This window comes from Microtus pennsylvanicus, chromosome 3 (genome assembly GCF_037038515.1).
Source record: "Microtus pennsylvanicus isolate mMicPen1 chromosome 3, mMicPen1.hap1, whole genome shotgun sequence".
Classification (NCBI taxonomy): domain Eukaryota; kingdom Metazoa; phylum Chordata; class Mammalia; order Rodentia; family Cricetidae; genus Microtus; species Microtus pennsylvanicus.
In genome coordinates this window covers 116,722,582-116,794,670 of record NC_134581.1, presented here as the reverse complement: position 1 = coordinate 116,794,670, position 72,089 = coordinate 116,722,582, and the positions used below count along the sequence as shown (strand labels likewise).

Genomic DNA, 72,089 nt, shown 5'->3' with positions numbered 1-72,089 from the left:
AAACTTCCCAGTAACCATCATGTAATTTTGCTTGGGGATTTTCTCTGTCCTGGTTCTATCCTGGCGCTCTTGCTCTTGTCTAACAAGCTGAATTGCTGAGCACTCTCTGGCTTGGCTTCTGAGTTAAGGCTTGCTTGACCTCTGCTCAAGTGCCTCCTGTTTAGTTCTCATTGCTGGCTGTAGCCTGCGTGGCGTCTGTTTGAAAGGTGCCATTATATTCTGTTTTCTGTGCTTTATATTGCAACTCTTTGTGCAATGGGTATCACAGGTCCTGTTCCTGGTGACACCCTCTTGGGATATGTTCTGGAAGAAAATGTGAAAAGGAAAAAATTATCTGCTCGGTTTGATATTGCTTACCTGCTTACCTTTTGTGTCTGTAATGGCTATTGCAGGGTTAACATATAAAGATTTTTGGCTCTGTATTTTCTCATCTGCTTTTTTTTCTTATGTAAGATTAACTGCCTAAAGTCACTGAGGGCTCTGTGGATGGGGAGGACTCTGTGGGGGCCTAGTGCCTGCTTCACATTCAATACCACCTTTCCCGGGAACAGTTTCTAGCCCTCTGACAAAGAAAGGAATTAGAATAAAAGTATAACTTCTGCAGCAGGAAATCCCAATTCTGAATATACAAGGAACTGACAGAATCAGAGTCATCCAGTAAGAGATGAGGCTGTCGTAGGGTGAGGTGGAATTCTCCGTAGACCACGCCAAGTTCCCTCCACACTGCCAATATTGTCACCACAGGTGTGTCCAGGAAGGCAGGACTAGAAAGCACAAAAGCTTAGCTGTGTAGGTATGGTGTGGACAGCCTGTTCCAAGTGACTTCCAGATTCAACAATCTGTCCTGCAAGTTACCAGGAGCCGTTCCTGGCATCACTGCCCTGCCTGGAGCTGGATCTTATTTTTATTATGTTTTATATCCTCGTTGGAAATTAGGCTTCAAAAGTTGTGTATGCAATGCTCTCATTTTCTCATTTTACTTATACATTCTTAAAGTTCAAATCTTCTTATGAGACCTAGAATATTTCTTTACTTTGCAAAACCCCTCAGCTCCAGGAGTTGACAAAGTTTTGTTTATTCTAAAATGTCTCATCAAATCTTTTTTCAAAACACAGCTCCATTCTTAAGTTCTAAGGCTTTGTGGCCATTAAACGCATCCCCCCCCCACCCTCAGAGGCAAGGCGTGGTTATCAGTAGTTTGCATACATCAACACAGACTGAAGGTGGAGACTCCCTCAGGCCAGCTCTTGTCCCCAATGTCACCGCACTGCCTGCTCTGCACAACGCTCTGATCTTTAGTCATTTCTCCGTTCAGCTGGGACCACAGCAGAGCGTGAGCCTCCTTGAGCCTGCGTTCAAAGAAGGGAGGGCATGTGTCATTTCCATACTGGCGCCAGAGACGTGTAGAGATGTATGCTTGTCCCAAACACAGCAAAAAACAAAAGAACTGATGAATTCATTCACCTCTGTTTTCTGAGGAAAACAATGAATTTTATTTTATTTTATTATTTATTAGAAGCCCCTTAAACACAATGCAATGGAATAGGAACTGCAGTTTTGATCGCCAGTGGGACGATGAATGCCTTTGGAATACGAGCTCCCTCTAGTGGCAAAAATATGGATACGTTTAAAAGCAGTGTCACTGGTACCCATTTTGCAGTCCGTTATCTTTTATTGTCATTTTGTCTTGAAAAATAGAAAGTTTCTATGTAGCCAGAAATCTTGAGTTCCAGGTCAGCCAGGACTACATACTGAGAATTTGTACATCTTTTTGTCATGTTTTAAAATTCTAGCTTAATACGTTGTGATTGTAAACTGGTACTTAACATTTACAGATTGAAGTTTTTAAAATCTGCTGAGTTGTTTTGTACCCTAACCAGATCTTCTCTGGAGAGTGTGCATTTAAGAACGCATGTTCTGCTGCTGGCGGTTAAGACATTCTGTGTATATCTGTTAGGGAACTCGTTTTAAAGTATAGTTTTAGTCTGGTATTACTTTTTAGCTTTTCTATCTGCATGATCTATCTAGTATCTCCTATTATTAGTAGACTATATACCTGATTTTTTATGTTTTTATTATATGCTTAGTTTCACTGATGTTGAGTATGTATATATTTATTATACCTCCTGCTTGACACCTTTATCATTGTGTACTGACTTTATCTCACTTTTACTTACGTGTATCTTATCGTAGGTAGGTACCTCATTTCCTTCCTTCCTTCTCTCCTGTCCTCCCTCCTTCTAACCCTCCTCCCGACCGTAACTTAGTTTAGTGTCAGTCTGAATAGCATCTCCTTAACGCCTTGGTTACTTTTCTGATCACCGACAAAATACCCAAGAGAAGCAGCTTGAGAGAAGCAACACTGATCTTGGCTCACAGTTCCGGAGGTCTCGGTGCCTCATGGAAGGGAAGGCATAGTGGAGCATGTTGTGTGAGAGGCTGAAACTAGTGGGCCAGGCTTTTATTTTTAATTTTTAAAACTATTTTGGATTTGTTTATTTTATTTTTATGTGTTTGAGTTTTTGCCGCTTACACATATGTGCACCTTGTACATGCCCACGGGTGGTTGTGAGCCACCAAATGAGAGCTGGGAACTGAACCCAGGTCTTCCTCAAAAACAGTAAGTGTTCTCTCTCACCAGGCCTTCATAGATGCCCTTAAAGACAGACTGTGTGAATTGTAATTGTTTACTTACCAATCAGTAAATATTGAGAATCTCTGATTGGTCAGCATGCTCGGCAATGGGGACAAGCTGCTCCTTAAGAAGTTTACAATTAATCGGGAGAAGACAATTAAATACAAGATTTGTGTATTTGGTATTGCAAATCTCTACAGTTTATTTTTCTGTCAACCAGTCACTGGGAGGGTAGAATTGTTGCTATCATGTAATGCTATGAAATAATTTATTAGCTGGCTTGCTCACATCATGTATGTCCTGCAAGTGGCCTTGCCAGGTCTACCAGCCTAATGAATGCTCAGAAAGGGAAGTGAAGTCACTGAGGCATGACTTGTGCTTCATGGGTCCATGCTGACTCAGACTGATCACTACTTCCCTTTTGTGAAATACTGTGTTTCTTATTTTAAATGTTTGATCCCACCCCACCCACCCACCTCTGAGCTAACCCAGGCTCCAAGTGTAAATGATCTCAGAAGTCTGTTAATGTTTGGTATTCATCTCTATTCCCATTCTGTAGGTTCAGGACCTCCAGTCCCCTAGAATCTCTATAGACACTGAATCTCCTTGTCTTAGCACTTTGATTGGTGATCCATGCTGTACTCAGGTTAGTTCTACTGTTGGTGCTTTTCACTCCACCATCACGGCTGGTGAATTGTAAAGGACTCACCTTACAGATAGCTGCAGAGAAATCGGAATGGTTAATACACAGGCTTCACCATCACAGCTGGTGAATTGTAAAGGACTCACCTTACAGATAGCAGCAGAGAAATCAGAACGGTTAATACACAGGCTTCACCATCACAGCTGGTGAATTGTAAAGGACTCACCTTACAGATAGATAGCTGCAGAGAAATCGGAACGGTTAATACACAGGCTTCACCATCACGGCTGGTGAATTGTAAAGGACTCACTTTCCAGATAGCAGCAGAGAAATCAGAACGGTTAATACACAGGCTTTTCTGTTCAAGGGAAGGGATGTGGTCACCTGTTTGCATCCATAAATCTGAATATCTGTTAATGCCTGGTAATCTTGGCGATTTATTCTGTAAAGTCAGCCTGCATCCAATCCCACAGAATTCTGAGCATCCTCGCAGTCAATAGAACCCATCTTTCCACTTCTTACAAATCTTTCCTCCTAAGCCCGACTCCCGAGCTCTGTTTATCAGTCAACAACACTCATTACTATGGTAAAGGTCACAGGTGTTTTGCTAAAGAAATGTACTTTGCAGAGTTTGATGTAGCCACGCGCAAAGCCTCGTTATGATAATTGTCACGTGAAAACTGTTTTCCAAAGTTCTAATGTGTTTAAGTGGGTAAGAAACATAAACCCAGGTTAGAGAGATGGCTCAGCCATTAAGGGCACTATCTGCTATTCCAGAGGACCTGGGTTCAATTCTCAGCACCCACATGGCAGCTCACAATTGTCTGTACTTCCTCTTCTTGGGGATCCTACACCCTCACACAGACATATATGCAGACAAACACCATGCACATAAAATAAAAATTTTAAAAAAGTATTTTATAAAAGAAAAGAAAAAAATAAACCACTTGGCAATACTCCAAAAGTTTTTGACCCATTGATTGGTCATATTTGTAGATAAGATACTAATTTGAATAATATTAGGGGCTAGAGAGCATAGGGCCTTGAAGCCAAAGCTCGTATATAACAGATCAGGTGGCTGTGTGCCGGTAGAGAAGGTACTGTCTTTAAAGATCTGACTGTGGCCCTGATTCTCCTCTCTGGACTAAATCACAGTGCTCATCTGAGGGTCTCCACGTCTGTCTGTCTGTCTGTCTGTCTCTGTTACACACACACACACACCTCCTAATTGTTTATTCTTTTGTTTGCCCTGCCTTCCTGCCCCCTTCACCGTTGCTTACACAGCCATTTGCTGGATCCCGTGCAGGCCTGGGACTGTTCTCTAGTCTCCCAAGTGCTGAGCTCACAGGTCTGCACCACCGCACCTAGTTCAGTTTGTCTCTTACTTAAATAAATAAAAATAAGCATAAGTCAGAGATCAGTGCGCAGTCACGGTGCCCACCCAGGTCAACCCTTAGCAGCTGAGGAAACCAGTTCTGCTTTTGGTCTTCATCTGTTTCCAGCCCATGGCTTGCTTTTCCCAGATAGTCCCTGCTTATTTTGACTGTGAGAAGATTACAGAATTCTGCTAGGAAAATATTTTACTTTCGTAGTTTTTTTTCCATGGTATGGACTTGGGGGCATTTAGCCACTATGTTCCAGCATCAAGATGCCCCATGAAGTTCTTAAGAGCTTCCAAAACCCCTTCTAAAATTTTTTAAAATTTATTGCATTTATTTTATTCAATTTAACTCCCCTGTATTATCTATGGAAGGGTGAACGCATCCACTGACTCGCCAGCTTTAGTGGGAAGCCACCCTCCCTGCTCTACAGAGGTGATCATTAGCGAGCTCTACTGAGGCTCTCAGGAACCTCCCCTGGAAAATGGCTCCTAGAAGATAAAACTTCTCTGCTCCTCAGTGAGAACACTCAGCGTCGTCTCTTTTGCTCTTCTCCCATTCTTTGCTGTCTCTCATAGGTCACTGCTAGCTGTTTTTGCCGGAGATGGGTAAATACTTTCACAGTTCTTAAATACCAAACATAACTGAACAGTCCTGTCTTTTCCCAGCTATCTCGGGAAATTTAGTTTCTTCTTAAATATGTGTATTTTATCTTTTGAGTGCTGGAACTTTCCATTGGCGATCTCTTGATTTAAAAAAAAGTTCATTTTAGATCTAATAAATACAATTAAAAGGAATGCTTTCCAACTCAATTTTTCTCTCCTGTTAAATATTGTACCCACCATCACCAACAACAGGGGATTCCTTTTATCTACTGTCTCTAACCTTGAAGGTTCTTCAGACCTCAAAGGCCATGGAAAGCGTGGCACTCCTTGTATTCTTCATTAAGTTCTGTTCAAGGGTCTCGGCTTATTCTTGACTTTACCCCTTTCCCTCTAGTTTTTGTGCATGTCTTTTCAAAGTTAAGGTTTTGACATTACTTTCTGAGAAATGTTGGTAGCTCAGTCACAGAGGCGGAGGAACCACATGTCAGAGAGTCAGCAATGACGAGAGACATATAATGTGATAACAAATTCTAAGTAACTTGTTGGTGAGACATCTCACAATCCTAGCTCATGCTGTTGAGGTCACTGCTGACTGTGCTGTGACTCCTCTCCTTTGAGAGGCCATACCCCAGTCTAGACTCACAATTTCTCCTGTGCCTATCACGTTCATAGTGTTTCACTGATGCAGAGTTCCTTCAGATAAGCTCCTACACTTACGTTGTCTTCTCATTGACATAACAGTTTTTTAAAGAAGGAGGGAGCTGGCAGACCTGGAAAAGAGATGATGCTATCAGGCATAGAGAAAGGAGACGGGAGAGGAGGGCTGAGGAGATGGCTGGGTGAGAATTTGCAGCAAGTACGCTTTTACCATGGCACTTACAAGAAATGTCCAAGACAGGTAAGTCCACAGAGATAGAAAGTCCAAAGTTAGTTGCCCAGGACCAGAGGGAGGGAGAGAGGCCACTCGCTTAATGAGTGTTAACTTTTTCTCGGGCGCTGATGTTTGGCACCTGGAGGTGATTGTTACCCAGCGCTGTGAATACGCTAATAAAGCGCTGTGAATACGCTAATAGTGACTTGTTTGTTACACAAACTTGCCTGTTGACTTCAAAATGGTTACATACTATGTCATGTGGATTTCACCTTTACAAAGAAAATAGGGCTCAGTGGTTAAGAGCGCTCTTACAGGGAACTATAGAGTAGTTTCTGGTGCCCACATTGGGAGGCTCGCAAGCACCTGTAACTCCAGCCCCAGAAAACCTCACATCCTCTTGTGGCCTCCGTGGGCATTCTGGCGCACAACCCCTCTCCCCTACACACACACATGTACACGCACGCACATGCACATAGAAGAAAACAAATCTTTTAAAAAAGAAGATAGTATATAGAACATAGGCTTGTGCTTTTCTATAATGTCTACATCTACTTTTACTTAGATTAGCTTCACAGGGAGCTTGAGAAAAATGTTCAGGATGAAAACTACTTTCAAAATCACATGGCACTGAGACAGAATGCATATAGGTCCTCAGATCCTTGCCTGCTATTGATAGACGTCTAGATCCAACAAGTAGTTAATTTGTGTGAAAACAGCATCAAGAAGGCGTCTCTGTAAGCAAGAGTAAATGTATATAGCTTACAACTTAGCACATTTCTGTGTGGTCAAAGCTAATGGCTCCATTACCTTGAAAACTGTGAATGAGACTGATTTTTGTGCTTTTAACTTTTTTTTTTTGTTTTGTTTTTCGAGACAGGGTTTCTCTGTAGCTTTGGAGACTGTCCTGGAACTCCCTTTGTAGACCAGGCTAGTCTCGAACTCACAAAGATCCGCCTGCCTCTGCCTCCCGAGTGCTGGGATTAAAGGCGTGCGCCACCATCGCCCGGCTGTGCTTTTAACTTTTAAGAACTGTGCTTTAAATTTTGTTTTGATAATACTCAAATAGTGGTGGTACACACTTTTGATCCCAGCACTCTGGAGGCAGAGACAGGAAGATCTTTGAGTCGAAGCCAGCCTAGTCGACAGAGCAAGTTCCAGGACAGCTAGGGCTGTACAGAGAAACCCTGTCTTGAAAAATAAAAATTCGGTAATAAATGGACATTACCTCAGTAAATATGGAAATTTTTAATGTTTCCCATGGTTCTGTATTTAACCCTTTTTATTTATAATCTCAGACATAATCATCACTCTCAATTTTTGTTGAAAGTAGCTAGGCATATTAGTTATTTTTCAACTCTATATCAAAAATCCCCATTAGAAGGGGCCTTCAGAGACAAATGGTTCTTCGCAATGAACGCCTGCTGTAAAAATGTATGGATAAAGCGGTTTACTGTGTGACTCACCATATCACCCTGCCGCTCCCATGATGAGATCTCCCCCTTCTTCCTTCTTTTCCTCTTAAATTTTGCTTTGTTTTTAGGGTAGGGGATGGCTGGGATTGGGAGGCATGATGTGGAATAAACAAAGAATAAATAAAAGAAAGATTTTTAAAAGCCCAGTAGAAACAGTTTAAAAGGAATGTTTATTTTAACTTAAAATATCAGAGAGAGCCGGGCGGTCGTGGCGCACGCCTTTAATCCTAGCAGTCGGGAGGCAGAGGCAGGCGGATCTCTGTGAGTTCGAGACCAGCCTAGTCTACAAGAGCTAGTTCCAGGACAGGCTCCAAAGCCACAGAGAAACCCTGTCTCGAAAAACCAAAATATATATACACATACATATATATATATATATATATATATATATATATATATATATATATCTCAGAGAGACTTTTTTCAGCTCTCATCTTAAAGGGAATGAGAGAGAGTTTATTTTCGAATCATTATGAGCGACCACGGCCCAGGAACAGAGATTTAGGTTACCCCAAATTCCATGCTCCAATGTGGGAGCAGTTTCATGGGGCTTTTGTAGTTTTATAGAACAAAGGAAATCATAAATCAAAGCAACTTTAAAATACATTAGCAGGTACATCAGAGAGATGGAGGTGCTTTTGTCTAAGCCCAAGATGCTCCCTGATGACACTCTCTGTCCTTGGATTGGTGGAAGCTGGTATTCTGCTAAGTTAATAATTTCTAAGAGGTTTTTAGTTATTATTATGAGGTATTAGTTCATGTGCAGGATGGGGCAATGAATGGCTGTTTCGGAACACTCAAACTGGCACAAGATAAAGTAATTAGTTCTGAGCCTACAAAATTCTAATCTCTCCACAGCAGTGAAATTCCAGTGGACCCGCTGGTCTCTGTAGACTCAGGAACTCCTTCCAGGAGTTTTTGTTCATGGCCAGACACAGCTTCTTTCTAGGAACTTTTGTTCACGATTCCATCGTGTCAGGAAAGTGAACAGCAGGGAGAAAATGTAGTAGAGATTCTTTCTGCCTTTGGCAGAGACCAAGAGGCAGACAGCAGACCACAGGCCAAAGAGGGTCTAACCCTCAAAGGCTTTTTCCTAGTCGCCTACTCTAAGCCAGGCTTGTTTTATACACTCTGTGTGCTGGGGACCAAGTGTTCCAACACTGGAACCTCGGAAAAACATCTCATCTAAACCATAACTCAGTGCGTGGCTTTCTTTCAGCTTCCGAGTGAGGCATTGGGCCATTGTTCTACTTTTGTCCTTCGATTACCAGCTTACTTCAGGCCACGTCAACTCCCAGGCATTTCAGTTAGCTGCCTGAGGTCTTGGAGAAAGGAGCCCTGTTAGGATTCCAGGACAAGCATTTCCTCCTCCGCCTCACTAGTATTCTCAACATTGTCATCTCTTCTCTTGGGTTTCACATCTCAGAGGAGATTTTTCTATACCTTTCTGAGCCAGACAACCAAGTTGATATCTGCATATGAGGTTCCGGAAGGCATGTTTTATTTCCTTCTAAAGGATATATTTAAAATTATGAATTATGGTTAAATACTCTTTAATCCAGTTGCTTTTAACTTGTGATTCTTGATCCCTTGGGGGTCCAATGACCCTTTTACAGGGGTCACATATCCAATAATCTGCTTGTCAGATATTTTCATTATGATTCATAACTGTAGCAAAATTACAGTTGTAAAGTAGCAACAAAAATAATTTTATGGCTGGGGAGGGCACCATAACACAGCACTAAGAAAGTTGGGGATCACTGTAGTTAAATGTATAAGGACAAAAGTCTGGACTGCAAGAAAGGCCTGCCATGGATATAACCGGATCTCTGAGAACCTAATCCTAGTGTTTGTTTCTGCTAACCGTAATGCCGTAGATATGGAGCCTGGTTTAAGAAGAACCTCATAACAGATACTTAAGCTACTTAGAAACATAACAAGCATGACAAAGCTTGTGTCATTTCATTCTATCGAGACGTTGAAGTTCCTCATCTTAAGGGATCTGCTGAATGATTCACCATGATTTTTAGAGTTTCCAAAGAAAGATGTTGGAGATTTTCATAGAAATTTCTCATTGCCTCTCAATCCTTTACTTCCTATTCTTTTTCTCTCTAATCATATACATATGCGAGTTCTCAGCTATCAAGGCGAGACCGCATCTCAAGGAACAAATTGATGCCAGCTGGGACACTCAAAATGGACCCTGACTTCTACACACTTGCTTACATGTGCATATACATTCTTTGAGTAACACACACGCGCGCGCACACACACACACACACACACACACACACACACACACCAACAATAAAACAGGTCTGAATTGGATGTGATGTCATGTCTATCCTAATGCTTGGTAGATGGAAGCAGGAGGATTAGTTGTTTTAGGACAGCCTGCATTACAGAGAAACCTTGTCTCAGAAAGCAAGACTAGGCACGGCCATGGAGGTGGCTCAGCAGGTAAACATGCTAGAAGGCCAGCACAAGGGACCTGAGGTGGACGGCAGAGGAGACACTGACTCTGAAAAGTTGTCCTGTGACCTCCACACATGCTCTGGGATGCACACAGCCAGCCTACCTCCTAAACACAAATGGGGAGAAAAGCAAAACCAAATCAACAAACATGATACAGAAAGACAAGATCCAAACAGCAACCAAAAACTACAACAAAAAACCAAAACAAGGAGACAAACACAAAACGAAAATCAGCACCACAAACAAAAGGGTCTTAAGAGTCAAATACGTTTTAGAGAACATTGCCATGGTATTAATCTCTGGAAGAAGTCAGATAAGGCAGTAGTAACCAGATGTGCAGGGAACCATGAGTTAGCAATAAATAATGACGATGATGCAACTCAGTACACAAACATTTCTGGTAAAATGTCAATTTTAACATTTCTGTTAACTGACATTTTACCAGAAATGGTTAACTTATAAATACGCCCTTGAGACCAGGGGCGAGAGCCTTGGCTTGAAGTGAGTAAAGTGTGCCCCTTGTACCTGTAGGTCCTTGTGTCTTCACTCATTCCCTGGCCTCTCGAGTCCCTCTCTCCATTGCCTTTGGCATGCAGACTAGTTATGGTGCTAGACTTTCAGCCATATGATTGATAGGCCTCTCTGAATTAATTAAAATGTTGGATCTCCACCCATGACCTGGGGTAGAACTCTGATTCTGTTCTTTTGAACCGGATAAAGTAGTTTTGTCTTTAATGGGGCCTCAGAAAAGCCCAGACACCTCCGCCTTTTCATCTGGCAGTTTAAGGAGTGGCAAAGCTGGTGTTTACCTTTCTAGTGTCCCCTGGGAAACCTGAGGTGGAATACCCACCCTTAACTTGTAAGGCTACTGAACACTGGTGTTGTTTGGTGGCTCGAGCACAGTCCCAGACAAAGCAAAGGGGAAGTTCTGGTTTGTGCTGGGAACATTGCTACACACTCTGAGATGCGAGGCGTGTGCGCACGCTCCGAAGGGAAGTGAAAGGGGAAACCCTTGCAGTGTACGGACTGGGCGTTAGTTCCATTCACAGGGCTGCCATCCTCTGACAGGAGGCACAATAGGCACCGAGGTGGCTTTTGGGGGTATTGTTAGAAAGTCATTGGAAATGTAATTTAAAAGAAAGTGTTTAAAAGAAAGTGCTAAGTGTACCTCCAATAAATATGAGGAAACCCCGGGCCACGGTGACACCCATCTTCCAGGTAAGCAGCTAGTTGTGTCAGTGTGGAGTGGGGATACCAACCAGTAGCAGGCACAAGCAGTGAGCCACAAGAAGACAAAGGGGAAGAGAGTGAGTGATTACAGCCACCAGGTGGCCAGCCTGCTCTTCGGATTCTGCTCCTATCCATTACTTTTATTTTCCTGCTCAGTGGGAGGAACTAGCAACTTCTGTTATAACCAACTTGTTCTACACTCCTGCACAGCCTACCGTGTACGCCAGTGACACAGAGCAGTGGTCTGGACTCAGACATTTAATGTTGATCATGAAGTAACAGAAGCTAGGCTGATTGTCACATAAAAGATGACCCTAAACACATGAAATGACTCACACGTCCTCAGGAAGCCCCCAGGCCTGGAATCTTACCCTAGATCTGCACTTGACTGTGAGAAGCATCACGTGAAGATGAAAGTGGAACTTGCATCCAGGCCTTGCACATGGGGGCACCTTCGCTCTCATCCTCAGTTACCTGCCTGGAAATAGACTGGGATGAATGACAGCATCTTAAGCCCTCCAGGTTAGCACCAGTCATAAACAAAAACATCTCCCATAAACGTGCAAATATCTCTCTAACAACAAGGCATCCCAGCAAAGACGATGCGGGAACAGATGGGCAAGGTCATGTTTATGGCCAAGGTGAGTAAGACAAGCCACAAAGTCCACCACACCGGGAAGAGGACTTGCAGTAAGCTTGGCAGTGGGTTCAGGGACAAACCTCTGAGTTGGGAACATCAAACCGTCTCGGTATTTCCAATTTTTGCATTTAGGACTGATGAACTGAAATGAAACTATTGAGTGCTCAGGTGGTGTTTAGGGGTTCTGGGACCACAGGAATCAGTGAGCATCACAGATTTATTATTCCAGTCTGAGAGTCTCATAGACAAGATGCCCTGATGTTTAAAACAGAAACGGGCTCTATCAATAGAAAGAAAAGTATAAAATCCCTCCATTGTTAATGCTTACAAAGATAAGCAATTTTCAATAAAATTTATCTTTTTAAAGATTTGTAGAAATAAGTCTTCACATATGAAAAACTAGTTAGCACAAAACAAAATCTTTTCAATAATTGCTAATTGCACTTTATCTTTCATTTATCTGATGATGTTGAAATATACTTACAAAATTTTCATCATATAGACTTAGAAATACAAAAAAAGGCCAAATTGAAATAAAGATTAAGATAAGTTTTGTTCTTTATTTTTGTTTTCAAGCACATGGGCACCTAAAACAGAATTCAGCCAAATGTGTGCGTGTGTGCACCGTTGTGTGGATAGAGAAGCACACTGCATGCCCAGGATAAACATAGGTAAGTTTCTCGGTAACCATTTTCCATTCCTATACTTTCAAAGTCTCAGGACACCAACAGAAAGAGAGAAAAACAAAACAAAACAAGGACCAGAAAGTTTAAAGCTACGAGAACCAGTATTCAGACAGCAGAAGAAAGTGTTCTTTTCAAGTGTATTTACCAGAGAAAGCAATTACTAATCTGGCCAAACTGTAATTAAGGTCACAAACCTAAGACTTTGTAACCTTAATAGGAACTCAGAAGAGCAGAAATGGCTTGCCCCTGCTTGTTCAACAAAGGGGTAGAGACTCTGAGGGAGATGGGTGTTGCTTTGAATCCCATGTCCTGCACATTTCTGATGGTCTCTGATCCAGACTGCTGGGTCTTGCGTAGTTTTCAGACGATCCCAGGTGCCCCCTTTTGGAGATAATGAGATGGTTCAGTGTAAGGATGGTCGTTGCCAAGCCTCGCAACTAGAGTTTGATCTTGGGAACCTACAGAGTGGAAGGAGAGAACCGACTTCTGAAGGTTGTCCGCAGCTCTCCATGTGTGTGACATAGCACATGCACATGTGTATACACACGTGTGCGAGGCCCGTCCCAACACTGAGTAAAATGTAACCTAAAAAAACTTGAAAACACATGTAAAAATGTGAATCTTTATTTTAAAACTGCAATTAAATACAGAATGTTCTCAGGTATACGGATACAAAGAATGAGCAGGACTGGATAATTCTAAGTCAATAATTGTTTCTGGAGGACACACATCAGATTTTCCTGCATTCTGTAGAACAGAGTCTGGTGGGAATTGCCCCCTCATGGCCAATGTTCAAATTGCAGATGGGCCCTCCTCTTGAGTCTACACGGAATAGCCCAACAAATACGCCTTTCCTGACGCCAGCCATGAAGTCTGTCAACCCTGTGGCTGTCCTTTCCTTCTCCTTACAGGAGGACTGACATTTGCTTGTATTTGCTGCTTCCTTTGGTCACGTAAAGGAGAAGGGTACAGTGAGGGCAGACAGAACAACGTGCTGCCACAGAGGACCACAGAAGATGTAATGGAACCAAAAGAAAGAAGAACCAAAAGGAATTGGGGGGAAAAAAGGAGTTTTCCTTGGAGAGAAGCAGACCTTGGCCTCAGTGCTAGTGAGGAGAAACAAAGTGTGGCAGAGACATCGGATAAGCTGGAGCCAGAGACGTGAGAGCCACTGACAGGCACGCGGTTTCAGAGAATCTCCGTGGACGTCCTGTGGATGAGCTGGTCCACTCAGAGACGTGAGAGCCACCGACAGGCATGCGGTTTCAGAGAATCCCCGTGGTCATCCCGTGGATGAGCTGGTCCACTCAGCTCCGGGACAAGGATGAAGATTCTCGCTACAGCAACCAGTTTTCACAGGGTCTTTTACAGTGAGTTAAACGGCATGAGCAAAGTCAGACATTTATTTCAGTAAAAAATAGAGAGGACTCAAATGATTTTTGAGAATGGCTCATCACTATTCTTAATTCTGGAGCAGAAACAATAGTTTAAAACCATCTTGCAAGCCAGCCCATCTCCTAGTATTGTCTTTTGCCTTGACATGTTTTCTGTTTGCTCACTGTTATTCTAGCTAATTCAGAAAATTGTGATGCTCAGTGAGGTGACTGGCTCTGGGCAGAGCAGGAGAGGAGAAGAGTGTTCTGGAGAAGAGACTGTGCCTGAGATGGTGTCCACAGTTGGCTCCTCCGTGCTCATCAGGTGGCCTCTACCTCCATCCTCTGGACACTTCCCTGCATTGGTATGTGGTCATGCTATTACCCTGATGGACAGCCATGTGAGGTGTGTGATGGAGCTGTTTCATGCTTCTGATCCCCCAAAGAAGGCAGAGTCACTCAATGTGGGATGCATTCATGCAGAACTAGTCAAAGAAAAAAGTGGTAGAAAAATGTCCCAATTTTGCCATTTGAAATCAGTGAAATACTTTTCTGGTAAAAACAAGAAGAACAAATCACCAAGGTGTGCGGCTGCTGATTGTTATAACCACTGAGTGCAGACACCAATGTTTCCCCTTGCTCAGCTTTGATGATGTCAGCACTTCAGTACTTCAAGTTTTTTTTCCTTCTCAATGCTGTGATAGTAAGTTCAGTTCACTGGGACAAGATGTGGCCAATATAATAGAATATAGGCATTGAACATGGCTAAGGATTTTACTACCACGTGTCTGAGAGGGGAGAAGATAAGAAAACAAACAAAAAATTTAAAAGTTATTGAGGGAATGGGGAATGGTGGTGCACACCTTTAATTCCAGCACTTGGGAGGCAGAGGCAGGCAGATCTTTGAGCTTGAGGCCAGCCTGGTCTACAGAATGAGTTACAGGACAGCCAGGGCTACACAGAGAAACTCTGTCTTGAAAAACAAGCAAAACAAAACAAACATTGTTGAGAATGCACAGTTTCCTTTAGCACTATCTAAAATAAAATGAAATGTACTAAGGCTACTTTAGACACTGATAAATTATACAAATAATGGCAAAATTGGGCCCATAATGATGATCTTTTTTATTTTATTTTTTATTAGATCTTCTTAAAAAAATACCAATCCAAATTCCCACTCCCTCCCGTCCTCCCATAAAATTATATAATGGAGAAAAGAAAGAATCTTCAACAAATGGTGCTGGCATAACTGGATGTCAACCTGTAGAAGAATGAAAATAGATCCATATCTATCCCCATGCATGAAACTCAAGTCCAAATGGATTAAAGACCTCAATATAAATCCAACCGCACTGAATCTGATAGAAGAGAAAGTGGGAAGTAGTCTTCAATGCGTAGGCACAGGAGACCACTTCCTAAATATAACCCCAGTAGCACAAACAATAAGAACAACAATAAATAAATGGGACCTCTTGAAACTGAGATGCTTCTATAAAGCAAAGACACAGTCAATAAGACAAAAAGGCAACCTACTGAATGGAAGAAGATCTTCACCAACTTTAAGATAGACAACGACAATCAAACATAAATGTAACCAGTACTTACACTGTAATACCACATATGCTGCAAACACTTCTCTAGATTGACTTCCTCTTAGATACCACATGCTATGTTTATAAAGGAACACCAAGCCACAATGTGTTGACATGTTAGACCTCAAAAATATTTCTTCCTTTTTCCCCCTTCATTTTACCTAGAGCTAGAATCTATTTATTTATTTTAAAGGTAAACCTTCTTTTATTTATTTATTACTATTGTTATGATGATAATGTTTGTATGGTGAGGAGCACAGATGAAGCTCAGAGGACACCTTTTGGAAGTTGATCCTTTCCCTCTATGGTGGGATCTGGGAATGGAACTCAGGTTACCAGGTTAGTACAGTGTTCTAATTGTGTTGATAAAACACCATGGCAAACATCAACTTAGGGAATAAGCACACTTGCTTTAGCCTGTAATTCCGCGTTACAGGCCATCATTGTGAAAGTCTCATCGTCGTGTGACATAGCTACGACTACAGGCCACACTGAAATTGTCAGCACCGTGTTGAGACTCAGATGACTCTAGTTAGTGACAACTTAGCACTCAAGCTGACCATCACGTTTTTGCCGGCTGAACCATCTCACTAGCTGTAGAATGTCTTTATTATAAAGCTAGGGACTCAGGAACCAAACCTAGAGATATTGATTTGATAACGAATTGTTTTCAAAGGTAGAAGTAAAAGTTTAAATAAGAAAGGAGTGAAATCAGGCCATAATTTTAGGACATTGTGTGTGAGATGGCTAAACGTGGCTGTCAGTGTGCAACACCTTGGTAGAGGGAACCTCAGTCAGAGAATTGCTTCTCTCAGACTGAAATGTAAGTATAACTATGGGCTGTCTTCTTGATTGCTAAATGATGGTGACATTTAATATAATCATCAGTCTGACTACAGAGGAAGGCCAGTTCAGACACCCTCTCCTCTATTGTTTAGGGTCTTAGCTGGGGTCACCATTGTGGATTCCTGGGAATTTTCTAGAGCCAGGTTTCTTGCTCACCCCATAATGGCCCCCTCTATATGTACTCTAATATGTATATATTACACACTTTCTTCATCCATTCTTCCATTGAAGGGCATCTAGGTTGTTTCCAGGTTCTGGCTATTACAAATAATGCTACTATGAACATAGTTGAACAAATGTTTTTGTAGTATGATTGGGCATCTTTTGGGTATATTCCCAAGAGTGGTATCATTGGATCCTGAGGTAGGTTGATTCCCAATTTTCTGAGCAACCACCACACTGATTTCCAAAGTGGTTGCACAAGTTTGCATTCCCACCAGCAATGGATGAGTGTTTCCTTTACTCCACGTCCTCTCCAGCATAAGCTATCATTGGTGTTTTTGATCTTAGCCATGCTGACAGGTATAGGATGGTATTTCAGAGTTGTTTGATTTGCATTTTCTGGATAGCTAAGGAAGTTGAACATGTCCTTAAGTATCTTTTGGCCATTTGAAATTCTTCTGTTGAGAATTCTCTGTTTAATTCAGTACACCATTTTTTGATAGGGTTATTTAGAGTTTTGATGTCTAATTTCTTGAATACTTTATATATTTTAGAGATAAGTCCTTTGTCTGACATGGGGTTGGTGAAGTTCTTTTCCCATTCAGTAGGCTGCCATTTTGTCTTATTGACTGTGTCCTTTGCTTTACAGAAGCTTCTCAGTTTCAGGAGGTCCCATTTATTCATTGTTGCTCGTATTGTCTGGGTTATATTTAGGAAGTGTTCTCCTGTGCCCATGCATTGCAGGCTACTTCCCACTTTCTTCTTTATCAGGTTCAATGTGGTCAGATTTATATTGAGGTCTTTATTCCATTTGGACTTGAGTTTTGTGCATGGCTATAGATATGGATCTATTTTTATTCTTCTATAGGTTGATATCCAGTTATGCCTGCACCATTTGTTGAAGATACTTTCTTTTTTTCCATTGTATAATTTTTAGCTTCTTTGTAAAAATCAGGTGTTCATAGGTGTGTGGATTAATATCTGGATCTTCAACTCGATTCTATTGGTCAACGACTCTGTTTATGCCAATACGAAGCTTTTTTCATTACTGTAGCTCTGTAATAGAGCTTGATGTCAGGGATGGTAATGCCTCTGGAAGTTCCTTTATTGTATAGGATTGTTTTGGCTATCCTGGGTTTTTTTGTTTTTCCATATGACGTTGATTGTTGTTCTTTCAAGGTCTGTGAAGAATTGTATTGGGATTTTGATGGGGATTGCAATGAATCTATAGACTGCTTTTGATAGGATTGCCATTTTTACTCTGTTGATCCTACCAATCCAAGAACATGGGAGATTTTTCCATTTTCTGGTATCTTCTTCATTTCATTCTTCAAAGACTTAAAGTTCTTGTCAAATAGGTCTTTCACTTCCTTGGTTAGTGTTACCCCAAGATATTTTATGTTATTTGTGGCTATTGTGAAAGGCGATGTTTCTCTGATTTCCCCCTCAGCTTCTTTATCCTTTGTGTATAGGAGGGATACTGATTTTTTTGAGTTGATCTTGTATTCTGCCACATCACTGAAGGTATTTATCATCTGTAGGAGTTCTCTGGTAGAGTTTTGGGGTCACTTATGTACATTATCATATCATCTGCAAATAATGAAAGTTTGACTTCTTCTTTTCCAATTTGAATCCCCTTGACCTTATGTTGTCTTGTTGCTATTGCTAAAACTTCAAGAACTATGTTGAAGAGATAGAGAGAGTGGACAACCTTATCTTGTTCCTGATTTTAGTGGAATTGCTTTGAGTTTCTCTCCATTTAATTTAATGTTAGGTATTGGCTTGCTGTATTGTTTTTATTATATTTAGATATGATCTTTGTATCCCTAATCTCTCCAAGACCTTTATCATAAAGGGGTGCTGAATTTTGTCAAATGCTTTTTCAGCATCCAATGAAATGATCATATGGTTTTTCTCTTTCAGTTTATTTATATGATGGATTACATTGATAGATTTTCATATGTTGAACCAGTCCTGCATCTCTGGGATGAAGCCTGGCTATTTTTTGATGTGTTTTTAGATAGGTTTGCCAGCACTTTATTGAGAATTTTTGCATCTATGTTCATGACTGAGATTGTTCTGTAATTCTCTTTCTTGGTTGAGTCTTTATGCAAATTTGGTATCAGGGTAACTGTAGCTTCATAAAAAGAGTTTGGAAATGACCATTCTGTTTCTATTATGTGGTACACTTTGGGAGTATAGGTGTTAGCTCTTCCTGAAAGTTCTGGTAGAATTTTGTACTAAAGCCATCTGCCCTGGTCTTTTTTGGTTTGGAGGTTTTTGGTGGCAGCTTCTATTTCTTCCCGGCTTAGAAGGCTCTTTAAATTGCTCACCTGGTCTTGATTTAATTTTGGTATATAGTATCTATCTAAAAAATTGTCCATTTCTTTTACACTTTCCAATTTTGTGGAGCACAGGTTGTTGTACTCTAAATTCTCTAAATTTCCTCAGTGTCTGTTATTATGTCTCTCTTTTAATTTCTGATTTTGTTAATTTGAATGCTCTCTCTCTGCCTTTTGATTAGTTTGGCTAAGGGTTTATGAATCTTGTTGATATTCTCAAAGAACCAGCTCTTTGTTACATTAATTCTTTATTTGTTTTCTGTGTTTCTCTTTTGTTGATTTCAGCCCTCAATTTGATTATTTCCTGTCTTCTACTCTTCCTTGGTGAGTCTGCTTCTTTTTTTTTTTTCTAGAGCTTTCAGGTGTGCTGTTAAGTCGCTAATGTGAACTTTCTCTGTTTTCTTTATGTGGGCACTTAGTGCTATGAACTTTCTTCTGAGCAGCGCTTTCATAGTTTGGATATGTTGTGCCTTCATTTTTGTTGAATTCAAGGAAAACTTTAGTTTCTTTCTTTCTTTCACCCGGGGTGGTTCAGTAGTTGATTTTTCAGTTTCCATGAATTTGTAGGCTTTCTGGGAGTAGTATTGTTGTTAAATTCTAACTTTACTCCATGGTGATCCGATAAGACACAGGGGTTACCCCAATTTTTTTTGTATCTCTGTATGTTTGCTTTGTTACTGAGTATGTAATCAATTTTAGAGAAGGTTTTGTGAGGTGCTGAGAAGAAGGTATATTCTTTTTTGTTTGGGTGGAATGTTCTATAGATTTATGTTAAGTCCATTTGATTCATTACATCTGTCAGTTCTCTTATTTCTCTGTTAAGTTTCTGTCTGATTGACCTGTCCATTGGCGAGAGAGGAGTGTTGAAATCTCCAACTATTAGTGTCTGGGGTTTGATGTATGATTTAAGTTTCAGTAATGTTTCTTCTACATATGCTGGTGCTCTTGTATTAGGGGCACAGATGTTCAGGATTGAGACTGCATCTTGATGAATTGCTCCTGTTATGAGTATAAAGTGTTCTTCTCTATCTTTTCTGATTGATTTTAGTTTGAAATCAATTTTGTTAGATATTAGGATAGCCGCTTCCTTCTTAGGTCCATTTCATTGGAAAACCTTTTTCTAACCCTTTACTTTGAGGTTTTGTCTATTTTTGAGGTTGAGGTGTGTTTCTTGTAAACAGCAGAAGGCTGGATCCTGTTCTCATATCCATTCTTTTAGCCTGTGTCTTTTTATGGATGAGTTGAGTCAATTGATATTAAGTGATATTAATGACCAGTGGTTGATAACTCCAGTTATTTTTTGGTAGTAGTGTTTGTGTGTTTCTCTTTGGGTTATGCTGGTGGGGGGTTATCAGATGTCTGTGTTATTGTGGGTGTAGTTATCTTTCTTGGGTTGAGGTTTTCCTTCTAGAACTTTCTGTAAGACTTGGTTTGTGGATTCATATTGTTTAAATCTGTCTTTGTCATGGAATATCTTGTTTTCTCCATGTGGATATATATTGTTTAAATCTTTCTCTGTCATGGAATATCTTGTTTCCTCCATCGATGGTGAAAGAAAGCTTTGCCGGGTATAGTAGCCTGGGCTTACATCCATGGTCTCTTAGTGTCTGCAGCACATCTATCCAGGACCTTCTGACTTTCATGGTTTCCATAGAGAAGTCAGGTGTAATTCTGATTGGTTATATGTTACTTGACCTTTTACTTTGCAGCTCTTACTATTCTTTCTTTATTCTGTATGTTTTGTGTTTTTTTTATTATTATATGGCAAGGGGAAGTTTTTTTTATTGATCCAGTTCATTTGGTGTTCAGCAAGCTTCTTGTACCTTCATAGGGATGTCCTTCTTTAGGTTGGGAAAGTTTTCTTCTATAATTTTGTTGAATAAATTTTCTGTGCCCTTGAACTGGAGTTCTTCTCCTTCTTCTACCCGTATTATTCTTAGGTTTGGTCTTTTCATGGTGTCCCAGATTTCCCAATTATTTTTGTTAAGACTTTGTTGGATTTAATGCTTTCTTTGACCAATGAGTGTATTTCCTCTATAGTATCTTCAGCACCTGAGATTCTTTCTTTTATGTCTTGTATTCTGTTGGTTATACTTGTCTCTGTAGTTCCTGTTCGTTTACCCAAATTTTCCATATCCAGAATTTCTTCGGTTTGTGTTTTCTTTATTATTATTTCAGTCTTCAAGTCCTTAACTTCTTCCTTCACCCGTTTGATTTTTTTGGTTTTTTTGGGTATCTTTGAGGGGTTTATTAATTTCTTCCAACTTTTTGTTTGTCTTCTCTTCCATTTCTTTAGGGGAGTTTTTCAGTTTCTCTTTAAAGGTCTCCATTTTTCATAAGGTTACGTTTATAGTCGTTTTCTTCTACTTCTTCTGGGTTAGGATGATCAAGTCTTCCTGTTGTGTGTCTGCTGGGTTCTAGTGGTACCATGTTGCCTTTTAGGATGTTGGAGGAATTCTTGCATTGGCGCCTACACATCTCTTTTTCAGTTGAGGCTGGCAGTGTCTTGGCATCTTGGTCCAATCCTTGCTGTGGCTGTCTGAGTACTTGGGAGTTTTTCTTGGTCTGCCTTCTCTTAGGTTCCCTCAGTATTGGAGCAAGGTGTGTTGCAGGGTTGTAGGCAAAAAGGTGGGTTTGGGGGCGGGGTGGTTTGGGGGATAGTCCAGCCACAGGAAAACTCCATGCTGGCTGGCTAGAAAAGCTGAGGGAGTTGGGGAGGGGCTCCTGGGTTTTGTCCCACTGGGGAGGTCCCAAAGAGTGGGGCGTCCAGCTGTCCAGCCCTGTGGCTGCTGACTCACCTCTTAGGTCCTCTCAGTATTGGACCAAGCTGTGTTGCAGGGTTTCACAGAGCTCGCAGGCGAAAAAGTGGGTTTGGGGTCGGGGTGGGTTGGGGGATAGCCCAGCCACAGGAAAACTCCCTGTTGGCTGGCTAGGAAAGCTGAGGGAATTGGAGAGGAGACCCTGGGTTTCACTGGAAACTCCTAGAGCTCATAAACACTTTCTGAAAAGTGGCTGGATACAGGATTTACTCAAAACAATCAGTAGCCCTCCTTTATACAAAAGACAAACAGACTGGGAAGGAAATCAGGGAAACAAAACCTTTCATAGTAGCATTAAATAATATATAAAATATCTATATCAAATATCATGGGATAACTCTAACCAAGCAAACAGAAGACTTGTGTGATAGAAAACTTGGATTTGGTTTGCCAGTATTCGATTGAGTATTTATTATTTACATCAATGTTCATAAGAGAAATTGGTCTGTAATTCTCTCTTTTTTTGTTGAGTCTTTGTGTGGTTAGGGGTATTAGGGTAACTGTGGCCTCATAAAACGAATAGGGAAATATTCCCTGTTTTTATTTTGTAGCATAATGAAGATTATTGATATTGACTCTTCATTAAAAGTGTGGTAGAATTTTTCACTAAAACCATTTGCCCTAGGCATTTTTTGTTTGAGAGGTTTTAATGACTATTTCTATTTCATTATGGGTTATAGGTCTGTTTAAATTGCTTATCTGATCTTGATTTAATTTTGGCAAATGATAGCTATCGAGAAAATTGTCCATTTCTTTTAGATTTTATAGTTTGGTGGAGTGCAGGTTTTTCAAGTATGTCTTTAGGCTTTTCTGGATTTCCTTGTTGTCTGTTTTTATGTCCCTATTTTTATTTCTAGTTTTGTTAATTTGGATAGTCTCTTTCTACCTGTTAGTTAATTTGAATAAGAGTTTGTTGATCGTAAAGATTTCTCAGTGAACCAATTCTTTATTTCATTGAAATTTTTTGTATTATTCTCTTTGTTTCCATTTTATTGATTTCATCCCTGAGTTGATTATTTCTTGCCATCTGCTCCTTTCAGGTGTGATTTCTTCTTTTTGTTCTAGAGCATTCCGGTGTGCTCTTCAGTTGCTAGTATGAGCTCTCTCCAGTTATTTTTATGTAGGCACTTAGTGCTGTGTATGAACTTTCCTCTTAGCACGGCTTTCATTGTGTCCCATGCATTTGGGTATGCGGTGTATTCATTTTTATTCAGATCTGGAGAGTCTTTTATGTCTTTCCTAATTTATATCTTGATCCATTTTTTTTTCAGTAGAGATTTGTTCAGTTTCCATGTGTTTGCAAGCTTTCTGTTGTTATTGATATCCAACTTTAATCTGTGGTGGCCAGATCGTATACAGGGAGTTATTTTAATTTTCTTGTGTCTGTTGAGACTTGCTTTGCATCCAAGTATGTGGTCAGTTTTGGAGAAAGTCCCACCAGGTCCAAAGAAGAAGTTGTATTTTTTTGTGTTTATTTTAGCCAGATTGTTTGGGCCTACGGCAAGGCAGCCCATCATGGTGGGAACATCTAACAGAGGGAGCTGCTTGTCCCATGGTGGTCTGGAAGCAGACAGAAACAGACTGGGAACCCATTGGTCCTTTCAAGGACATATGCTCCTCTCTCTTGGAACTGAATTCCTTGCACAGCCCCCATCTCTTAAAGGCTCCAGCCCTTATTATTAGTATATGCTGGGTATCAAACCCCTAACACACTGGCCTTTGAGAAGACTTGAAGTCTATGGCATTCACATGTACTAACACATTTAGTCTTAATGAGAGTCCCATCAACCTGGCACAGAGAGGAAGGAACTTTTTTCACTCATGAAAATTCTCTGTGGAAAGGATTAGTAGGATGTTTCAAACAACACAGCTACAGTGTTACTTTTCAGCAGAGGGCTCCTTTCTCGGATAGTGCCATAAGCCACATGTGTCAGCAAATCAGCGTCAGACACAGAGGGAATGACCCAATAATAACCCTAAGAAGAAAAAAGTGTAAGACTCTTGCATTGTTGGAGAATCTGAAAAGTAGCTCAGGAATACTAACATTACGTTCAAATGAAGAGTTTCTTTTCCGCAGAAGGGAGAGTTGCCCTAAGTTCAGAGAAGCTTTCCTGGGGTTTCCATTTTCTTCCCCCCTTCCATTTCTCTTTTGACTCCATTATGAAATTGTCATCCTGAAATACAAACAATTGATATGGTCTTTGTTTTGAAAAGGTCAGCAACATTAGGTTTTCTCAACTGGCATAATTAGAACTAAAGAGCCAATCGGTTTTCTATTATTAAAAAGCACCCCGTTACTCTTGCTGGGCTCTCCCTTATTCTTGCGGGGCCTTCCCTGATCCGTCCTGGGCACCCAAGATTCTTGCTGGATAATAAGAGAAATTCTGAGGCAAATACAGTGCAGTGGGCAGGAGTTTGACACCTGGGATTCGTACCATATTGTTAGGTCCGTGAACATGAATTTGTTACATTGTGATGAATATGTTGAACTGGAGAAGTTAGGATTGCAGAAGGATAAATGGTTGCCGACTTTCATATAAAGAGATTTCTCTGAGTTCTTTCAAGAAGAGGCAGGAGAGGTAGAAGATGTGACAGGTATTCTGTCCGGTTTCACTGGCCTTGAATTTTGGGTATAAGGAGCCAAGGAGTCAGTCCTTAGAAGTTGGCAAGAACCCTCAGCTGGTAACAATGTAAAAGAAGGATGTTGGTCTGGCTACTTTAAGGACTGAATCGTGAAACCTCAACAGTGAACTAGCATGCTCAGACCCTCCTTCCTTCCTGCGGGGAATGCAGCTCTGCTACACCGGCATTTTATCCCCGTGAGATGTCTGTCAGATTTCTGACCTACAGAAACACGAGGGAAAAATACATGCAGTCAAGCTGCTAAATATCGATAATTCTCCAGGGAAAACTAGTAACATTAAAAAAATCCAGCCTTTAACCACCGATTCTAGGTTCCCTTAGTATACCTTCCCGGCAAAGACCTCAGGTCTTCCCCAGAAACCTGAAGACACACAGTCATCTGCCGGCCCTTGTCCTTCCCAGAATTGGTTCAGCGAGTACTAAGAAGTGACTGTGTGGCGGTGTGGCTTTGGGCTTTGGAGTGGAACAAAGCACTTGAGGTCAGAGTTTCGACGAAACTCAAGACAAGTGCATTAGAGAGGAACAGAGGGATACCCCGCTCCAGGGGAGCAAGAAGAGCAGTTCCAGGGGACTCATAAAATGTGTGCTGGAACTGGTGATGAAGTCATAACTTAAAGATGTGTAGGGGAGTTAATGACATGAAGTGAGTGGAGAAGGGTGAGGTGGACCAAAGTATGTGCAAAGGCCCGGCATGATGTATGTTGATGTGAGCCTCTGCCTGCTCACACTCAACCACTCAACCTTTCTTTCTTTCTTTCTTTCTTTCTTTTTTTCTTTCTTTCTTTCTTCCTTTCTTTCTTTCTTAATTTCTTTCTTTCTTTTTTTCTTTCTTTCTTTCTTTTCTTCCTTCCTTCCTTCCTTTCCTCCTCTTCCTCCTTCTTTCTTCCTCTCTCTCTCTCTCTCTCTCTCTCTCTCTCTCTCTCTCTCTCTCCTTTATTTTTACAAGACAGGGTTTCTTTGTGCAGCTCTGGCTGTCCTACAACTCATTCTGTAGACCAGCCTGACCTCAACCTCAGAGATCTGTCTGCCTCTGTCTCCTGAACTCTACAATTAAAGGTACGTGCCACTTCTGCGCAGATGTTTTTGAATTTTTAAATCCATGTTCATAGTAGAAAATACATTAAAAACAATAAAAACTGAAAAGTTGTATTTGATTCTAGTTTTTATTGACTACTCTGGCTTCATCTTTTAGCCCCTGAACCTCATTCACTATTTTGTGATAATCGTGGTCTCTTGTTGATCTTTTAAACGTGTGAAACTTATCTCCCTTTAGGCTCTTTGTCCATTTTCAGAATTTCTTCTTTCAACCTTCAGCTGGTATGCTCCCTCTCTTCACTGAACAAATCCCTAAGGGTTAATCACAAAACTAGAGTGCCCTAATAATTTTTACAATCTGGAGTAGGTCCATCTTTCCCTAATCCTTCTGAAGCCCATCATTGTGCTCTGGTTTATCTGTATCATGGATGACTATCTGATGGTACCCTACTCTCTTAAACCCACCTGTTCATTCTTTTGTTGTTTTCCTTATTGTCCTTTCACACTAGATCTTAGATGCCTTGAAGATAGCAAACTCACCTGTTTAATTGCTCTCTTATTCTGTAGAATATTTCCTGATCCATGGTTACCATCCAGAATTTGGGATGGCTAGACCCTATTGTTGAAGACTCCATATACTTGCATCATAGAACATGAAGAAATAAGATGGTATTCTCCTGCAAGCTTCATCCCCGCTGGCTGTCTTTCATAGTGCTGCACCACACTACCAGAGGAGACGAACCATCAGCAGTCTCACTGAGCTGCAAATCCTGAAAGCTACAGTGCCGACTGTACCGACAAGAGATGTCCAGTGTGCACTAGTGGCATGAACATTGTGGGGATAACAAATCACTTTCTATTAGATCCAAGATCCAGTCCATGGAATGAAACCCCTATCTGGCATAATTGTCAGGGATAAGAACCTGTTGCTAGACAGGTTATATGCCCTGGGGGAGAACTTCTACTAATATAAAATCTAATAAAGAGAAATAATATTAAATCAACTCCTAATGACTTGTTGCCAGCCTATAGATAGTGCTTCTTCCTCTCCCTCCTCCCTCTCTTCCTCCTCCTTCTTCTTCTTTCTTCTTCTTCCTCTTCTCCTTCGTCTACTTCTTCTGCAGTAGAAGGTAATTAACAGAGACTCACAACTGGCCAATGTGCAGAGAATAAGAGACTGAAGAGACCTAAATGGGATATCTATATCACATTCCACCTTCCCAGTCTCAGGGTTTGTTCAGGAGAGAGAGATAGACAGATTGTAAGTGCCAGGAGTGGATACCCACAAGAAAACTGTTATCTGGACACAAGGCAGTTGTACACATGAATTCATAGTGGTTGTGGTAGCACACTCAAAATCTGTGCAAACTCAACCAAAACCTAGCGTGGAGGAAGATGGCAGGCATGAAGCTGCACGCCAAGTGAGGAGCTATTGGTAACAGGCAGTTTCTGGAGAGAATCAGTTTTCCTTAAGGATTTGAGCTCTGGTAGGTTGACCATGGTCCAGTGACTGGCCACAGACCCAAGAGTATACATGCAACACAAACTGGATTCAATGGGTTTATAAAAGATGAAGACATGAACTTGAGTGGTGGGAAATAGGAACTGAATCCTGAAGGAGTTAGGGGAGGGGACTGAATCCACTCAACATAAGTATATAAAATTCACAAACAATTAATAAAAATAAAAGTACATTCGTTACAATTCATTTTATTGCATTTCTTCTACACTAACACATGTGATAAGTCTATATTTTCTTTTAAAGTTCAAATATTTAAAGAAGCATTTTGTGTACTTTCATGGAGTGGAAATATAATTACAGCAAAATAAATTTCCCTGGAAGCAGACATATGAGAAGTTTCTCTGAGTCTCTGGAAGCAGAACATATTTATTGTTGAAAAAAGAAAAAAGAATTTCATCCTGATCAGACATTCTCTATAAATTGCCACCACAAATACATTTAGACAGAAAGTCAATGAAAACAAATTACAACAGGAAAAAAAGCAATAACAACAAAACTTAAAAAAAAAGAAAACCAAACCAGTATGGCTCAGAAAATGGTAAAGTTCTGATTATATATTTTACCAAGACAAACACTAAGACTTAACATCCTAGAAGAGTATGTTCCCCTGTGAAAATCTAGGTCACGAGATTACTCACTTTATCTTTATAAGTCATCAAAATATATGGTCAAGAAATGCAATATTATTTCTGATTACTAAAGTGCAGAAAATAAATCAGTATTTTTCCCAATGTGTTTATACCTTTTGTGAATAAGCAGAGCTCCTGACCGTTTAAGTCACTCCCACATCATCTAACCGCACTATAAATCAGTAGAGCACCATGGTTTTGAAGATAGCCAAAGTTTTATAGGTACAGAGTCATGAGTTATACATGGTTAGGAACTCCCAGAAGGAAAAGTGTGCTCCTGTCCGAGTTATCTTGTGTGGTTTGAAACCCATAGATGCAAACTTCCTTCTGGGGAAAACCCAGCCATGTTTTCCTGCCCCTGCTAATTTGGGTAGGGCATGAGCTGAGTCAGATAGTCTGTGTCCTCAAGCAGAGCGCTCTGAGTCGCTAACGAAGATTTGTCTTATCAACTTGATCTTAGCGTCAGGTGTGCTTCTGATGCTATTGGAAAGCACTGATTGATGTGTCCAAGCGCTTAGTGTTGTTTTACAGTTTAACACAACGGGGCATAAATAGCAAGGAACCTAATGATTCTAACGAATCTAAACATCTTTGGGACGGATCAACAACCCAGCCTTCGCGTGGGCTTTTCATTTGTTAACCTTCGGTGTCTCTTAGGAGCATTGCTACTTTGCTATAAGGAAACTCCGCTTTACTCTTTTTAATACATGTGTATGTCTATATTCCAAGAAACATTTGTGTAGTCTGTTTCTATAGGACTCCTTCCCTCCACTCTTTCCCCCAGACAGGGTTTCTCCATGTAGCATAGCCTGCCCTGGAACTTGCTCTGTAGAACATGCGGGCTTTGACCTCAGAGACCTTCCTGCTGGGACCAAAGGCATGCACCACCACCCCTTAACTCCAGAGGACTTTTTCAAAAGGTCTTTATTGTTAGCCATCCGTCCACTGTTTCCTCCTACTCCTATCCCATTTACCCCTTCTTGTTCAATTACTCATCTTTAATCCTTTTTACCACTACATTCTACCTTCCTCCCCTCAGTGACACACCACAGCTCCTTACCAAATTCCTTATCACTGTGGGCAATACAAATGAGATAAACATATCTAACGATTCAAAGTTAACATCCAAATATGAGATAAAACATGCAGCCTTTGTCTTTCTGAGTCTGGGTTACGTTACTTGTGAATTTCATGATTTTGCTTTCTTGACAGTTGAATAATATTCCTTTGTGTAAATATATAACATTTTCATTACTGCTAGTCCCTTGCTTGCCCTCCAGAATTTGACAGTTAGACCCAATTGCTAAATGTACTACATACTTGAGTCATAGAACATGGAGAAACTAACCAGGTGCTTTCCTGGAAATTTTAATACTGCTAGGTAGCTTTCATAGTGCTGGAATTGCTATGTATGCTGCCAGTGGAGAAAAGTAATCATCAGTCTTATCTAGCTATAAACCATAAAAGCTACAATAATGATTGTCCTAGCAAGATAAGCCCATTGATGCAATAGTGGCTTGAACAATGGTGGTGGTGGTGGTGGTGGTGGGGCAGTAGGGCAGTAACCAGTCACTTTCGGATTGAACTCAAGATCCATTCCACATGTTGAACCAATGCTTGGCATCATTATTGGGACCAAGAACTAGGCAGGTTACATGACCTGGAGGAGAACTTATTACTGATGCTCTATTAAAGAGAAATGGTATTAAATCTACTCTTAATGACTTCTTTTGTCCATAAATAGTACTTCCCTCACACCTCATCAAAGAAGCTTCTTTTTGTAGTAGAAGGTGATTACCAAAGCCTCACAGCTGGCCATGGTGCAGAAACTAAGAGACTGCAGAACGCTTAGCTCTAAATGGAGCACCGATTGCCACAGTCCTTCTCCCAGGGATCAGAGGTCACTGTGAAAGAGTTTCTTTCTTTCAACTTTCAGAACTGCACTCCTTGGCTCTTGGATCCTTGTCCATCTTAAAGATAGCTGTTAAACATCTTCAAATACCTTCTTCATTCCTTGTTCACATGGCTCCTTTCCTTTGTAGTAACACCTCTTCCTTCCTCTATGGACACTTGTGATTCCATTTCTTGTGCACGCCAAGATCTCCCTCTCTCTAGATCCTCCACTTGAATTACATCTATAAAATTTCTTTGGTCAGCAGTGGTGGCCTTCATGGATTCCTAGGACTAGATTGAAATACTCTGACTTTCCTCATTGAGAAAAGGGAATTACATCCAGAGACTCATAACCCAGGCTCAGCGTGGTTGCCTTAACGGTAGATTTAAAATAAGAAAAATGAGACCTTTTGGAGAAGTCTAGTATAACTTGAAAAGGAAAGGGACTATTGAGGTACTAGGACTCCCAGAAACGTGAAGCATAGCAGACAGCCTGAGTGAATCAAATGCAATTGAAGACTTTATGGAAGTGAGAAGGCCAGGAAGGCAGAAGCCAGAATTTGGAGGTCTTGAATATTTATGTTCTGGGGCAGAGAGCCATGAACGGGTGGTAGTAAGGGGAAGAGACAGACGTCACCTGGATCTAGTGTCTGAACTGTACTGGGGAAACATAAAGTCACATTCAACAGATATTTCTGAACTCCTAGGAAATGTTAAATTATAAAATTCCTAGACTAAGATAGACATGGTTCCCACCTACCTTTATGGAATGTGTTTATGGAGAATATGGCCAATAGACAATACATAATCAAACCAAATATTTACACCTCGAGGTACAGTATTAAAGGAACATGCGGAGTGATGTCAGAGAGTAGCTGTGTTTTAGATGTTGCTCGGGGATGGTCTTCAGAGGACACAAAGACGAGATGAGAATTGAAGAGTAAGAAGGTGGGAAAAGATCCCCACAAGGATCCATTTATGAAAGGAAGAAAGATGATGTCATACGCTTCAGAGGAGCAACTGAGGAGGGGGTGTGGTCTGAGCTTGGAGATTTGCAAACTCAGATTTCACAAGACTATAAAATAAAACTACGAGAAGCCACTAAACCGTTGCGCTAGCCTATAACTTGGGTGAATTGACTTTTTAAGTGCCAGATAGCTGGAAAGGGGATGCTGTCTATTAGAAATATGGACGTGCAACAGGGATGGAGAAAGTTAGCAAAACAAAGAGATCATCTGGAGATAGCAGGGACTTGTTTGGGTAAGAATGATGGGCATTTTGAAAGTAGAGGAAAGAGAAAGCAGAGGGTCAGAAGAGCCAAATTTGGCAGTTGCTGGTGATATTGTTCCCAGGGAAAAGAAGCAGGCTGTTTTGGGTGTAACGGTGGAGAGGACTGTCAAGGTCAGTTTTGGAATGTGGGGTTTCCTGTTGAGCAGTCACGTGGGCAGGAATAGCGCACAGTGGGTCTGAAGTGCAAGTCTGTCTCACTTAGGGTTTCTACTGCGGCGATGAAACACCACGGCCAAAACACAAGTTGGGGAGGAAAGGGTTTATTTGTCTTATATTTCAGCATTGCTGTTCATCACCGAAGGAAGTCAGGACAGGAACGCAAACAGGGCAGGATCCTGGAGGCTGCAGCAGAAGCCGTCAAGGGGAGGAGCTGCTTACTAGCTGGCTTCCATTGTTTGCTCAACCCACCGTCTAACAGACCTGGGTCCACCAGTCCAGGGACGGCACTACCCACCATGGGCTGTTCCCTCCCCTGCTGATCACTAGTTGAGAAAATGCCATCAGCTGGATCTCATGGAGGCATTTCCTCAGCTGAGGCGCCTTCCTCTCTGAGGACTCCAGCTTGTGGCAAGTGGACACACAGAATCAGCCAGTAAAAGATGAAGGGCTGACTTCGGGAGACTTAGAGGGACCGTGTCTGGGTGGTAATTAAGACCTTTGAAGGGAATGAGGTTGGTCAGGGAAATGATATCCGTAACCAAAACAGGAAGGCTCATACTGAACGTGGAGTGGGAAGAATTCCTAAAGTCCTGGACCAGGAGAGAACCACACTGCGGCAGGAAGGCACAGAGGGTTGCAGTGCTCTCCATCCTGAGAAACCACTAGCTAAGGAGGGAGTGTTCAGCTGCATCACGTGGTCTGGAAAGCTTCCTAGGTTTAGGAACAAAGAGGATGTGTTAGTCATTTGGGGCAGGAGCAGTTTCAGGGGAGTGGCTCAGACAGCAGGCAGATTAAATGATCGAGGATTGCATAAACGAGGGACCAGGGAGACGCAAAGGTGAGAGCCACCAGAGAGCTTTCCCGCCGTGCCTGGCCACAATGCAGTTTTATGCCTATTCGTTTTATTTTATAACCCATGAAGATTAACCAGCGCCATCTGTGTGGCCGTGGGTGTGGAGCTGTCCTCACAGCCCGGTAGGCTCAGCAGGGAGTGTAGAAGTAAAGACAGTGACTCTCACCGCGCAGAGGGGAAGAGTAGAGGCCTGCGAACTCTCCCCATTCCTTGACTAATTGTCCATAGAGCTGGTTGTGGGCCCAGCTCAGGTAACTACAGTTCATGTGTCACTAATTACGGTGGTTACACCCGGTCTAGGGAATGAAGTTTTGTAGCCCTTTGCCTGCAGTCTACTTCTTACATAGGTGCTGGACCCCGATTTCTGCTCACTGCCACTCCTTCACATGTAGAAGTGGGGCTCCCCCTGGGCTCCATGAGGGTGACTTTGAACAGACTGAAGGCAGGCATGAGAACACAGCTTCCCTCTACTTATTTTCCTTAAAGTGAGCTACAAAACACTTCTCACCATTGTTTTTTATACAGTCTCTTTTGTTATTTTTTGTAAACTAACATTTTTGCTTTCTAAGTTTTAATTTCTACAATAGTAAAATGAAGTTATGGATGGTAACTGCATTTAGATACCAACTTGACACCGCCCCGAGACACCTGTGAAGGGAGTCTCAATTGAGGGCTGTCCAGAGATATTGCCCAACCTTGAGAAATAGTTCAAAAAAATCAATGTAGCAATGCACAAATGATATTGTGTAGAGCAAGGTAACGACGAGGTTGTAAGCTCCCTTCCTCAATGGCGTATTTAACTATAACATCCAGGCACATTAGCGGATTTTGTAGAGGAGCTTGGAGCACCAGATATGCCTCGTCCATTTGAAATCCATTCATTAATTACATGACATTCAATTTTAAGCAATTTACAAGACCGACACGGCTCTTTAAACAACAATTTAGAAAGGGATTGTTAGGAGTCAATGTAGAGTAATGCTTCAGGAAAAAAAAAATCAGTAGAGATAGATGGGCCAAGTGAAGGAATTTTGCTTTCACAAGGAATATGGGTCCTTGAGATGAAAAAGAAATAATATCATTGAGAGAGGGGAAAAGTAAGGTAATCTGGGAACTGGTCTCTATGATACACAGAAGATATGACGTCAGAGATGATACAATACTCGGAAAACTGAGATGCTTGTGAGCATGGCCCAGCATAAACGACTATCAATTCTCCTCCTTTCCCAACCGGCCATAACTTTTCTTCATGAATTAGAAAGTGCATTACTTCGCGAGCACACTGCTGGTGTTTAGATTACTGAAGGAGTAAAAACCGGCCTGAGGTTGGTTGGAGGTTGCAGCCACTGGTCAGTTTCAGGCACTCTGGGGTTGTTTCCCACTAAGTCCACAGCCGTGCACCCACAGGCTGCACTAACTGGATTCATAGGGACATGACAGAAAACAAGAGGCTAGCAGAGAAAGGTATTGGGGGTATGGTGAGAAATGGAGAGGGAAGATGGGGATGAGGAGACCACATTTCAGTGTGGATGTGTGAAATTCTCAGAACAAATATATACATATAAAAAGCTTGGCTTCCATCAAGCAAACCTCCCTCAGGGTCTTCCTGCATCACCACGCCTCCTCTGCTTCCAAACTGAAGTGTTTGTCCCCTCTGAAGCTCTTCCACAGAGCTGAGTTGAGGAAGTGACTCTGGCCTGAATACTGTGGTTAGGTGGCCTTTCCAAAATGCAACACGACCGATGGGAATGTCAGGTGGGGGCATAACCTAAACTTCATCCAAATCTTAGTTCAGAGACTACACATTCTCAAGACAAATGTGGCAAAAAAGACATCATGCAGAGAGATCTGTGAGCCTAATGAAAAATTATTTTATATTTTGTTCCATACAAACAAGAGTCTTGTATGCTAGCCACGATAAGAACTGCTTACACGGTTGGTTAAAACATTGCTGGACCTCAGCCCCACACAGAGAGGCCATGAACTTAAGTTTTTTGTGAACCACGTGATGCTGACTCTGGACTGTATTTGTAGGGCCTGGGCACTACAAAGACACCACCTCCATCCAGCACTGTCTAGTTACAGAGACATCCATGCTGCCCTGGGGTGACTGAATCTTCACATTTCCTTCTGCTATTTCAGAGACTGCTAGCCTGCTAAAGAACTGTCTTTACTATAATTTACTTATACTTTACACTGTCATTTGATTTGGGTATTATAAAACGTTACACATTATATCACAAAGAAAACCAGTACCATTCCTCCTGTATAGAAAGTCTTCTTTGAAGGGAAAGTTACAAATAATTATAAAATTCTTTGTGGATGTTGTTTGTGAAGTTCTGTGCTTGAACTCTATTCTTCTTTAATAAGGTCGATTAAAACTAAGCACACACAATTGGCACAAAATTAAGCCCTTTTCCTTTACTTAACAAGAGGGTTCAAAACCAGCAAAACAAAAACCTTATTATGTGGCTCAAAGGAGAAAAAGTTCTGACTCTTTGTTCTACCTACCATCCACTGTATTTGCATGCATTTTGGGAAGTAAGTCTCACAGGGAGCATCTTGTTCCCTTCCGCAGCCTTCATCTCTGTACTCATGAGCTATTTAAAGAGTGCCGGCATCATGCCAGGCCTCGCTCTGTGCTGACTGGTCACACTCAGCAGTGTTTCACCTCCCCTCGAAACACAGACTCGCAAACATCAGGTCGCAGTGACAATCCTCTGCTGCGATTTCATTCTATGCAGAGAGGCGCTCACGGCACATTCGTCTGGATCCTCAACACCACTATGACTGGTCAGGATGTGTCTTCATGTAGAGTTTGTTCCGGCTGTGACAATGGGTGGGTGACTATACACGTGTCTTCCTTACAGTAAATCACCAGAGGAAAAACGGTGGGTAACAAGCATGTAACTACAGATGGAGGCGCACACACCATGAACTGGAGACTTCCTAGTAAGTGGAAGACCAGGGCAGAGTTCATCTTATCAATTTACATAAACCACATACATCAGTATAAAAGTCCATTTGAGGGCATCAGTATTATTATTATTCCTTTTTTTTTTTGAGACAGAGTTTCTCTGTGCAGCCGTGGCTGTCCTAGAACTCGCTCTATAGACCAGGCAAGCCACGCGCCTCTGCCTCCTGAGTGCTGGGATTACAGGCATGCACCACCAATACTCAGCCGAGGGCATTGCTATTCTAAAAGGTAATTTTAAATACACACACATGAGGGAGGAGGGACAGGCATGGAGAGTAAAACCAATCTTAAAAACAAACAAACAAAAAACCCTACTTTTCTCCCCCCCTAAATTTAATCTTTTTGTTATTGTTTGTTTACTTATTGGAGACAAGATTTCAGATAGTACAGGCTGGCTTTGAACTTGTTAGGTAGTTGAGGTCAACTCTGAACTCTGTCTGCTTCCATTTCCAAAGTTCTAGGATACCAGGTGTGTGCCACTACACCTACGTTTCTATTTTAATTTTTTAAAAAGAATTTAAGACAACTCATGAATCTAATTTTCATATTTCCCTATAAATTTATGTGTTTCTGGAAGTCCCACAGGAGTCAGACCATAGATTAATGTCATTTTAAAATGGAATTTAACTTCTTTAAAAATTTTTTCCTATTACTTTATGTGTACGAGTGTTTTGCCTGCATGTAAGTGCACTGAGTATGTGCCTGATGCCAGAGACCAGAAGAGAGTTTAGGTTGCTGGGACTGGAATTACTCATGGCTGTGAGCTGTCATATGGGTGCTGGGAGGATCTTTGTCCTGTGCAAGTGTTGCATCATCTCCCCAACCCTGGAGCTTACATTCCTATTGCAAATACAGACGATTTCATTGTCTAATGCCATTTAAGTCCTTTGATCCTTTATTCATAGTTGTTCAGGTTCTGAGTCTGCTGCATTTCACAAGTTTGCGTTTTCAAATTTATCCTGTTTCTCGCTTTTCACTAACAGTGCTACACAGTTTTCAGAAGAAGGTATCACTTCTTAAGGGTTCCCTTTAGTGATGTAAGCTAGCAGCCCAAGGGAAAAAAGACTCACATTGTATTGTCTTTTTATTGTTTGTGGTGACGTTGGTGTGAACAAGCTTAGAAAATAGAAACTGGAGCAGCGTGCCTGTTGTGTGGGAGTTGAACAGACTGAGTCAGATGTGCATCTAAGCTGGGAGACCGGACCTGCGACACCCTGCAGTGTGCAGACAGTGCTGTGCTACAAGGAAAACAGCAACAGGACTGGCTTCTATTCAACCAGCATGTGCCCAAGACAGGAGCAGAAAGCAGCTGTGTCAGAATGCACACTGGGCCGCTCACTCTGCTGACAGAGGGGAGGCAGAGGCGGGATGGAAGGCCAGTGGTAATAAAGACTGTTTTGGTCTTCTTTATACACGTTGTGTACCTTGAAGCAACCTTCTAAATTTTTTTTGGATAAGCTTTAAAAAAGGAGTTACTCTTTGGGGATCTGAATTTGGGATTGCAGAGTGGGAATATTGTATCACTGCTACATAAAGTCAAAATGCACTTTAGAGGAACAATGAAGGCTACAGAGGAAGGGAGTTTAGAAATGTCTTCCATCAGAAAACAAAGGCTTACCTTAAGGCACTGTGATGTCCAAGAAAAACGTAGTTATTACATAAAAAAGGTTCAAGTAATGAAGCTGACATAAAAAACTGAACTACACGGCATAATGAAAAAGTTTATATTAATTTAAAAAAATACTGCAATGTCATGGAAGGGGACATACTCATCTCTTCCAAAAAACCTTCAGTGAAGCATCCAATACACTTATGTATTTATACAAATATTATCCAGGTAACAGACATATAAATAACCATTTGTAAACTGACTTTCCTCTCAAAAACTCACTCACAAGCTTTTATTTTGAAGAAAATTTGACGATGGTGCTCTGGAAAACACAGGCAGTTCCGGGTAAGGCTGGAGTCCCATTTGCTTGTTGTCTTTCAACTTCTGTACTATAACTCTGGCGAATTCCTCTCCTTGGATGTCACTGGTGTCTAGTAACTGTCTGACTTTTGAGGTCCTTGTTGGTTTGGTACAAATGAGTTCATAGTCCTCCTTCATGATCAAGTCCCGGGCCAGAAGGGCATCCAGTGACTGGTTAAGGCAGGCCTCCGTCATTTGGCTCACAATGTCTTCCCTCTTGCTCTGGATCCACTGCTGGGCTATACCAGGCTGGAGACGCTCTGTAGAGGGACAGAGCATGAACAGTGTACAAAGTTGAGGGCAGACACACGCAATGAGTATGGACACGGGAAGTCCTTCTGTCTATGTGTTACTTTTATCGGTTAATGAATAAAGAAACTGGTTTGGCCTCTGATAGGATAGAACAGAGCTAGGTGGGGAAAACTAAAGTGAATGCTGGGTGAAAGGAGGGCAGGGTCAGAGAGAAGCCATGTAGCCCCTCTGGAGACAGACGCGTGGCGATACACAGATTAATAGAAATGGGTTAAATTAATATGTAAGGGTTAGCCAATAAGAAATTGGAGCTAATGGGCCAAGTGATGATTTAATTAATACAGCTTCTGTGTGATTATTTCAGGGCTGAGCAGCCAGGAACGAAATAAGCGGCCTCTCTGCAACAGAGTATTATTCTGTATACATATGAATAAGCAGAGCACACATTTCTATATGACTGTGCCAGGATTAAACAGTACTTTTTTAAAATGCTTATTTTTCCAGGCATTATTTAGAGACTTGCATTTTATCTTACATTCACCTTCCTGGGAGAATCATGTATTTTTTAATATGCTATGCTGTCAGCCAAAATGACTTTATGTTTTGTTTAAAATATAAGGGATGCCTACATATCTAATAATCAAAAATAGCTTCACCGATACTAACATAGTAAGTAAAGCTTCCTCTTGACGCTTCCCAGTTAGAGACTCCTGGAGTACACCTGGCCCTAATAAGACAAGTCAGCATGAGGCTGAAGATGCTTTCCTACTTAACACTGAGAAGGCTCACTGTGCGGTGAGTGCACTTGTAAGGGAAATGCCAGCATCTGAGTGCGCCTTGCAGCATACACTCACCTGCACTTTTCTCAGCCAGCAGTGGATTTATTATAGCCAGAGAGCACAGGGTGGGTCTGTGCTCACAGACAGCTGTCCTTTGTGACGCAGAAACGGTGCCATCCCAGCTGTGGTTTCCAGGACAGTGACGCAGCTTCAACGAGGAGCAGTCCTGAGGTCCTGCTACAGGACATGCCATTAGGGTAGAGCACTCACTAGATAGTCCTAACGGGAATAACAAATCAGAAGCCCAATGCTGAACATAGGTTAAGTGTTTTCAATGACATTTACTTGTGTGTGTGTGGAGGGCAGAGGACACCCCGTGGGAATCAGCGCTCTTTCTACCACGTGAGTCCTGAGGACCAGGTTCAGGCTGCAGGCTGGGCTGGAAGCACTTGACCCACAGCTCTGAGAACCTTTTCAGGGAAATAAGCATTTATACCCAAGAGTTTTTACTACTGTTAGTGCTTGCTGGCCCTGATTACTATAGCTCCTAAGATTTCCCTTCTTCTCATAGTCTGATACTTCTGCCCTGTGAATTCTTCCTTTTCCAGTTTAAAACTGTCTTAGGTCTGTAAGATACACAGACTTTTAAGTGTAAGAAGTCTGTATTTGACATGTTTTCTCCTTTCTCCTCTAGAAAACAATCTAAGTGTTCCAACTGTTTATCGGTCCTTCAAGTTCATGTAATTATCTTTATGTCATTACTGAACTCAGTGTCTCCAACATTCTGCACATCGCCCCAATAGATCCTGATGGCTTCTCAGACAAACAATAAATAAAATAAGAAAAATCAAAACCATAATCACCACCTGCCTTAACTCTAAACTCCATTTCGGTTCTTTGTTCTAGCAGCTGTGGTGGTTTTCCAGGTTAACAACTTACTCAGCTTCATCTGTTCTCTCTTAGCTGCTCAAATGAGAAGTCGTAAAGCATGGGAGTCACCTAATCTCTCACACTCTCCTGCTCGTCACTGTCCTTACTCCAAGTCTCCTCTTCATTCCCAGGTAGCGTCTACACGGCCATCATGACAGCCATCATGAGGGCTCAGTGCATCAAAGCCCTTGCTTCACCAGAATCTGATTCCCAGAATCCACAGTGGAAGGAGATACCTGACTCCCCAAAGCTGCCTTCTGACCTCCACATATGCATTGTGGCCTGTGCGGCTCTCTCTGTGCTGCCCCGCCACCTCACATACACACACACAAACAATAAATAAAGATAACTTCAAAATATCGTATATATTCCCAACAGGATGAGCCTTTCTAAAGCAAAAATTCTTATTTTATATTTCCTCAAGAATTACCTACTGAACTTAAAAGTCTAAATTACCTTAGCTGAGTGCATTTTTTCTTTACTTTTTTTTTAAATTGGTATAAATATTTTGTTCTACAAATATGTCTGTGCACTGTGCATTCTTGGTGCCTATGGAGGCCAGAATAGGATAACTCTGGAGCTGGAGTTGTGACAGTTCTGAGATACTGTGTGGGTGCTGGGAATTGAACTCAAGTCCTTGGAAAGAGCCATCTCTCCAGCCCCTCAGCATTCTAGATATGACTGTGATTCCCCTCATATTTTATCTTTTCTTATTCACTCCATTTACCAGACAAGTTAAATTACCACTGCTAGTTTGTTTTAGGGCTTCTGGACTAGTGTTCTTTACCATGGAGGGCCCATCTGTCATAACAAGAGGTCAGCCTCTAACAGACACAAAGCCTTCATGTTGACATGGACAGTGGAGTGACGTGAAGTATCGATCAAAAAGCCTGGCTTTACGGAAGTCTTGGATCTGCTAGCTACTTGCTGGGGGATCCAGAGTTCAGAATCTGTAAAAGAAGGAAGGACTAGCTCCCTCACACAGCTATTAAAAGTACTTTGTAAAGAATGTATCTTGTTCCCTGTATGTATGTGCGCATATATATTTCTTAAAATATAGTTACTATGGTAATTTAGAAACATTCATCTCTTTTCTTGTGATATTAAGAAAAAACCGTTTCCATTGTGATCACAGACTGCCTTTAACATACAGGTTAAACATACAGATGATGATCTGCCCATCATCCCACTGCTACCTCCATGTGTACAGACCTGTCACTTACAAAGAAAGCGGAGCATGAATGCAAATGAATTGTGTTCCATGCACACCACTGTTCGCTAACGATATGGCCTCGAAAAGAAAGTGGAAAAGTTGCTAACGATACTGATTGGGAAACTGGCATACCAGACAAAAAATCTTTGTCGTGAGGAGCTGACAGGGACCGGGAGGTTCCAGGAGAACCAGTGTTTCTGGAGAGCAGAGAGGATCCACATGATTCCTGAAACAGACAGAGGACCGGCAGGTGAGGAGAGCTGTCTACATAAACGTTTGTGGAAAAGTACCATCTTTAAAGTTACACAGCTAAGGCTTCTAGGCTATACTTGCCTTCGGCTTATTAAAAACAAAGACCAAGAACCACCATAAATTATAGTTTACAGAACCAAAGAAATAACAGAAAACCATCACAAATACACTCAATTTCTTTCTCACCTCCATCTCTACTAGGGATCAAACCTAGGGCCTTACACATGCTAAGTGAGTGCTCTATTGAGCTATATCCCCAACCTCTAAATATAATTCTTTTAAACCATCTTAAGTGGAAGGGATGGGGCAATACTTATGTTCTGGAAATAACTATAGACCCTACAGAATTCAGTGGATCTGTTCAGTGGCCATAATGGTGAACCAGAAACACATGGCTGTCTACTGATTTAGAGCAAATGCTTATTCTTAGGTTCTCTCAACCTGACTGGATGGAAAATCCTTGGAAAAATCACAGAGATCTTCACTCCCATCTCTGCCATGGAACTGCTCACTGCCCTTCAACAACGCACTGAAACACTGTGGCCTTTAGGTTCCATCAAAAATTAGCATATATTCAAGGATCAAATTAGAAAGTTTATATAAAAGTGGTTCTGAAATTATGTATTTGGACCAGTGAGGTGTTTCAGTGGGGAAAGGGGCTTCTGCCAAGAGGATGGTCTCAATTTGATCCTTGGGAACCACACAGCAAAGGAGAGAATGATTCTGCAAGCTATGCTTTGAATCAGACACATACACATATGCACACACTGTATAAACAAATGTAAAACCCCTCTATGTGTTGTGCTAACATGATCTTCTGAATGTACTATTACTTTTATGAACCTTTAAAGGGGACATATAATCTAATCTTAAATGATTCATAAAATGATCAGTTAGAGAAATACCTCTTGGAGAACAACAGAAACTTCTGTAATGACTTACTATGAGGTGGCCGGGAGGTATGAACAGTGGTGCAATAATTACTGATGGTTTACTTGTACACTACCCTAGACCATCGTGTAGGACTGATGGGAGTTCAGGTTAGAGATTGTCATGGCTCCCTAACAAAGTATAAACACTCCCTGGGCGTTAGCTTCCCAGACTACACGGCACTTTAATATTCTTCTCCCATTCAGTTTGGAATGAATAACAGATCTATATTTGTACCTCTTGTGGAGGATGGTTTGCAGATAGGTTCAACGATAAATCCCTTTTCTTATCACAGAGGTGAATAGTACTGGAGGCACTCTGTATCTGAAGTGAACACACACGGGTGCGTTAGTTAGGAATCATAGAAGTATATACAATCTACTTCACATGTTTTCTTTTTACACAAAAATCAATGGAAACAAAATCTAAATCATTTGAGAATCTGTAACTTAATTAGGTAGTGACGGTGTCCAGCAAGAGATGCTTAGGGAACGGGTTTTTCATCCTGCCTCTTCTCAACTGGCTGATGTCAGTAAATACTATCCCTGAAGTGTCTCGCAGCTTCATCTTTAAAGTCCTGCAAACAGGATTGTTTGAAGATTGAGATGACAAAGCACTTGGTTAAACACAGGTACTTAATTTGCTGTGTGTTCTATCTATCCATAGTTGTTACTGAGCAGAAGTGCATTCCGAGCTCTACGCTCTAGTCCTATGGCTGTCTTTGCCGTATTGATAAGAAGCCAAGGCAGGGACAATACAAAGCTGGTGGTGTGTTACTATGGAATGGGGGGTCATGACCAACTTTAGAGCCCCAGGAAATGTATATAATGTATTGGGGTCACAGTCATCTCTCCATCCCCTCTCCTATGTCCCACCTGCTCCCTTTTGAGCTCCACCTCTCATCTTGTCCTCTGGCCCACTTTCCTGTCTAAAATAATTACCAAAACAAACAAACAGCCCATTGAGTTTAATTAGGGTTGCTTGCATGTGCATGGGGTGGGCGATGAAACTGAACACTAGTTTTTCTTATTTATCTATGAGACAAGGGTGCCCATTTTGCAGGGCTACTGTAAGGAGAATTAAAAGTAATGCGTGCAAAACGGCTCTAAGCTTATTCACAGGTATTCAGCAAAAGAGCGCTGCTAAGCAGGTGATTTGTTTATCTAAGTACTATAAGTTTATACTTATAGTATAGGTATGACTCACTTTTGGCTCCATAAACCAGGATTAGACAAGTTGTCATCACTACTAAGTCATTTAAACACAGACTTGGGAGCCTAGCCCCTGCCGCAACACTTGACAGAGAATATCACCCAGCAGTCAGGGACCATGCTGGCTTCAAAATCACAGCAATCCACCTGCCTCAGCTTCTGGACTACCACAGATTGCTATGTCTATTTTTCCTCTCAATACCAGAATAATAGTAATTGTTCTTCAGAACTTTAGAAACCAGTGGGTTCTGCCCCCAGCTCTCCATTGTCCCCTTTACCACTTCCTGTTCCAGTCAGAGGAAAGACTCATATCCAGCTACATATATAACGGACCTAGTCCATCACTCGTAAACGCTCGCTAGTTCAGTCAGTGTATGTGTTTAGACCATGTAACCTTGAGGACCTGGATTTTGTTACTGAACTCAGAGATCCACCTGCCTCTGCCATCCGAGTGCTGGGATTAAAGACGTGCTCCACCACACCTGATGCACATGCAATTTTACATGTATCTTCAAGTTATTTTTTGGCTATGTCTGTTATGTAAAGTTTTCCTGAAACATTTATAATATATATTGTTTTATTAGTGATACCTTATTTTTATAACTAATATATATGATATGATAATTCAAATTATTTATGGACTAGTGAATCATTTCCAAAGAAGAAATATAAGAAAGTATTATAGAAAACTTTTTGGGTTCAGCTTTTATTTTTCACAAAACATTTACTGGGAAAAATTCAAATAGATAAGAGCTGGTTAAGAGAATTTGAAAATACAGAAAGTGCAAAGGCAAGCCATTCTAAATATAGGAATATGAGGTGTGTATGTGTGTGTTTGTATCAGACAGGATCTCATTATGTTGCTCATGTTTCTCAGTGGCCTGGCTTCAAACTCAACTCTGCTGCCTCTACCGCTAGAGGAGCTGGGGCTAGAGGCACACACCACCACGCTTGGTTCTTACATTTCTATTCCATTGCTAGTGTCACTGTTTGTGAGGGTATTATGGAAGTTACTAACATCCAGACTGCAAAATCTCAGCTGAAGAAACTAGAATTCCGAACACCCCCAACTACAACTCCATGTGATAATAACACTGTGACATAATAGCAATGATGAATCCGTCATGGGGTTACTAAACTGTCTGAAAACACACACTTTACTTAGGAAGATAAACTAAACATTAAATTGCATATACAGGATCCTAGTGTTTAAACTGGAGACAAAAAGGTTGTGGGGTGGTTCTTTGTATTTTCCTCCTTTCCTATTTCTTTTTTGTTTTGTTTTGTTTGTTTAATGATCTACCATTGAACTATACCCCTAAGTCCCCTCCCTCCTCTTACTTTCTATTTTGAGACAGGTAAAGCTAACTTACCCTTGCTGGCTTTGAGCTCACACTGTAGCCCGGGTACACCTTGACTCTGCAATCCTCCTCTTTTAGCCTACCCAAGTAGATGGGATTACAGGATGGTACCACCAGGTCCCTACTCTAGTTTTGCTTAGGAAGAGATGAGAAAGAGAGAAACTTGTAAGGAGAAAATAGAAAAAGGAAAGGTAAGACAAAAGGCAACAGTTTCAGATGTTAGTATTGACATTGGTATCTCTGGAAAAGGCTGTACCCTACCCCCAAATGGGGGAGTTGGAGAAGTTATGAAACGAATTTAAAGAATTCATTTTCAGATCCTCCTAAAACTTGGAATCTAATATTGTATGATAAATCTTAATTTTGATGATGAGTGACTGTTTCTTTTACATACTAATCTTTACATGATAAGTTAGGCTAGGAGGCCCAGCAAACCAGGAAGGGAAGCAAACTCAGTCAAGAAGGAACTGCAGACTGTGCTTGTTCATCGTCCAAGAGTTCGGCTAGCTGGCAGTTTTCTATCACATCTAAAGTGCAACTCAGTGAGACCTAGCGAGTGTGAGCCTATGCTCGCTGTGCTCTTAGGAGCTACGGTTGCTGTGTAAATCCTCAGCGGAGCTGATCCAAGAAAGTACATGGACCACACAGCCGCCCTTGGTCATCCCCATGAACGTCACTGACAGTTCAGTCTCTGCAACGTGAAGTATTTGAAATTAGAAACACTGAGAGTTCAGTCTCTGCAACGTGAAGTATTTGAGTGAGAAAACAAAGTAAAAAGCAAGCAACAGAAGTACAATTTGGGGGCTCAACTGGAGCATAAATGCTACTGCTTTACTTGACAGTAAATCTCAGAAAAACTCAAGGAAGAGCAAGAATTCATCTTCTGCAGGTACTAACACTTAGCAGAAGTAAATACAGACTAACACATATCACATTCACCTGCGGTGAGTGACGCAGGCGGTCTGTTGTACACAGGGCCTTCAGTACACATTCTAAGCTCACATTTGACGTGCTGAGAGTTCTGAAATTGTTACGTCTGAAGGTGGCCCATTAGAATGAAGTGCGATTACCCGCTGGTGACAAAGAAAAGGTAGTAATCATGGCCCCTGCCAACTTTCCCACCTCCTAACTCTAGCCTGTGTCTGGGAACTAAATTAAAACATGAGTGACACACAGCTGTTTACAATTCTAAGTTACGAATGTCAAAAGGAGATTTACCTTTGTTTTTTTTAACTGAATAACAGCTTCAAGAAAAGTTATGTCTTCAAATGTTCTCAGAACCGGTTCAAGTTCTATTAAGCATTCTAAATAAGAAAAAACAACAAAACAAAACTCAACAATTTTAAGTTCATGTTGCTTCTAATAAATAAACTGAAATGTTAGCATTTATCTTCTAAGGCTCTATGTCAATCCTTCACTAACGTGATGACATCCAATTGTAGGAGTTCTTATTGCTGGCATAAACAGACCTGATGATCAACAGAGCAGAGTCGGTAGCCTAGAAACGATCCCTTATAATTCTGGTAAGCTGACTTTCAAAAGAGGGCCTTAAATTCCACAAGGCAAGGACAGTCTTTCAAAATAAACTATACTCAGACATTTAGATAACCACAGAAAAACAGGTCATTTATATTCTTCCCATACACCATACATAAAAATTGGCTCAAAATCGACCATTCACTTAAATAGAAACAGGAGAAAATATTCAAAACCTTGAGTTAGGGAAATTTCTTAGATATGATATCAAAAATAAGATTCATAAAAACCTGACAACTGGACTTTCAAAAACAATTTTGAAAATTGTACTCTAGAGAACAGTTATTCTTAAGAAAAAAAAATGCAAAGCCACAGACTAGGAGTAGGGGAGGACAGTCAAGCTGCATATCTGCTAATGGACTTGAGTCTGACAAGACACAACGTGTGAACAATTCTTAAGGCTGGGCCAGCAAGAGGCCAGCAGGTAAAAGCGCTTGCTTTGCAAGCCTGACTGCCTTAGCTGATCCCAGCACCATGGAGGAAGGGAAGAACCAAGTCTCGAAAGTTGCCCACATGTAAAGTCTGAAGTGTCCTCCTGGTCTGCATGTCTAGTACAACTACTTTGCACACATCATACACACACACACACACACACACACACACACACACACACACACACACGAGAGGGAGGGAGGGAGAGAACACACGTAAAGTCTGAAGTGTCCTCCTGGTCTGCATGTCTAGTACATCTACTTTGCACACATCACACACACACACACACACACACACACACACACACACACACACACACACACACGAGAGGGAGGGAAAGAGCACATGTAAAGTCTGAAGTGTCCTCCTGGTCTGCATGTCTAGTACATCTACTTAGCACACATCACACACACACACCACACACACACACACACACACACACACACACACACACACACACGAGAGGGAGGGAGGGAAAGAGCACATGTAAAGTCTGAAGTGTCCTCCTGGTCTGCATATCTAGTACATCTACTTTGCACACATCACACACACACACACACACACACACACACACACACACACACACACACACACGAGAGGGAGGGAAAGAGCACATGTAAAGTCTGAAGTGTCCTCCTGGTCTGCATGTCTAGTACATCTACTTTGCACACATCAGCACCAGTTTCTGTTCTCGCATCTCTATGAAACTGCATGTGGGGCTGAAGAGATGCTCAGCGGTTAAGAGCACACTCTATTCCTGCACCCAAGTTTGCTTCCTAGAACACACATCCGACAGCTTACAACTGCCTGCCACCCCAGTTCCAGAGAGATGCAAGGCCTCCTGACTCAGCAGGCACCTGTACATACATGCACACAGATACATACAAAACTAAAAAAAAACTATCTTTTTTAGTTAGAACACAAAACTAAAAAAAAAAAAAATCTTTCAAAAGAAGAAGTTACATTTGTACGGATTACCAATGATGAGTGTCAGAAAATCTTTCCTTCTTTTTTTGAGATCAGGGACTTGGATATTTATTACCAAAGTTGGCCTCAAACTCCTGAGTTCATCAGAGTCTCCTGCTCTAGCCTCTTGCTGCTGCACTCAGCTGGAGACCTGCTCACAGGACTACAGATAGCCTTGACTGCCCACGCTCTCCTTTCCTCCTGGCTCCTCCCTAGACATACGACACCACACCGTGTGTTTCCTTCCTTTGCTATTTTCTTGTTCCTTTACACAATTTCTGAGAAATGCCTCAGAGGTCTAATATGGATATTTTATTCTTTGCTGTCAGGCTAAATTCTCCATCTAGGGTGATCTAGTCTAGATTACTAGTGAGCTAGCGATGCTTGATTTTATATCATAAATCCTAGATTCTTCCTTGGATAAAAATGTTTATATGGTTGTTAAAGTAGTAATAGTAATTATAATTCCTTCTATTTGCTGGTTACATGAAGCATGCCTATATGATTAGGCATACACAATCAGCAATACCTGAGGGTTTCATTGCTTTCGATCACACCAATATGTCATTATTTGTCTTTCTTACTGTAGCTATTTTAATGGGGCTTCAATTGGTATCTCACTGTTTGTATTTCCTAGTGATGTAAAAAGCCCTTTTATATGCTTTTTCATCAATTGTATATTTTCTCTGATGAAACTCCAATTCTTAAAATTTATTATTTGTCTTGTTACTGAATTAGTCAGAATTCTTTTTATTTCCACATACAAGTTCTTTCAATAGATATATGATATGCAAATATATTCCCACCATCTGCATCTTGTCCTTTCATATTTTAGCAGTTTATTTACTTCTGCAAGTATGTGTGTGTGGGATGTAAACACACTGTTTGCATGCATGTGTGACTGCGAAGTCCAGCACTTCACACTGGCTGTCTTGCATGCATGTGTGACTACGAAGTCCAGCACTTCACACTGGCTGCCTTGGTTGCTCTACACCTTATATACAGAGGCCGGGTCTCTCCCTTGAAGTCAGAGCTCTCCATTTTTGGCAAGTCCAGCTAGTCAGCTTGTTCTGGGGACCGGATTCCCACTTCCCAAGTGCTGGGATTACAGGCAGGCTGCACACCAGCAGGGCACACGGGACAGATAATATGGGTGTTGAGAGTCCTCAGGCTTGTATGGAACACAGTTTCTCCCCTGCGCCAGCTCCTCAGCCTGGGACTTCGAGTACAAAGTTATAATTATTTTAAAGTTCAATCTCCACATTTATTTGTCTAGTGAAAAATTTTTAGATTGGATTCGAATCTAAGAACTCTGCCTAACTGAGGTCTTAAGATTTTCTCCTGTTTACATTCAGAGGCCTGATCGTTCTTCCTCTGAAATGTATCTTAATTCTGAGTAATTTTTCTCTGACCAGAATTATTACCTTAACTAGAATTACTGAGGGAGTTTCCTAACTGCTTTTTTGTTCTTCTCTGGCCTCCCCTAGTCACTTCCCCATACAGCAGTCACAAGTGATTTTGACCTGAACTTAAATTAGATCACACTGTCTCCAGAAGAGACTGTGAGAATGGTTTGTCACCGTGCTTGGAATCCAGCTCTGAGCGTGGCAAGCATCTCTCCTTTCGAGCTGTGACGAGCACTTCTCCTTTGCTTTCTAGGGCATCTTTACCATAATCTTGGTTCGCTATTAGCGACATGGGCTGTCTCTTTATTCCTTGAAAACACAAAACACTTTCCTTTTCTAGTCTCAGAATCTTGACTCTGGATGCTTGCTTTGCTGGAGCAACTTTCTCTGTAGTCTGTGAAGGACGCGCTCTGTTTCAGGTGTCAGGCAGCCCCTCCCCCCACTCTCTCTGTGCTATTGCTGCGTGTGCTTCCTTGCAGGACTGACTTCATGACCTCTGTCGTGACCTGTGTCATATGTATCCACTTGTTTTCTCAGCACTTTCTCCAGGAGAATGCCACTCCCGAGATGTCGTTTTCTTCTCTGCTCCCTGTGCTCATCCAGTAGGAGACAGCTTGAGGCAGGTGTTCACTAAGTGAACGGAATGCTACCCCTATCAAACAATTTCACTTTCTGTTAGGAATTCTCAGATCTTTAGAAGCAATTACCTACGTATAAATACAACGAATGACAAGAGCAAAGTAATTTATGGAACAGTTTCAGATCGGCATAGTTTTTCAAGGAATAGTTATAGTATACTAACAATTTCTATAACATAAGGTTCAGATTACAACTGTCCACTCACTCAAGAAAGACGGCCTTTCATCTGGGTTCTGTGCCCAGCCACTCTGTATCAGAGAGACCATGAGACCGCGATGAGGAATGTCAAATGGCAGGCTCTCCTCGCTCGTGTCAGGCCGACGTCCCTGGGACACACTGTACATGATCTGCAAAGGATTGGTGACCTCTGTCAAAACAAATACATTTCATTAACCGGAAGGATGTTCCTAACACTAGTCAGATAAAGATGAGGTGATCTTAAAGTGTCAGACCAATTCATAATGCCCTTTCCTGCAAGAGGACATATCTGCCAGACAGCGCCAGGCCTGTTCGCCTCTCATGGGACATGAGGAGAGCTGAGCCAGGCAGAGCTCAGCAGAGCTGAGCACAGCCAACAAGGGAAAGTCAGGGAGAGTTAATATGAACGAGAGATGAATGTTATCTGCTGAGCCACCGAATGCTGAGAGTATTCATTACATAACAAGCAGAATATTACAAATTAAAAAAAACTCCAGTTTATCTGGGGAAGACAAAGATTATTTTTCAACATTTGTTGGTATTTAGAGAGGAATAATAATTAAAATCTCACTTTGAAAAGAATAAAAATAAAGACTTGAGGTTTTGTGGCTTGACCACAAAAGAACTAGAGTTTAGATTCTTCTTGTCCTTAAGTCAAGTACACTCTTCACGACTGATCCTTAATCTAGCGTCCTTTGTAGCATGCAGTGGATGCATAACTGAAAAGCTGTTAGGTTTTTGTGGTTTGTGTACACAATGAATGGCAGGTATGTTTAAAATCTGACGAGCTTTAGATAGCTCTGAATGTGCACCAACATCTCCATGTCTTCTGGAATAAGGAAATCAAGGGCATACGTACCTTCAAAAGGCTGCTTTCTTGATAAGACTTCCCACATGATAATTGCATAGCTGTTTAAATTAAAAAGTTATATATCATAAGTGGACCTTGTACAATAAACTGGAGTAAAATTATTTAAAAATGAAACCATTTCTGAAGATGACAGGTAATGAAATGTTCTATGAGGAATCACCATCTATAGTCAGGGAAGTGAATATTAATGCATGTCTGAAAGGGAATTAACCTTTGTTTTAAAAAGGAATTAATTTTAATTAAAAATATGAAGTTACCACAAAAATGGCTTAGTGCTACATACCAGGATAAATATTTGTGATAACTTAAGTTACTCTGAACATCTAGATAAAATGTAACTTCTAATCAGATGTCCCTGGTTTTCACACAAAACTAAGAGCAATAAAAGAAGTTTTTCTGGTATTGCACCATTCTTCTGACTTTTCCTGGTTTCAGTACAGTCTTTTCCTAGTGTGAAGAGTTTGACAACCATTACATTTCAGCTACAAGCCACCTAGTTAAGCTGAACAGAGTTTACATTTGAAATAAATGAGAAGAAAATAGAAATTCTGCAGTATCTTCACGTGAGTTACGTACTCAGAAAGGACACCTGAACTTGATCAGGTGTCAGCACATACTCTGAGGAAAATGAGGATTACAGAATCCCACCTAAACCAAGGAAAATTATTCCCTCACTTTCCCCCTTATAGAGCTTAATATAAAACCTAACTCACAAAGCAAATGGTGAGCACATTGAAATTAGTCTGTTTTCAAGTTCCTGATACAAATAAGGGAGAAAGTACAGAACAAACACTAACCCGCGCTACTGGAAAAACAGCCAACAAGACTACAGAATTAGTAAGTATCCCCGAGTTGTAACCTTAAATGAAAACGACCTCAACTGGCCTTGCTGGAGGCAGTGTGGCCTGGATTAAGAAACAAGAGCCTACTTTCTACTGTCTCCGAGAATCATACCTATTGGTGAAGAGAAAACAAACTATCAAAAATGAAGTAGTTAGCCTGGTGATAGAGCCAACTTCCATCCAGCATTAGTCAGAAGAGACAAGGAAAGGCTGACTTCACCAAGAAGAAGTCATAGCTGTAAATGTGCATGCAGCAAACTCTGGCACTCCTAACTTCATAACACGGATGAATGGACACAAAGGCTTGATTTCTGAAACAATAATAGTGGGTGGTTTCAATCAGACAATAGGTAGACCAGTCAAGCTAAAAATCAATAAAGAATTTTGGGAGTTGGAGTACATCATAGGTCAATGAATTGAACAGATGTTTACTGAATGTTCCGTCCAGTTGAAACAGAATACATGTTCTTCTCAGCAGCTCAAGGACCGTCTCTACAACAGACCACACTCTAGGCTACAAAGCAAGTCTAAGCAAATGCAAAGAAGCCAAAATCACCTCTTCTGTCTTTTCAGCTCCGAGTGCAATATGATTATACATCAACACGTGGAGAGAAAATCTACAGAAACTATCCAACTATACAAATACATGGAGACTAAAGAATGAACTCTTAAATTACTGCTGCTGGCTTTGGTGGGAGCCTAGCCAGTTTGGATGTTCACCTTCCTAGATTTGGACGGAGGGGGGAGGACCTAGGACTTACCACAGGGCAGGGAACCCTGACTGCTCTTTGGACTGGAGAGGGAGGGGGAGAGGAGTGGGGGGAAGGGGAGAGGGGTGGGAGGAGGGGGAGAAGAGTGGGAGGAGGGGGAGAAGAGTGGGAGGAAGGGGAGAAGAGTGGGAGGAGGGGGAGGAAATGGGAGGCTGGGAGGAGGTGGAAATTTGTTTTTTTTTCTTTATTCTTCTTTTATCAATAAAAAAAAATTAAAAAAAAAATTACTGCTGAGTCTTTCAGGGAGTCAGAGAAGAAATTCTTAGTATCAAATGAAAATGAATACACAACTTCAAGGTACTTGTAAGAGGAACATTTGTAGCTATGAGTGCTTTAAAAAATCAGAAAGATCTCAAATAACCCAACGAAGTACATCAGGAAGTAAATAAAATGCGCGACCTAGTCAGGTGGCCGTAGTGTGCACTCTGGAGGCAGAGGCAGGTGGATCTCCAAACTCGAGGCCAGCCTGGAATACAGACAGAGAGCCAGGACTACACAGAGAAATCATGTTTCGAAAAGCAAAACTACAAAATAAACAAGTAAACAAATGAATAAACAAAACAAAAACAAGAACAATCCAAACTCAAAAGCACTGGACAACAAGAAATAATAAAGATCAGCACAGAACTTAATGAAATGGAGACAAAAAATAAAATGTTTCAGTGTGAGTCTACCCTTTAACAGCTCAGCCATCTTTTCCATCTGAGAACTACACACAGAATCAATAAAAGTTGGTTCTATAAAAACATAAATAAGACAGACAAACTTTTAGCTGAATAGCTAAAAGAAGAAGAGCAAAATTAATTAGATCACAGATGAAAAAGGAAGTCTACTTTTTTGTTTCCAATAAAATTCAAAGACTCATTAGGGAGGGCTTAGAAGACTCATTTAAAAAAACCTGGAAAATCCAGGAGAAACAGTAAATTCTTAGATATATATTACCACCAAAATTAAATCAAGACATACACATACAAAAACACACACATATACATACATTCAAACAAATACACACAAACACACACACTAGGACACATCACAGAAAAGTCTCCTAACAAAGAAAATCTCAAGATCAGATGGATTCAACATCAAACTGCCAAGCATTTTGCTTTTTTGGGACAGATTGTCTCTGTAGCCCTGGAGGTCCTGAAACTCACTCTGTTGACTAAGCTGGGTTGAATTCACAGAGATCCACCTGCTTTTACATCTTGAGTGCTGGGGTTAAAGACATACATCACCAGGCATGCCTTTCTATCAGGCGTTTAAAAAAGTTAAAAAAAGAGGCAATGCCAGTGTTCTTGCAACTGTTTCATAAATGAAAAGGAAAGTGACACCTATCAAACCCATTCCATGAAGCCAGCACTGAACTGATAGCAAAACTGGATAGAGATACAACAGAAAAAGAAAACTATTGTCCAGTTTCCTTGATGAACATATATGCAAAAACTCAATAAAATTCTGCAGATCAAATTAAAAAATGCATTAAGCAGATCATATACCTTCACCAAGCTGGTTTCATCTCGGATATGCAAGGTTGGTTTAACACTTGCAAACCAGTCAGTGCAGTTCAGCATTTATATACAATGACAGAAACCACAGCACCTCTCAATCCAGGAAAATAACCAAATCAAACCAAACCATCTCAAACCAAACCAAACCAAATCAAATCAAACCAACTCAAGCCAAGCCAAACCAAACGGTCTGTCTTTACAGAATCAGGCCAGCTGGACTATGTAATCTTTATGTAGCAGAAGCAAATCCCTTCTGTTCCTCCTTACTGGGCACCTCATATCAATGAACGAAAGCTATCAGGGAACAACAGAAGAAACATTCTTTTTCAAACAATAATATGAAAGTGAAGGATATTTGAGCCAGGTGCTCACTGACACGAACTGGCTGCCATGGACTGAAGGAGAAGTGTAAAAAAGTCCTTTCTTGACAGAAGCTGTAGATCAGCTGATGATGTAATTTTCTAGTCAAGACATACCATTTACTACCAAAAGCAGCTTCATTTTTACTGTTAATTTATCAAAGTTAGCAAAAGTTGTTAAAAAGAGCTATAGAAGGTATTTAAAATAAATGTAGTAAGCCTGATTTTATTCCTTGGCAGGTTAGAGACAGACGTGAATTGCTCATGAGGTAAAAGTGCCCATACTCTAATTCTGTGCATAATAAATTGTAATCCTCTTTTTCTCTGGTCAAAGAAGCAATATTAAAAACAATAAATTATGCCTATTACTGCATTGTGAGGTTACAACTAGCTGCAAATGAAATATGAAACCATAATTATATTAAGCATGTTAATTTGCTGTATAAAGGATCCATATGTAAATATAAGGGATGATTTAAATAAAAACATCCCTAGTAGGTTTAACAGTTTGCTTACTTCTCTTAAAACTGAGCAATGTATAAGTAACCATGACCAAAGGTTATGGACTGTTCTCCATGCTTTCCCAAGGCACTAAAAACCTCTGAGCATTTTTACACATTCACAGGACAAAATATACACCTTCATATCTTTAAACAATGCTGAAATCACTTAAAGCAAAATGTTTAATTTGAAAAATATCAACCATTGTGGCCTCTGATTTAATTCTATCATAAGTTATAAGTAGAAAATCTCATTATAAAATATAGTTGAAAAATCTGGCTGCTTAATCTTACGTTTCTGATAAAACTAAAGCAATCCCGGTACCTGTATATGTCGTGCTTCACGCTGGCCCTCGACTTCTGTCCAGGTTCATAGTTCTCAGGCGGCATATAGATGATTGTTCCTCCTTCGGGGGCAGATTTGCTACTTCGTGATTGAGAGAGCGACATCATGCGCCATTTTGATAAACCAAAATCAGCAATCTGTAAGAGGAAAGAGATGAATTAAAATTTTAGATCTTTTTTACTTTAAAATGTCCAAGAGTTAACTACCTTTGTTTTCATATATTGCATCTGTAATGGCTATCAGTCCCAAGAAAAGCTATATACTGTTAACATTCCACAGCCTCTTAACAAATTACATACCATAGTGCTATGCCCAATAACTCTAGATGATTATACACTGATAAGGTTTGTAACAGAATATCACACATTTTTAAGGTAAAGTAATTGTTTCAGGATCAGAATATACATAATGAATATTTTTTTTTTATGGAATGAAGCTTTAGGGTAGGCTGTGTTTTCCAATCCCCCACCACCAATATTTCTCCTCATAAGCCATACAATAGACTGAACGTTGCTTACAAATGGTCTTTAAGAATTCTTTTTGTGCAGGGTGGTGACTCATGCCTTTAATCCCAGCACTCGGAAGGCAGAGTTCGAGGCCAGCCTGGTCTACAGAGGGAGTGGTTCCAAAGCTACAAAGAAACCTTATCTCCAAAATCAAAACCAAAACCAACCAAACAAACAAAAATTCTTTTTGCTAAATTTATTCATTTGTTCATGGGTGTGTAAGGATGTGGCTGGGGAGGTCAAAGGACAATTTCAGGACAGTTCCCTCCTTCCTTCACATGGGTTCTGAAGAAGGAACAAGACAGTTTGCCAGGCCAAGTTTACATGGTATTATTCTTGTTCTAAAATTAGTGTCAAATTAGATTTCAAAATAAGTAAAATGTTACAATAGTAAGAAGTCACCACTATATGCTTTTTGCTCACTATTAAGAGCTGTTTTGGATGGCACGTATCACACCGTGTACCCCTACAAGAATGCACAGCTAAAGAACTGACCAATGGTAAGCATGTTTTATTTTAAGTATGTCCTTTACAGCTTTCTTTCTCTTGTAATTTATATAGGTTATATAACTTTCTTAATGTTTAAAAGGTTTCTTACTTTTTAAAAATAAAAGGTAAAATGTAAGACCAGAAATGTTACTTAGTGGGCAAAGGAGTACAGGAAAATTTTATAAAGACATTTAAATTACTTAGACTTATAATACATGTAATGGTCTGTCCTGTCCCTTTAAGAGACAAGCCCCACCCTCTCCCCCCATCCCCACTGCCAAGGCAGATAGATCTTCCTTCTGCTTCCAGTCTGAGCCCTTCCTTTCTTTCTCTCTCCCAAAGAGGTAGCTACTGCCGTGGCTCCTCTCCTCCCCCCCAACCTCTTTGTCTACCTCTCTCTGCTCTTTCCCCTTCTCTCCTTCCTCACTAAATAAATATCCAACCTCACTCTGCATGGTGTGCCTATCCATCTTGGTCTCTCACCCACCATGTGACTCACTGCCTAGGCTCCCTGCCTAGGACCCATTGGCCCTCATTGCGTGGCTCCCTGCCTGGGGTGGCTGCCTTTCTGGCCTGCTGTGGTCTCGTGCCCGCTGCCCACTGCAGCCACTTGGGAATCTGCAGCATTTTACTTTTACCATTACAATACACACAGAAGAAATTGAAAAAGTGGATGGGATTTATTCAGGATAATTGGTATTTTGAGTATTTATATCTTGTGTTTTTGTATTTTTTTTAACGGAAGAATTACTTTATAATCTGTGTTGAGATGAATGAGATAAAGATTGTGGATCCTGGACCATCAAACACAGACTGCACAACCTTTCACACATTTCCTAAAAGCTTAAGAAACAGCAACTATGAAAAGACCAAGAGGAGATAAACTGTCAGACAGTGGAAAGTGAAGATAATGAAACTTCAGTTACGAACATTGGGTTCTGGAGTGGAGGCTTCTACCATTTAATCCGTTGTATAACCCCAAGGAAGTTGTTTACTTTCTCTGTGTCCTACACTGTTCATCTGTAGCTGGGGATAAAGCATCCAACAGAAGTGTGTTGAGGTAACTCATCAAACTAGTCTTTCTAGGGAATTATTCAGAAGAGCATCTGTTGTGACATGACACCTTCTCCATATGAGCTAGTCACCATTACTAATGTATGCATTACTGAATCAGCCTAGTACATTCCAGTTACATGTATACCAACTAATAATTGAAAGCAAAAACATTTAAAAAGTCATGTCAGTATGAGTTCTAAAGAAGGGGAAAAAAAGTGTTGACTTTGTAAGTCTATATCCTATTTAGAACCTATTCCTTAAACCTGATTAAAAAGCCTTTAAAGAATTTGTAAAGGGGTACTTTAAGTTATTGAAAGGGAAACTTTAAAAGTGATTGGAAAATGTAGAAGTCAGCAAGAATTTATGGAAAGCAAATTACAAAGATCAGTGCTCGCAAGGTGGTGGTGGCGCATACCTTTAATCCTAACACTTGGGAGGCAGAGGCAGGTGGACCTCTGAGTTCAAGGCCATCCTGGTCTACAGATAGAATTCCAGGACAGCCAGGGCTACACAGAGAAACCCTATCTTGAAAAACCAACAAAACAAAACACCAGTGCTCAATTTCACACTGCACATAACAGAGGCATTCCGCAAATAATAGAATAAAAGAAGACAGATTTCTTTGGTAGCTTTGCTACTGTATCACCAAGCTAGGTGTTTCTAGAAGCGTCTATAAGATATGCTGCTCTAGTTACACAATAACATATTTGACTATTAACTGAGGAGATGTATTTATTACATGCAGAAGATCTGAAATGAACTCATTTGCTCACTTTAATTATGGGATGCTTCTATACAGCATGTGCTAGGCATGTAGTAGATACTAATCTGGGCTAAACTGTTTTCTTCATGAATCTTCAGTCTAACTGACCAGCCGGTCTGGGCTGCATGAGACTCTTTCACAAGAGGAAATAGGTGTGACCAGACAGTCACGCCATCAAATTAATCATGGTAATTAAGAAAGTCATGCCAGCTGGTGAGAAGTTATCACGGGGAAGCATAGGGTACAGGATACAACAGGACACAGAGGAGAGCTAGGTGGCATAAGGCAGAAAGACTGGCTGTGTGATGGCCTGAACCATGAGGACCTTGGGAAGAGCAGCCAAGCAAGGGCTCCCCTAGGAGTCTTGAGGAGGAAGAACAATGGCTCCTACCAGAACATGGCTAAAAAGCTGAAGGATGACTTCCCAAAAGTACAGTTAACAAAAGAGCTGGTCCTCGTGGTCAGGAGGTTCTTAGGGCTGCTGTGCTGCTCTGTCAAGGGAGGCTCAAGTCTAATTCCCAAACAAGACCACACCTGTCCAGTAGGACAAAGGAATTCTAAGTTCACGATAAGGAGAGGACGCTTAAATGATGACACGTGAAAAATGACAAGGACGACATCAAAACATCAAAGCAACCTCTGGGCCCTCCGGCCGGCAGTCCACTTTCTGCAGCATGACACCTGTGGCAACTGTTAATTACTAAAACCCTTTCTTTTTGTCTCTTTTTTTGGGGACAGGGTCTCATGCATTCAGATTGGCCTCAAACTCGCTATGTAACCCAAGCTGACCTTGAACTCTTGATCCCCCCCCCCCCACCTGCTCCTCACAAGTGCTGGAATTACAGGCAGCATTCAACTACCATGCCTGTCCAAGAAACTTATTACTAAGTACTTAGGACTACAAAAATCATACTTTGGTTCAACTCTGCATTCATCAGATTATGTCAGACGTATTTTGTTTAGTTCTAAGAATCAAAATTTGCAGTTAACACCAAAGCATGCAATGAAATCGCGCAAGGGGATAAAACTCGTATCAACAAGGGACTGAATGAAGGCTGAAGAGGGTAAAGCTGGTTCAGCGGAGAAAAGGGGACTATCCTGGTGGGAAGCAGACGCACGGCTGTCTCCAAATATCAGAACGGCTGCTGTACTGAAGAAGAGTGGACTTATTACATTTATCAACAAAACGTGAGGTTGAAGTAAGGGAGGAAAGCAGGGAGGACGTCTGGTTACTGGGAAAGTCCAGTTGTTCATGTACAGACGCTGTGTCCTCTCTGTGGAGCAGCCACGCTGGGAACAGAGTCCCAGCTCACCTAAGGTCTTACAGAGAAATGGGAAACCTCAGTCAAGTCCCTCTCCCCTTCTCCGCAATGTTGGGCTGCAAGCTTGACCTTTCTTTCTCTTCCCAAACTGCCATTTTATTTCAAGAAAAAGGAAGTGTATTCAGTCATTTTTTTTAAATTAGTTTTTCTCATACTTCTGTGTTAAAAGCTGGTACTGTTACAACTTCTCTAGTAAGTAATGGAGAAATACGTATTTCTTTGAACATTTTTAATGTTTAAAATCATCCTCTGACAATGTATGCTATAGAAATAGGTAGCTAGAATGCTAGATAAAAATAAAGTGAGCTGCAGGAGTATTATTAATTCCTCTGCAGTTACTCCTCATTTGAGTTCCCCCATTCTGTACAGGGTTACAGTATACCTTGCCCTGTACACAAAAGCAAATTCAAAGCATGAGGCTTCAATATAGCACTAAGCATAGCACTAAGAAACCTTAGGAGGTGACACAGAGGAACACTGTCACTACCTAGAGTTAGGGAGCAGGGCTTACCAGTGATAGCAAGAGCATGACTTAAGGGACAAAGGTGATAAACGGGACTTCAGCAAAGACGAAATTTTTCTTGGTGGCAGGCTTTGTTAAAAGGATAAAAACAGGCCTAGGGACCAGCTCAGGGGTAGAGCACTGCTGGGCTTCAGAACTCACATAACGCCTCCAGGCATGGCAGGATGTGATCAGAGCACCGGAGAACTGGAGACAGGAGGATTCCTGTCACTAGCCAGCTAGCATAGCCAACGATTACACACACATGTGCACACTAGCACACACACATTCTCCATGAGTCAGTACAAACACATGGCTGACAACGGAAGTTGTGGAGAAGTATTTGAAAGGAAATATCTGAAAATTATTATCTGATGAAGGACTTATATTTAAAATATATACAGGGTTCTTAAAATTGAGTGGTGAAAATGAACAACCCAATTAGAAAACGGGCTCATTCAGGAGGCTTTTCAGTGGAGGGGCTCTGTGGGTGGCAAGGAGGCTTATGAAAAGTGCTCAAGATCACCCATTCCTGTCCAGTTTCCGATCTGAAGGCTGCGTCTAATTATGCAGGGAAATGGGTAAAGGGAACATGGAGCCACCTTGCACTATCTTCATAACATCCTATGACTCTAACACTAACTTCAAAATAGAAAATATTTTGACAATTTTAATTAAGAAACAGTGAATTGCTATTTTGTAGCAAATTCTATATCTAAAATTTAAGAATAACTGAGCCTTAAGCTAGGTGTGGCTGCATACACCTTTAATCCCAGCACTCAGAAGGCAGAGACAGGAGGACTTCTGTGAGTTTCGGGACAGCCAGAGATACATAGTGAGACCCTGCATCACACAAACAACAAGAAATAACTGAACCACTGCGAGAAAGGGGCCGGTGTGGAGAGCCCACGACGTCCTGACTGAGTGGACATTGCTGACACCAGCCAGGCCATACCAAGGACCGAATGCCCCAGACCAAGTGGCAAAGCCTTCTTCTAGAAGGTCCCAGTGCAAATGTTGGCATCATGTTCAAAAGCCAGGAGCTGGAGCTTCCTCCTCCAGGATCTTCACAGCCTGAGAGGTTTCATTCCTTCAGGCATCCAGCTGGGTTTCCCAGCCCCAAGCCTCACGGGAGGTGGTGCTGAAGACAGCAATGAAGACGCCACTAAAGGATTTCTCAGAATTATTAAGAACAAAGACTCAGAGAAAGTCCCCCCCCCCCCAAAGTAGTTACCTTGACATGAAATTCATTATCCAACAAGATATTCTGAGTCTTCAAGTCGTGATGAAGGAGAGGGGGATTCATATTGTGCAGGTAATTCACACCAAGGGCGATTTCATGCAGGATGCGGAATCTCAACGGCCATGCCACTTCAGGATACTCAGTTTTCTTTGTATGGGTGAAAGACACAAAACAAAAAATTACTACCTTAATTTAACAGTTAAAAATTAAGAATTTCACGAGGAAATAGATTATAAACTAAGATAAAACACACGCTCAATTTTCTAACATTGTATCAATTGATATTTTGTTTGATATTATTGTATTTTACTTGAATTTTTAGAGATGTTTATAATGACTATAGTTGTGGTATTTCTTTTTATATTGGCCATGCAATTGCGTGGTATTACTGCCTCGTCCTGCAGTCGGCACAACTCTCAGTTGCTGTCAGAAGTTTTACAGCTTGTAGTTGCCCGCCTACTAGGGCGTGACCCTTTTTCTCTCAGGTTCCCCTTGCTCCATTCCAGGCTGGCTACTCCTTTTGGATTCAGCTGGTCAAGCGGAGAATTCTGATTTTTGAGTTTTCCCCCTAAATGAGTATCTATCTCTCAGTTCTGAGCTAGTGTGGGATTTTTTTAAGCGTCCACTCCGCCACCACTCAGTTATTTGTAGGCGTACAAGGTCAGACACATAAGGTTATACTCCACCCACTGCTCACGCCTGTGGCTTCACGGAATAACTTATACCCATAAGCACACGTACGTACAGAAAAAGATAATAATTTGCTTCTGACATACCAAACTATTCGTTGGAAATTTTGACCTTTTTTAAAAATTAATTTAAAACTACAATTTCAAAATTGCCTTGGGATTCTTTCTGAAACTGTCTGCTTACATTTCAGTGATCAATTGGTAGGAATGGTTCATAATATTATAGGCTCTGTACATTTTCATTTTATTCAGTGATCTTTCTGATGCTGTGGGTGAGTAACTGGCATATTTTTGAGGACATCATACTAAGGATCCAAAAGAAATACGAAACACTAGCATGGATCATTACCTCCCGGGAAACACGCCCAGCTCAGGACCTTGGAGTGAGTGACTCTTTTGTTGGTCTGTAGCGAGTCAACTTTTCAAAGTATTATGAAGTTTAAAGTCACTATGGGGCCTTTGAATGACAGTGTCACATGGGGGTTTTCCATCATGGAGTCAAGGGTAGAGTGGCCACTCACTCTATAGCTTACGGTCACATCTAAGAGTTAGGAATATCCCTAGCGGAGGGGAGGCTACAGAATTTCCAGCGGGCTCCAAATCTGGGTGCCACAGTATCTATGACGATGTGGAAGGAGAACACTAGGATTTCTGCTTAAACTTCATTTCCCAAACAACGGAAAAGAGATTGAGCTTTACAGACTCTTGGTCCCTTGATTGCTGGGGCAGGCACACAAACCTGAACAGACTGACATCAGTTACTTCAGTCCGTCTTTGTTTCAGATGGCCACAAGTCATGATAGAATGCGATGTATTCTGAAACAAAGAGGAAGTCACCCCATGAGTGGCTGGCAGTGGTGCCCGCTTGCCCTCGACTGCTCAGAAAGCTGTGCTACACTGTGACGTGGGCGTGCCGTAGGTGTCCTCAGGTGATTGTGCAGCCCTAATTAACCTGAATCCTCATAAACTGGGGCATCTGACCTAAAAAGATTTCTGAAAGCAAATGCACACGGGAAGGAATCACAGTGTAAGATCACGCAAAAATAAAAATAGAATATAGGTATTTCGAGAATGTGGACCCCTAAGTTTGTTTGTTGATAGGATTCATGCATAAAAGACAGAGTAACTCATACCTTGAAAAAATTAGTAATGGTTCAAACTGCTATAGATAGAAAAATGTTACTGAAGATGATTTACTTGGTCCATTAACTAATAATACTTAATATGGCTTCTAAATAGTCGCTAATATAAAGTATGGATTAACAATTGGTTATATAGTATATTGAACGCATCTCATCTATTCCCCATGCCTATCTGTACATGAATATATTTATATATACAGTATAATATGTATACTGGGATTTAGTATGAATGTCTTAGTTACCTATACAAAATAATCTAGGACCTTTAAATTCATGCCCAGCTCCACAGTAGTTTGTAACAACACAAACAAAGCCACAGAAAGTAGAAGTTCATCAGTTCAATGGTGCTTCATATTCTTACTTGACTCATTGATATACTACAAAATACTATAGACAGCTTGAGCAGACTAAATAATAACTGTAGTCACTGAAAACAGACAGTACTTACTCTATGTAGAAGTTCATTTAATGATCCATTTGGCATATATTCAGTAACTATGCCCAAAAATTCAGGCTCATTGCAAATTCCCAAAATTGGAAGAATGTAACTAAATCTAGCCTTATGTAGTATTTCAGCTTCTCGTAAGATATCATTTCTTTCACTAAGGAAAAAAAAAGGATAATTATTTCAGATAATGAAAAACATACAATGACCATGCCCACAGATTAATTAAGCCTGGATTTTTTCATTAATTAGCTATGTAGCCTTATGTGAGTTTTCAACTTCTGTGTTGCTTAGTTTCATCACATTTAAAACAGAGATAATATCCACTCTGTGTATTCTACTGGTCTGTTTAGACAGCAGCCAAAATAGCTTCTACAAACCACTGGTGGTAAAAGTGCTGGACATGGTTATTACTGTACTTTCCACTGATGGTAAAAGCACTACACACGGTTATTACTGCACCTCTCCTAGGAAAGAGAAGGAGCCGTGAGAGAGGAAGCTTCCCAAGCTGACCTATGTTACAATGACTGATGCCTGAGCTAATTCAATTACTAAGATTATTTTATCCTAAAAGGAATACACTTGATTAGCATAACGTTACATTCCATGGTTATACACCATGTAAAAGTTTTCTAACATGAATTCTAAAATGTTTAAATATTGCAGATGTATTTGTACCACTCAGTGGTTCTCAACCTTCTTAATGCAAGGCTCCTTTAACACAGTTCCTCATGTTGTGGTGACCCCCAACCATAAAATTACTTTGTTGCTACTTCCTCACTGTAATTTTGGCTACTGTTATAAATCGTAATGTAACTATCTTTGTTTTCCGCTGTTCTTCGGTGAACCCTATGAAAGGGGTCATGATCCATAGGTTGAGAACCGCTGGCTGAGGTGATGATAGCTATATCAAAGTCAGTAACGCTGAGAAATTACACACCAGACTCAGGAAAAGAACAGAGAAGAGGGAAGCACTCATACCCTATCCCTGGTGTCCATGTCTTGGGCATGAATAAAACAGGTAAATGGTTAACTTTTAGTACAAATAGAGTTACAGTTAGTATTTCAGAGCCTACAAACACAAAGAGGCATCTTTGCTTTCAAGGCCCATAATTCACGTAAGAAAAATAAATACAAGGAAGAAAGTGATAACTACCATATATCTTACATACATATACATATATACGTACACACACATATAAAGGAAAAAGGAAAGCAAACTATGGGGCATGCAGAGGGGAAAGGATTTTGAGCAAGGCAAAGTCAGCACAGTCTTCAACGATGCAGGCTCTCAGTAGAACCTGAAGTACGGCTAGAATTTAGCACCAGAGAGAAGGCTTCCCCAGGACTTTATCCAGTAACACAGTAGATGCTCAACATCCACGTGCCACGTGAATTAAGGAAGTGAAAGTAAAAACTGCAGTCTGTGTAAAAGGAGGGATGGTCAAGCAAACATGCCAGGGTCCTAAGACTTCCCAGGACTTCATCTGATGAGCGGCTGTGACCGGAGGTCCTGAGTGAGAGAAATCGGTAAGACGAAGTGTGAAGATAATTGTCTGGCACAGTGTATGGAATTAACAGAAAAAGGAACAGTTTTGAAGACTGTAACAATTTAGACTCAAAGCAGGAAGTGCCTGAAACTATAAAGTTCTAGTGAAAGAAAGAAGAAAACACCGGCTGAGAAGAATGGTAGATGCTGGGACGAACTGGCTGTAAAGGGCTTTAAAAATATACAAAGAAAGAGAAATTATATTGACGTCATCATTTTTTTTTAACTGTCCAGATGCATGGGTGTTGGTAGCCATGACATAAATAGAAACACTTCCAGGAGAAGCCTATTGGGTAACTGATGATGCTCATGCTGGCTCTTGAGAAACCCAGCTCTAGATGGACGGCTGTTGAAATGAGAAAAGCAACAGGCATTTCTGATAAGACTGCTGAGAACACAGACGGAGACACAGAGACACATACCCAGCCACGGTCATAAGTCATTTATTCTCTGAGTAGGCAACAGATTTTATGTTTTTAAATTCAAGAGGTTACAAGAAAACATGGAGTGGAAAGTTTATCTCTTCTCTGTCTCTGACCTTGACTATAAGGAAACCAGTTATATCAATCCATGAGGCCCATTTAATTCGACTCCAATTTCTCAAGTTCTGTATTTGCACAAGAGATATGGGTCAACAAGACAGTTGCTGTGTGGTCCCTTACAGGATGAACCTGAAGACTGCTGGACAGTGAGAAACATCCACAGAGAGGGTACACATAAGACACCCTTTCCTCCTTCTGTCCACAGCATGAAATAAGGCGTTGGGAGACAGGACCATTGGTGAAATGACTGTAATACAAGCAGGAGGGCCCGTTTCATTCTTCAAAATCCACATAAAAAAGCCAACAACAATAAAACAATCCAAACAATACCCCCCCCCAAATAAATGGTGGTTCTTAGGAACAACACTTGAAGTTGGCCTCCATATCATACACATGGACCACCACATACAACATGTGTATACACTAACACACACATGTGCACACACACACACACACACACACACACACAAACACACACACGAAAAAGTCTGATGTATTCCTCCTTCCTGTCAGCCCCTTTATATGCACATAAACACCTAAAGCCAGTTTCATCATCTTCGCCTTACACATAGGGGCACCCAGAGTTAGAAAGATGAATGAGCCTCTGGTGACCACAATGATACAAAGGGACAGGATTTAAGTCAGATTCAAACTGTAGTCCTGGTACGCTAAGGTCTGTGTTGGACAGTTTGTCAGGTTAGATTTCAACAAGACTGAGGGGGAAAATAAAATTAAAAAATTATAAAAAGCTAAAAATGTAGGACAGTTTCAATAATTATATCACCAAAATTACCCAACTCAAAATTTCAATAGGGAATAGTTACCCCATATCCAGGGTACTTGAACAACCAATAGGAGGTCCATTAAGGTAGGAAGAACTCTACGAAGGCCCATTCATTGGTTACAGAGAAGGACTCATTAATCATTAAAATAACATGTAACGTCACATAAACTTATTTTCCTTACAGGTCATCTTAAAGAACAATGGGTACTTTATCTACAGTAGAGACAATAATACACATACGTGTTAATTATTCATATTTTATAAATGAGGAAATAAGACATGCCGAGTCAATTGCATAAGCCCAGGCCTGTGCGCTTGTTAAGATCTTAGGCAACAAGAGAAAAGAACCAGTGCAGTATGGTCCCAGGATTTTGTTGCTCTTAAGAAGACAATTTCCTGTCCATTTCAAGAAAACTGTACAGTGACGTGGCTGGGGAAGATGGAAAAAGAAACTTCAACTTTATCCCTTGGCCCATAAAGAGCACAAAGCTTGGGTAAATAAAAACCTTGAAAAGCAGACTCCAAAGTGAGAAATCAGCTAGCTTTGGTATACTTAGTGGTCTCTGAGTGCTACATATCCAAAGAATATTTGTTTACTTGGCTTCTGACCAACCTCCTTTTAGAGCTGACTTACTTAAACACCAGCACTGGCTCAAGGACTGTGAGGCCCACTATGAACAGGCACTACACCTTGTACATTCCTGAGTCTGGATCAAGGTACACAAAAAGTTTCAGTGTTCCAAACTACAATGAGATCTAGCCCACGGTGGGGGGGTGGGAGGGGGAAGCTACAGGATGAAGTCAGAAGAGGTATCTGATGTCAGATCTGACCTCACACCAGACATGAACAGCCTCTGGCCAATGGAGCTGCTATGCCTTCTGCATTTTCATGCTAGATCCAGAAGAGAACGTGGCAACCACGGATGTCTGGTTAAATTCCCGATAAAAGGAAAGCACAAGACTACTGACTAGACCCATTGACTAACACACACAGTCACAAAGCCATGGTATGTAATTGTGATGTTTTCCTGGAAACAGAAACCAACGCTTTTTTCTTTCTTTCTTTTTCCTGATGTGGAAACTGGACCCAAAGAATATCAGAACATGAGGCGGTCAGATTTTTTTTATATTCATTATTTTTGACCATTTGACAATCTTTGAATTCAATTTACTGCTACAAAAACAGCGCACACTTCCTTTGAGGACTTCCAAAGTAAGAGCTCGAACAACAACTGCTAATGTAGAGTCTGATATCTGAACTTCATGACAGCATGGAATAAGCCACAAACAAGACAAAACCAACCAAACCGCACCAAAACAGGCAAGCTCTGGAGCAGCACTGATGAATAAAAATACGGAGTGGAAAACATATGCGACCCCAGAAAAGTATTTTGACATGTAGCCAATATAAATACACCGGCACATTTTTGTTCTTAGGACTAAATGTTCAAAATCCGGTGTGTATTTTGCACTCACACTTTATTTCATTTCCGAGAGCCCTGTTTCAAGAGCTCCAGAGCTCTTGCGGCTAAAAATAAAGCGAAGCCACGAGCACTGCATCAACACACGTCGGATTCAATAAACAGGCTTTGATGGGCTGCCGTGATTGCCGGTTTTTGGAGGAGAGACGAGCGGGAAAGTGGGGCGCCGTCAGGGCAATTCCTCCCCCGGACCCCATACCTGTCCAGCAGCGGTGTGTGGATGTGCAGGTGCTTCACGGCCACCCGCACGCGCCAGTCCGCGTGGCGAGCCGACGACACGGTGCCCGAGGCGCCGCGGCTGAGGTAGTGCAGGTCGGCCAGCTTGTGGTAGGGGATGGGAGGCAGCGCGCTGCAGATGGCGTCCCCGTCCATGGCTCTGGCGGAGCGGCGGCGTCAGGTCGCGGGGCGGCCCATTCCCGCGCGGCCGCTGCAGTTCCGGCCGTGCCGGCTGTCCCCGGGAGCCCGTCGGTCGGGTCTGCGGTCGCGCCGGGGTGGACCTTCCTCCGCCCTCCTCCGGGCTCCGCGCTCCTCCCTTGGCGGACCCGCCCTCCGCCGCTTCTCCTTCGGTGTTTTTTCCCTCCACCAAGCTCCTCGGCCGGCCTCTCCCGGCCGGGGCCTCCCCTGCAGGACCCTACCCGGACTGCCCCTCCCTTCTCAGGCCCCACCCTTCCCAGACTCCGCCCTCCTCATGCCCCTCCTCCTCATGCCCGCCCTCAACAGGCCCCGCCCCTGCCGGGCTCTTTTTCTGCAGGCTTCTTGCTCCGCAGGCTCCGCCCTCTGCAGGCCACTCCCTCCACAGACCCTTCCCTCGACAGGCTCCTCCCCTGACAACCCCGCCCTCTGCAAGCTCCTCCCTCCGCGTGCTCCGCCCCCGCAGGCCCCTCCCTCGCTGACCCCCTCCCTCCGCAGGCCCCGCCCTCCATAGGCCCCGCCCTCCGCAGTCCCGCCTTCTACAGTCTCTCAGCAGGGCTCAGGAGCGTCCAGCCCCCTCCTGCAGGCCTGGAGCAATTTTCCTCAGGGAAAGTCCCTGCAGCGGTGTCCACGCTGATGTCAGGTGGGCAGGCCGGATTTTCCTTTGGCCCGCGTGTCTGCTTTAGTCTCCAAATCCCAGAAATGATGGGGCGGAGGTGTCTTCCTGAGAGGTTACCTCGACTCCAGTCTTTACTCAGTGGCTGCTGCTTCAGAAGTGAGGTCGAGAGGTAAGCGCTGTCATTGTGACAAATTGAGGTGTTTAGCTCCCGCTCTTCTACCAGGAAATTGTTTCTGTTTTTATTCTCCAAAGCTACAAGCAAATCGAAAGACATAACCATTTCTTGTGTTTGGAAAGGCTGCTATCCAAAAATAAGTGGACAAACTACTCAAACCCAATCACTATTCCATCTTTTTACTCTAAACATGTTTCTACACAGATGACTGTTCTACAGGGTGTTTGGCACAAATATGATACCTCAGTTTCATGATGCCACATCCACCAGGATACTAAAATCTGTAATTGTGTCCATTACATGAATAGTGTAATATATATAACATCGGTACATCCTTTCCGAAACTTTCGTTCCTCACAGTTTAGAAGTATGTGTTTTAGATTGGAGACACAGTCCAGTCATAAAGAGGACTTGTGGAGGACCTGAATTTTGTTCTTAGCATCACATCTGGTGGTTCACAGCAGCCAGACCCCCTCTTCTGACTTCTGCAGGTAGTGCACATACTGATAAATAAAAACTTCAAGCCAGGCCGAGGTGGCACACACCTTCAACCAGCCACTCTGGGATGCCGAGGCATCTCTGAGCCTGAGTCCAGGTTGCTGGTCTTCAGAGTGAGTTCCAGGACAGTCAAAACTACACAGGGAAACCCTGTTTCAAGGAACAAACTAAAACTCTAAATAAGTAATATATAAAATAAAGCTTTAAAAAGATGTACTTACTTACATATGGAGTTGAACTATAAATACGTATAGATTCCCAGCTAAGAATATATAATACATTTGGAAAAATTGTGCATATATACATTACATTTCCATAATCAACTTATTAAAGATAGAGAGCCTAAGATATTAATATGAGAGTAGATCTACTAACCAAGAACAAAAACTTAAAAGATGTGGGCAAATTAGCCTCAAAAATAAGCATTACATTTTTATGTTGAACTAAAGAAGTTCAAAATTCGAAAAAATTGTGTCAAAATTTTACTGTGAATAAAGTTTATTTGTGCCTGCTCTGCATTAATTTAGGAAAATAAATAAATAGCAGCTTTAAGTCATCTACGTCTAATTTAGAAATAAAACACATACATTTTCCAATAGGAAGCAATTTTTGGGTGCTGGAGAGGTGGCTCAGAAGTTTAGAGCACTGGTTGCTCTTCCAGAGGACCTGGGTTCAATACCCAGCACCCACATGGCAGCTTACAACTGTCTGTAACTCCAGTTCCAGGGGATCTGACACCCACACACAGTATATATAAGCAAAAAACCTAGTGCACATTAAATCAATAAGTAAATAAGTAAATCAGTAAATTAAATAAATAAGTAAATCTTAAGTGAGAAAAAAAGCACTTTTTCTTTTTTTCTTTTAAATTTTTTACATGCCAACCATGGTTCCCCCTCCCTCCTTTTTTTCTCCCCCCTCTTCCCACCACCCATCACCCATCATCCAGTCCTCAGAGAGGGTAAGGCCTCCCATGGGGAGTCAACTAAGCCTGGCATATCAAGTTGAGGCAGAACCAAGCCTCTCGCCCCTGCACCAAGTCTGACCATGGCCTCCCACCATAGGGAAAGGGCTCCAAAAAGTCAGTTCATGCATCAGGGATAGATCCTGCCACACCGCCAGGGCACCCACAGAAAGACCAAGCTATACAACTGTCACCCACTTTCAGAGGGCCTCGTTCAGTCCCATGCAGGCTCCCCAAGGGTCAGCCCAGAGTCCATGCGCTCCCACCAGCTTTTGTCAGCTGTCTCTGTGATTTCCCCGTTATGATCTTGGTCCCCCCTTGCTCATATAATCCCTCCTCCTACTCTTTGACTGGACTCCAGGAGCTCTGCCCAGTGCTTGGCTGTGGATCTCTGCATCTGCTTCCATCAGTTACTAGATGAAAGTTCTATGATGACAATTAGGGTGGTCACCAATCTGGCTATAGGGGAAGGTCAGTTCGGGCATCTGCTCCACTATTGCTAGGAGTCTATTCCCAGGGGTCATCCTGGTGGATTCCTGGGAATTTCCCTAGCACCAGGTTTCTCCCTAGCCCCATAATGGCTCCCTCTATCAAGATGTCTCTTTCATTGCTCTCCCTCTTTGTCCTTTCCCCAGCTCAACCATCTGGTTCCCTCATGATCTGTGTTCTCTCCCCCCACCCAGTTTACCCAGGAGATCTCATCTAATTCCCCATCCTAGAGCGATCCATGCATGTCCCTGATTGGGTCCTCCTTGCTACCTAGCTTCTCTGGTGCTGTGGATTATAGTCTGGTCATCCTTTGCTTTACGTCTAATATCCACTTATGAGTGAGCACATACCATATTTGTATTAAGAAAGCACTTTTTCAAAAAAAGCATACTTTCAAGCCAAGTATAGAGGTGTTGGTACATGTTACCATCTAGGGTCATAGATTGAGTTCATTTTCTACAACAATTTAAGAATTAAAAGACAAAAATTCACAGTCACAGCAAGCAAACAAGATTTGTTAAAAGTGAAGTGTGTATGTGCATACACACATGCACACACCTCTTACACATACATGCACACCACACACATATACCTCACACACACCTCACAAACACTACACACACCACACATACACGCACACCACCCATACACCTCACACACACGTCAAACATACCACACATACCCTACACGTGCACATCCCACACCACATACCTCATACACACACCACACACACCTCACATACCACACACACTGCCCACACTGCATTCCACACACACACACCACACACACACCACACACACCACACAGACACACACACATCACACCACACCACATGCCACACAAAAGAACAGACTGGTCATAAATAGGGAGAAAATAGAACCCGAAATCTGCTTTGCCCTGGCGGCCTGGGATTTTTAAGTGTGTTGGTAGCTTAGTGTGGTTCCTCCTCTGCCTTTTTGAATAGATGATGGTGAAAACAGGAGAGTAGCTCTGTAGGATCTCATTGTACAAGCTTAGATATAGCCAGAGCCTGGTAGAACATGTCTGGTAAGTCAGTAAGAAAGGTGCACTTTGGGGGAAAGGCAGAAGTTTGCCATCTTGATTACTTATGGTCTGACTCCCTGGCTGCCTACCTGGCTGTCATCTGACTCCCATAATCCTTCACTTAAAATCCACATTTGCGAGGCTGACAGGGAGCTACTGAAAGACTATTATAAAACAAACAGAGCAGAACGGAGAAACAAGAGGAGTCAGAATTGCAACGCTTTCAGCCATCTCACATTGGAAACACCTAGAAAGGCCTGCAAGCCAACGTCCTCGAGAAACTGGCCCCCCACAGGTTATTGGGCATCTGGGGTGCATTTGGAGTGCTCTTGCCCCAAGTCTAACACTACAACTACCTTAATCTTAGTGATGTTTATACACATAAGCTAGTAAGTTGCCTAGTTTTTCCAGCAAATGATCTGTGTTCCTCAGTTAACTATTATTCTTTGTGAATATTCTATATGCAGTCCTATGCTTGAATGAAGACTTTTTCTAAGATATATTCAAGAATATACTAAAACCAACCTTTCAAGATGGCAGTTCCTAAGACAGTTTTTCTTGAGCATATGTCAATAGAAAGTTATATCTTTATCACTTAGCATTCTAAAAAATGTTAAGAAGGTGTGGTGGCTAGAATTAGAAATGTCCCCTAGGCTCATGCATTAGAACGCACTGTGTGTGGGAAATTCAGGAGTTACAGCCTTGCTGGAGGAAGTACCTTATTAGAGGTGGGTTTTACGAGCTTAGATCCTCCCCCTACTTCCTGTTCAACTTCTCTCTGCTTCATGTTTATGATTGAAGATGTGATCTTTCCACTTCCTGTTCTGGTCGTGGGCTACCACGTCTTCCCTGCCATTATGGACTCTTGGCTTGAACTGTGAGCCACAGTAAGCTTCCATGAGTTGTTCTTGGTCATGATATTTTATCGCAGCAACAGGAGGTAACTAGGACAGAAGGTTAACATGTTTTTCTGCAAAACAATGGAAATTAAATAAAGCACGGGGACACTGAGTTAGTACAGAACAGCTGGAATACAGCTAATGCTGGACTACTCAGTAAAAGTGGGCCAGCTTCTTGAGCATTTCCATGTCAACTGGCACTCACTTATAATTTGAACAAGCCCTTTCTGTTGGCTACAAGTTTTTCATGTTACAGTCCTCTGACTTTCTAAATGTTCTTCTGGCCTTCAGATTATCTACTCATGTTATATCAAGGAATCTTAATTCTGCTTCAGGTCACTTAAAGTTGACCTTTTACATTGCTTTTAGCAAGGGTCTTGAAGAGAGGTGTCCTGTTGTCTTCATTCTCTAGCACCTTCTGTGACTTCAGTTT

At 41.5% G+C, this 72,089-nt stretch overlaps 1 protein-coding gene across 3 annotated transcripts; it reads right to left on the bottom strand.

Moving 5' to 3' along the window:
- Window positions 1-32,482: 32,482 nt before the first annotated feature.
- Ripk2 (receptor interacting serine/threonine kinase 2) lies at window positions 32,483-67,196 on the bottom strand. 3 transcript variants are annotated; one of them, XM_075966918.1, is made up of 11 exons: window positions 66,757-67,196; window positions 62,205-62,358; window positions 59,917-60,072; window positions 54,024-54,181; window positions 49,708-49,757; window positions 48,856-49,017; window positions 44,890-44,975; window positions 41,337-41,423; window positions 40,050-40,143; window positions 37,850-38,011; window positions 32,483-37,003 (listed from the first exon to the last, which is right to left on the bottom strand). In XM_075966918.1, exons 1-11 carry the CDS (start codon window positions 66,927-66,929, stop codon window positions 36,666-36,668), a joined length of 1,620 nt encoding a protein of 539 aa, XP_075823033.1. In that variant the 5' UTR covers window positions 66,930-67,196; the 3' UTR covers window positions 32,483-36,665. The 3 variants fall into 3 exon arrangements, with proteins under 3 accessions (XP_075823033.1, XP_075823034.1, XP_075823032.1); XM_075966919.1 differs by having other exon boundaries at window positions 37,850-38,008; XM_075966917.1 differs by having other exon boundaries at window positions 32,484-37,003; window positions 37,850-38,053.
- Window positions 67,197-72,089: the final 4,893 nt, after the last annotated feature.

Coding starts and splice junctions, on each gene's coding strand:
- Ripk2 (XM_075966917.1), bottom strand. CDS start 66,929: ATGGACGGGGACGCCATCTGCAGCGCGCTGCCTCCCATCCCCTACCAC. Junction 49,018..49,707: donor AAGAAAGCAGCCTTTTGAAG/GTACGTATGCCC, acceptor TTGTTTTGACAG/AGGTCACCAATCCTTTGCAG. Junction 41,424..44,889: donor TTCAGTTAAAAAAAACAAAG/GTAAATCTCCTT, acceptor TGTTCACTTCAG/ATACAGAGTGCCTCCAGTAC.